The 72089-nt window shown below is 42.4% G+C and overlaps 1 protein-coding gene across 1 annotated transcript; it reads right to left on the bottom strand.

Annotated features, from left to right (window-relative positions):
• Positions 1-12803: 12803 nt before the first annotated feature.
• TNNT2 (troponin T2, cardiac type) lies at positions 12804-59956 on the bottom strand. Its single transcript, XM_077484451.1, has 8 exons — positions 59790-59956; positions 49144-49204; positions 46211-46327; positions 40243-40320; positions 31819-31929; positions 23350-23459; positions 15695-15785; positions 12804-12854 (listed from the first exon to the last, which is right to left on the bottom strand). The coding sequence occupies exons 1-8, from the start codon at positions 59954-59956 to the stop codon at positions 12804-12806; spliced, it is 786 nt and encodes a 261-aa protein (XP_077340577.1).
• Positions 59957-72089: the final 12133 nt, after the last annotated feature.

The raw sequence follows: 72089 nt of genomic DNA, 5'->3' as shown, positions 1-72089 counted from the left end.
AAGGCATTTAACCTCCCACCACTCAGCCCGTTGGCAATTGCACCTGAAAGCCACACAAATAGTTAAGCAAATCTAATGACCTCTCAGCAGCCTCCACTGACAGGGATGACCGTATAGCTTAGGGTGTCACAGGTCCTTGCAGCACACCTGCCAGCAGCACACCACCAGCTGTAGACTATAGCAGGAAAATTTCTCTGCCCCAGCTGTTGCAGCGGAAAAAAAAAACAGTCACTGCCACCCACATGCCCAGCATCTAAATTCAAGCTTGTCAAAGCTGCTGGCTTTACAACTCCTGCCTTTCTGTCTGGTGGATTCTGCCCCCTTCCATGATTGCAGAATGTGCTGTACTACAATGGCAGGTCCCCAGGTGCTATTTCTTTGCATGTAAAGTCATTTCAGCTCTGTACTATCACGTGCAAAGGCAATGTTGTGGCATCGTTGGGCAAGGCAGTCAGCTGCAAGGTCCACATTACTGCTGACACGTGGTCCAGCAAGCATGGTCAGGGACGCTATGTTTTGTTCACAGTACCCTGGGTAACGCTGCTTGCAACTCAGAAGGATGCAGGACAGGGCTCAGTGCTGCAGCTTGTTGTGTCGCTATGTCTCCATAGAGCTGGTGGTAATGATGCGAGATTTGTCAGCTCCACCGCCTCCTCCCCCTCCATACCCTCCTCTGCTGAATAGTCCTATGAACCATCAGTACCCCCTAAGCGTTTAAGGGGCTATTCAATGAGTCAGTCTAAAAGATGTCATGCACTGCTTCCACTGGTCTGTCTAAGGAACAGGAGCCACCCCAGGGCAAAGATTATTTCAGCTCTGCAGGGGTAGGTCCAGAGGTGGTTCACGCCACACCAGCTGGACCCAGGAATGGTGTTATGCGATAATGCACTAATCTTCTGTTGGCTCTTAGACAGGCTTGGCACGTGTCCTCAATTTGGTGGTGCAGCATTTTTTTAAACAGATATCCAGGGTTGGAAGATCTGCTGAAGCAGGTCAGAAGAGTCTGTAGCCATTTCAGGCAGTCATACACAGCTGGTGCTCTGTTGGCTAAAATTTGGTGGGAATTCCACCTGCCCATAAATTGCCTGATTTTTGACATGCCTACCACGTGGAACTCAACTTTGGCAATGCTGCAGCGGCTGCACATGCAGCAGAGGGCCATAAACTAGTACCTGTGTCAGTATGGCACAACGACAGGCTCAGGCCAGCTCTGCTTTTTTCCCCATGCCAATGGCTGTTGATAAAGGATGCATGCACTGTACTGTCACCATTTCAGACGACAAGGATGGGGGGCCATGACAATGCATGCATGCATCAGTGACACCATCCCTGTTGTGTTCCTGCTGGAGCAGACTCTGCGTGGTATTATGGACAGAACATTCAAGATGGTTTTCCTTCCTCAGAATCCTTGGGAGTTGTACGTGGCTGGGAGGAAGCAGTTCCAGATACAGTAATCCTCATTGACCCTGAGGACTCTTCTCATGCCTCCGCAAACTTGCAGTGCATGGGCTCACTCATTATTCAAAGTCTGCAAAAGGACCTGAGAATTTGTCATCAAGGAGGATCACTATTGGTTGGCAACCCTTCTTGACCACCATTACAAGGGGAAAGTCTTAGAACTCATCCCATCCTCACAGAGGGAGCAGAGGATGAAATATCTTGAGTACTCCTTAAAGAGGAGTTTACGTAATGCCTTTCCAGACTCTGCTAGGTTATAGCCTCATGGAAATGCTTGTTTTGAGGCTTCTGTTGGTCAAGAGAGGAGCGGTGGAGAAGGGGGCCGCCTTAGTAATGCATTTTAACATTTTCTTCCTCTGCACCCAGGGCTGTCAGCTTCCACATCCTATTGACATCGTCTGCATCATATACTGGGTAGGGATGAGCTTGGTGTTCGAGTCGAACGCATGTTTGACTCGAACACTGGCTGTTCGCCCATTCGACGAAGCCAGAACTCTGTGGGCCGTTCGTGCCAAATTCGCACAGCGCTCACGGCCCACAATGCACTGCGCCATCGCAGTGCATTGCTGGCTCATGATTTGCCAAGCATGCACTGTGACCCCGCATGCTTGGCCAATCACAGCGCCAGCAGCGAGGAGAGCCACCATTGGCCACAGGCAGGATGCCTGTGGCCAATTATAGCTCAGGCTGTGTAGTACACGCCCCACAGTTAGTGGATGTTGTGTGTGCCTTCACTGCACAATACATCTGTATCTACCCTTCATTGCTGTTCAGAGTGTTCTCTAATTGAGCCGTCTGCCATCTGCAGGAGTTAGTGGGCGACTGGGTGTTGTCTGTGTGCCTGCACTGCAGAATACACCTGTATCTACCCACCCATTGTTGCTGTTCTCTAATTGAGCCATCTGCCATCTGCAGGAGTTAGTGGCGATTGGGTGTTGTCTGTGTGCCTACACCGCAGAATACACCTGTATCTACCCTTTATTGCTGTTCTCTAATTGAGCCATCTGCCATCTGCAGGAGTTAGTTTGTGTTGTGTGCCTCCAGCGCAGTATACACCTGTAGCTACCTATATTGCTCTTCTCTAATTGAGCCATCTGCAGGAGTTAGTTGGTGTTGTGTGCCTCCAGCACAGCACAGTATACACCTATATCTACCCTTTATTGCTGGTGTTCTATAATAAAGGCATCTACAGGAGTTAGTGGGTGTTGTGTGCCTCCAGCACAGCACAGTATACATCTAGATCTACACTTTATTGCTGGTGTTCTATAATAAAGAGGCATCTGCAGGAGTTAGTGGGTGTTGTGTGCCTCCAGCACAGCACAATATACACCTGTATCTGCCCGGTGGAGAAGGTGGCTGTCTGACCAATGCGTTTAGACAATTTATTAGTCCGCATCTCTAAGGTATGATCAGTTCCAACAACCATCGCCAGCGTCTGATTTACATGGTGCAGGAATACCTAGGGGCAAGGTCAGACTTGGAAACCTTTCCCACCGAAAATTCTCTGGCTTACTGGGTCTTGAGGATGGATCACTGGCCAGAGCTTGCACAGTATGCAATTGAGCTACTGGCCTGTCCTGCATCCAGCATTCTTTCGGAAGGCACCTTCAGTGCTGCTGGTGGCTTTGTAACCGATCACAGGGTGCGCCTGTCCACCGACACGGTTTATCGACTGACCTTCATAAAGATGAATCAGTCTTGGATCACTACCAGCTACCAAGCACCTAAAGCTGATGTAACCAAATAATTTTTTTTGAAATATCACATCCCTTCAAGACTGCCTATGCTGATGCTGAGTGACTGTCCTGTTATGTTGACTGTCTATCCTCTTCCTCCTCCACTGATATCTTGGAAGAACATTTTTGGTTCTGGGTAATGCCACCAGCCCAATTTTTCAGCCCCTGTTTAACATGGGCGTGTAATTACAATTTTTGATGCAATGCTTTGCAGCAGGGCTCATTCCTGAACTACAACTAGAGTATATGGGAGAGGTTGCAGTGTCATGGCACCAGCACCAGTGCCTAAGGCCCAATTCTTCAGCCCCTGTTTAACAGGGGCGTGTAATTACAATTTTTGATGCAATGCTTTACAGCAGGGCTTATTTCCGGCACTACAAATAGAGTATATGGGAGAGGTTGCAGTGTCATGGCACCAGCACAAGTGCCTAAGGCCCAGTTTTTAAGCCCCTGTTTAACAGGGGCGTGTAATTAAAATTTTTGATGCAATGCTTTGCAGCAGGGCTCATTCCTGCACTACAAATAGAGTATATGGGAGAGGTTGCAGAGTCGTGGCACCAGTGCCTAAGGCCCAATTTTTCTGCCCTTGTTTAACAGGGGCGTGTAATTACAATTTTTGATGCAATGCTTTATAGCAGGGCTCATTCCTGCACTACAAATAGTGTATATGGGAGAGGTTGCAGTGTTGTAGCACAGCACCAGTGCCCCAGCTCAATTTTTCAGCCCCTGTTTAACAGGGGCGTGTAATTACAATTTTTGATGCAATGCTTTGCAGCAGGGCTCATTCCTGAACTACAACTAGAGTATATGGGAGAGGTTGCAGTGTCATGGCACCAGTGCCTAAGGCCCAATTCTTCAGCCCCTGTTTAACAGGGGCGTGTAATTACAATTTTTGATGCAATGCTTTACAGCAGGGCTTATTTCCGGCACTACAAATAGAGTATATGGGAGAGGTTGCAGTGTCATGGCACCAGCACCAGTGCCTAAGGCCCAGTTTTTAAGCCCCTGTTTAACAGGGGCGTGTAATTAAAATTTTTGATGCAATGCTTTGCAGCAGGGCTCATTCCTGCACTACAAATAGAGTATATGGGAGAGGTTGCAGAGTCGTGGCACCAGTGCCTAAGGCCCAATTTTTCTGCCCTTGTTTAACAGGGGCGTGTAGTTACAATTTTTGATGCAATGCTTTGCAGCAGGGCTCATTCCTGCACTCCAACTAGAGTATATGGGAGAGGTTGCAGTGTATAGGACACATTTTTCAGCTTCTGTTTAACAGGGGCATGTAATACAATTTTTGATGCAATGCTTTGCAGCAGAGCTCATTCCTGCACTCCAACTAGAGTATCTGGGAGAGGTTGCAGTGTTGTGGCACCAGCAAGAAGTGCCTAAGGCCCAATTTTTCTGCCCCTGTTTAACAGGGGCGTTTAAGTACAATTTTTGATGCAATGCTTTGCAGCAGGGCTAATTCCTGCAATAAAACTAGAGTATCTGGGAGAGGTTGCAGTGTTGTGGCACCAGCAAGCAGTGCCTAAGGCCCAATTTTTCAGCCCCTGTTTAACAGGTGCATCTAATTACAATTCTTGATATAATATTTCACAGCAGGGCCCGTTCCTGCGCCCACCGAGAGTAACTGTGAGGACTTACAGTGTTGTGGCACCAGCACCACTACCACCACCACAACCACCAAAGGCCATATTTTTCTACCACTGTTCAACAATGGCATGTAATTACAATTCTTGATATAATTGTTCACAGCAGGGCTCTCCAGCGCCTACCAAGAGTCACTTTGAGGGCTTACAGTGTTGTGGCAACACCAACACTTTAGGCACAAATTTCTGCATAGCATATAGGGCAGGCCCCTACTTTCAAACATCCAACTTACAAGCGTCTCCTGTTGGCAAATGGAAGGAGACAACAGGAAGTGAGATGAAAAAAGCAAAACAAATTATACAGGGGTGATAACCCTTCCCTATGTTTTCCAAAAAGCTTAAAAATAGATTTTTTGACTGGAGCTACACTTTAAAAATGTACCATTTCAAAATTACAAACAGATTCTACTTAACTTACTTCTGAGTATATAGGGCCTGGGGACCCCATGCCTTTCCTTTTTTTAATATGTGTACGGGGTTCCCCTTAATATCCATACAAGACCCAAAGGGGCTGGTAATGGGAAGGGGGGCTACCTATGCCATTTTTCTCAATGATTTTCATCCATATTGCCGGAACCAGATATTACATTACATTTTTTCCGTTAAATGTCATTTTGTGCAGGGACTGTTCTAAACACGGGAAACACGTGGCACTTCACAGGCATACTATAGACACCCCCAGGCATGATATTTAAAGGGATATTTCACTTTTTTCACTTTAATCGTCATTAAAATTAGTGCTCCCGAAAAAACTTCAGTTTTTAAAAACATTTTAGGCATTGACCCATGTCCCCTGGGGCAGGAGCCAGGTCCCCAAACCCTTTTTAGGACAATATGTTGCATATTAGCCATTAAAATTAGCACTTTTCATTTTGAACATTTGAATCCCATAGACTTCAATGGGGTTCTAAAGTTCGCACAAATTTTCGTTCCGTTCGAAAGTTCTGGTGCAAACCAAACCGGGGGGGGGGGGTGTTCGGCTCATCCCTAATAGTGGGAGATTATCTAGGGGCGAAAACAGACATGGAGAGCTTTCCAGTTGATGATTCACTGGGCTACTGGGTCATGAGAATAGAACACTGGCCAGAACTTGCCCAGTATGCAATTGTGCTGCTAGTCTGCCCTGCATTCAGTGTGCTTTCTGAAAGGACATTTAGTGCTGCTGGAAGTTTTGTGACAGATACAAGTGCGCTTTTGTCCACAGACTCTGTTGACTGGCTGACATTTATGGAAATCAATCATTCCTGGATTAGCAGCAGCTATTAAGCCCCTGATGCTGATGTTGCCGATTAAATGTTTTTGGGATGTGGAATCTGTGCAAAACTGTGTTGGCTGCCTGGCTTTGTGGGTTTAATTTTATCGTGAAGACATTTTTTCTATGGTTTCATTAGCATCAGAAGTTCCAATTTTTGACACTGCAGCAAGCGGACGTAGGTATCAGCAGCTCCAGCCACCCGGCTAATCTAGACGGCAGCCAGCTAGCCAGCCAGGAACATCCCCGGACCCCCAGCAGCTTGTACTGGGAACGGGGGGAAGTGGAACATACCATACGGGACCACACGGGACCAAACGACCCCTCCGTGCCTCAGCTCAGCCCCCAGCTCTCCAACGCACCGTCCACAGAGGCAATCCAGATATTGCGCTGCAAAGCCCGCCAGCCGCATAGGATAGTCCGCTGCTTTGGCCTTCGCCGGCCAATGCCGGCCAAACCGCCTCACCACCCCACAAGCTCTTCCATCCGTTCTTGGCAGGTTGGCACACTCCCCTCCTACCTGGACCCAACACCGGCATCCACAGACCTGACCACACTCCGGCCTGGGAGCCGCCGAGATTCTGGACAGGCCACAGCTCAGGCCTAGTCCGGCAGCCTTCTTGGTACACCCAGACCCGGCCACAGCACAGCATTAACCACAGCACTTCACCAGCCATCCTGAAACCATCCTTCACAGCAAAACTACACTGCAGCACCATCAATAAAGTTTCCCCTGACCCCCCAGCGGATCATTGGGCCCTGATCAACCCAGAGCACCCCTCCCATCCCAAAACCATCCTTCACAGCAAAACTACATGCAGAAACCATACTTCACAGCAAGACTTCAACGCAGCACCATCAAAAAAGCATCCATTCTGGGAGCCGCCAGGATTCTGGACAGGACGCGGCTCAGGCCTATTCTGGCAACCATCTGGAAACACCCAGACCTGACCACAGCACTAACCACAGCACTTCACCAGCCATCCCGAAACCATCCTTCACAGCAAAACTACACCGCAGCACCATCAAAAAAGCATCCTCTGACCCCCCAGTGGTTCAGCAGGCTCTGATCAACCCCAGAGCACCCCTGCCATCTACTCCACTACAGGACCACACCGTGCAACACCAGGAGCTACCAAACACCAGGATAACCACGGCTCAGGCCTAGCTCCAGCGACCATCCTGATCCACCAGATCTTCATCCTTGGACCATCCCCGAACAGGTAAGTATCTTGGAAAGTACTGCTGGGACCACCTACTTAGCAGTTGATCCAGGGACCTATATCCGACCTCCTCTCAGGGGGTCAGGAAGGAATTTTTTCCTCTGCTGCAGCAATTGGCAAGCTCAGGTAGGGGTTTTTCGCCTTCCTCTGGATCAACGGGAGATGGTTTTAGGTGAACGGGGTTCTCCTCCAGCTCCACCACCTGAACCCATCAGACCATCAGCATCATCAGCCGCTTCTCGCAGGACCGTCAGCTCCTCAGCAACCTCATCGTCACTACACCAGTTCTTCATCGTATCATTCCATCAACATCAATTTTTTTTCTCTCATCATGTGCAACTTCAAATACCCAGCAGAAACCCTCCACAGACTAAGAAATACCACCTCAACAATAGCTACCTACATTCAAAAAATACTACGAAAAGAACAACTACTAAGGATCAATCCACAATCAACCATCAAACACAAGAAGACTACAATTCAACCGCAACATTATGGAAAGCTGGCAAACACCCAACTGCAACACCAACCAACAGAATTGGTGCCTAAAGACTACAGGATCCTAACTGAGCATATAATAGGAAAAAAAAGGAGGAGGCCTAGCAATGATCTTCATATCTAACCTGGCACTCGTCAAACCAACTATACAGAACTCAGTGCCTTTTATGGAAACACTTACTCTACATCTTCAAACAACACCACAAGAGACCATTCACATGCTGCTATGCTACAGACCACCAGGACCAAAGACAAATCTACCAATACCCCTCACTGAATTCATTTCGTTACGCACCCTGAAAACCAATAAGGTTCTGGTACTCTCAGGTATTTCAAACTCTGGGCAAACTCCACCGAAGACCCCATCGCCACCGCCTGCATTAACCAACTGGAAGAACTAGGGCTTCAACAACTAATAAATGCTCCCACACATGGGTCAGGGCACATTCCGGACCTCATCTTCAAACAAAATATGGACATCAACATACTAGACAACATACCACTACCATGGACAGACCCCCACGCTATAAAATGTGAAATCACCACCAACACCACCCTCCAAAAAACCGAACCAGTCAATAACAACACATTGGACCAGATTGCAGAAGCAACTACACACAGAAGTCTTCAAAACCACACTATCAAACAAAATAGCAACGCTAAATCTAAACCACTCAACAGAACAGACACTCAGCTCCTTAAACAAAGCATTACTACAAACAGCAGACTCAGTCGCTCCGAAATGTAGATTATTCTACACAGGAAAAATTCTGGATGGTTTAATTGCACTCTTACTCTACTGAAACGGGAACACAGAAGAGCTGAAAGGTCCTGGAGAAGAAATTCTACAAAGGAAAATCACACAAACTACAAAATACTCACCAAGATATATCACAAAGCAATCTTCAAAGCAAAAAAAAGAACATTTCTCAAACACCCTCTCAAAAGCCTTAAACTGCCCGCGTGAACTTTTCAAACTAGTCACTTAGACTATGAACCCCTCCTGCCTTGAGCCCCCAGCAAACGAAACTCAAGAATACTGCGACAAGTTATTGGATTTTTTTATAGACAAAATCAACAACATTCGGAAAATAATTCAACAAAAAAAAAAAAAAAACAACCAACCTTATTCAACCAAAGCAAAGAGAGAAAAATCACTTGAACATCACACAATCACCAAATTTTTCGCTGATCCTGATCACCACTGATACCACCAAAAACATCAAGAGCCTCCGAGAAAGCACATCACCCAATGACATCTTTCCCACAAAACTCCTGAAAGAATGTTCCGACATCCTGGTCCCTACTATAACACACCTAATAAATCAGTCGTTCAAAGAATTATTCCAATCGCCCTCAAGCAAGGCATCGTCAAACCACTCCTAAAGAAACACAACCTCGACCCCAAAGATCCTAACTATCGCAGACCGGTAACAAGCCTGAACACCATCTCCAAAATTATGGAGAAAGCAGTAGTACAACAGCTACAACTCCACCTGGACATGTACAAACTCTTGGATCCACCGCAATCAGGCTTCTGCCCAGGCCATGGCACAGAAACGGCACTTTTAAAAATATGGAATGGCGCCCTTGAAGCAGCTGATGATGGAGAAGCTTGTCTCCTGGTACTGCTGGACCTCAGTGCAGAGTTCGACACAGTGGACCTCAATACTCTTCTCATCCACCTTAAAGAAGTGGCAGGAGTTACAGATTCAGCTCTTCCATGGTTCACCTCCTTCTTAGGAAATCGTTCACAGACAGTGAAACTAGGAGCCTTCACCTCTGAAACTCAGGCAATTTCTTATGGAGTCCCTCAAGGATCACCCTTGTCACGGTACTCTTCTACATCCGTCCACTCTTCAAAATCATCAGCAAATCAGATCTATGCTTCTATTCATACGCTGATGGCACTCAACTTTACTTCACCATCACCGGACAAAAAGACCAATATCAGAAAATAGAAAAATGTCTCACATTGATAGATGACTGGATGACCACTAGCACCCTCAAACTCAATGGATCGAAAACAGAGCTTCTGCTCCTCATCGCAAACCGAAATACAAAAACTAAGACCCCATGGACACCACCCACCATCCTTGGACAGACAATTATAAATTTGCGACTCGACTACGCAAATTCCTTTTACATAGGACTACCTAATTACCAGATTGCACGCCTCCAAGTCATCTAAAACACAGCAGCAAGACTAGTCACGTGGAAGAAACCCTGGGAATCCATCTCCCCATCCCTAAGGACTCTACATTGGCTAGCGGTAAAGGACTACCTCACCCACAAATGCACACAAGGAAACGCTCCTCAATACCTATGTGAGAAAATAAAACACTACATATCTAATCACAGCCTCTAATCAACAAATCAAAGTGCCGCTACAAATCTAAGGGAGAATGAAAATTCGCAATCCAAGGACCATATAGAATGCTCTACCCACGAACATCCGCATGGAAGAAAACCATTGGACCTTGAGAAAAAAACTCAAGACCCACCTCTTCTAAGAAGCAGGACAACACAGGATGGACCAAATGCCTTGAGGCGATTCAGTTTGCATCTGCAGCGCTATACAAATCATTCATTCATTCATTCAGCACAAGTAACACCCAAGGACCAATTTTTCTGCACCTGTTTGACAGGTGCTTATGATTTAAATTTTAGACAGGAAGGCCAATTCTTGCTTTCATCAAGAGTACCTCTATAGAGTTATGGTGTGAAGGGTCCGCCAACATCCAAAGCCCAATTTTTTTCCCCGCACCTGTTACTTCTATCTAAAGTCTGTGAAACAGACACCAGAATTTATCCCAAAAAAATCTAGAATCTTGTTCCGAGTGCACTAAATTGTGGCCTCATCATACAGACTGGCCCCCCAAGCTGTTGTTTACAAAATAAAGAAAGCTTGCAGGGAAAATGTCATTTTTGTTGGCTTTATAAATATCATTTTTGCTGCAGCAGGTTTTATACACGGTACAGATGCACCACTTTACAGGCAGACTAAGGGGGACCCCCAGGCACTATATTTAACAGAATTATTTTATTATTATTATATCAATGCTCATTTAAAAATGTTTTTTTACAAACTTTTTTTCATTAATACATGTCCCCCAGGGCAGTACCCGGACTCCCATAACCTTTGTATGCCCAATAACTTTCACCTGAGCCCTCAAAATGGGCAGTTGGGCACTTTTGATTTTTCCAGTTCAGGTCCCATGGACTTTAATGGAGTTTGTTATTCGGCTCCGAATTTTCACTTTTTTGGGGAAAGTTCTGTCGCAAACCGAACAGGGGGTCATTTGGCCCATCTCTAGTGGTGCAGTGTAGTGTGAAGAAATGTAGCATGCCTGCATTTTTCTGCAGCACACTGGATGGCACTACATTTCAGAGCAGCACAACAAACCACACTGCCATGCAGAGACATGAATGAAGTGTCTCTATGGGACAGTTCAAATAAGGCTAAAAAAGTAAGCTGTTTGGCCTACTTTAGTGTATTTTTATGTCTTGTACTGAACTGCATAAGTTTATCATTTTCTGTACTATGCTGACATCTAGTAGTGGTTTTGGGCCACTGAAACTTCTTTAATCATGTTATTTTGGTACCTTCCTCTGTCCTCCCTTCCTGTTCAGTGCTAGTTAGTTTTTTTTAGTTAGTAACTTTTTTCAACTTATGTGTCTTATTGAAGAGTTAAGCTGCATGTGGATGGTGCCAAGTCAGTTTCTTTACTGTACACTGAATATATTTGTATATCTTGTATACCTATTTTCAGCAACTGCAGTAACCCCATGCAAATACTGGGAAAGCATGCATACTTCATGTAGAAACTTTCTTGATGGAAATCAAACTCAAGACCCCAGCACTAATCAATAGGCCACTTTGGCTGAATGGTTCAGAAACCACAGAACACTGTGTAATCTGTGACCCATTTACAGAACACATGGAGAGCTGTGAATGACCAAGAGGAGAGGACAGGTGAATAAATGGCCCATTTCCTCCATGTATGAGAGCCATATCTCTTATAGCTACAGCAGGCTGCAATAACAGCACAATCAGTATCTGGGATGTATAAATGTATGAATTGTACAGTAGAGAAAATTGATCTGCACACTATTTCTGAGTGCTGCTTTAAATATGGTGTGGTGAAAGCTTGTTTTCATACAACCACTACAACAAAGTGTTTTTTTGATTAGTACTGTTGTCTTAGGTTTGAATTTCAGCAGGATATTTTCTACATGGAGTTTGCATGCTTTCCCAATATTTGCATGGACTTATTCTAGTTGTGAAAACAGGCTACAACAAAAAGGCTAAATAGCATATGATACATATTGCCGGGGGTGTGTAGGAACCACAGGAACCAGGTTTCAATGTACACTGCAAATAATTCTATATACCATGTTAAAGTGGTTGTAAACCCTTACAACACACTTTGACCTATAAGTAAGCCTAGATTAAGGCTTACCTGTAGGTCTAAGAAATATCTCCTAAACCTACACGGCTTAGGAGATATTTGCCGAAAGCCGGCACCGCTGTCTACGGCCCATGCGCCATAGACAGCGGCGCGCAGGCGCAATGAGCGCGCCGCAGTTAACGGCGATATGCCGCGAGTGCCAGCTCCTGTGCGCATGTGCGGGAGTGACGTCATCGTGGCTCCGACGAATGACAGCACCAGAGCAGCGAGGCCCAGCAAGAAGATGGAGGCTCCGGACTATAGGGGACAGCGGTGACTTCGCTGGCTCCTGTGTCAGGTAAGTGACACGTAATGGGCTACTATGCGATGCATAGTAGTCCATTATGCTTTACCTTTGCAGGGAATCAAAGAGGAAGTAAACCCATCAGGGTTTACTTCCTCTTTAAGTGATGTGTAATATGTCAGCAACACATACAGTTTGTACATGAAACAATACTGAAAATATTAAATATTTATATATACTGTATATACGTATATGAATATATTTTAATATATAAACATATAACTTTTAAATCTGCTTACAGTTTCTGTTTCTGGTGGTCAGTGACTCGATTTATCAGAACATTAATCTGCAAGAAGGGGAAAGATTTGTTTAGAGTAAAAAAAATCTCAAGAAATACTTTAAGTACATAAATAGTAAGAAAGGGAAATCAGATTACATTAGTCCCATAAAGAATGTTAAGGTAATCTAGTTATTAAGGATGGAGAGATATTAAGGATGGCAAAGGTATTGAATTGTTTCTTCTCTTCAATCTTCACGAGGGAATCGGGGGGCTTCAGTAACCAAAACTGCAGTGTTTATCCTCATGACATGTCACAGGAAGAACCCTCATGGCTAACAGAGGACAGAATTAGAAATAGACTTGAAAAAACATAACACTAATATGTCACCGGGACCAGATGGCTTGCACCCAAAGGTCCTTAAGGAATTCAGTCAAGTAATTGCCAGACCATTGTTTCTAATTTTTACGAATAGTATACTGACTGAAATGGTACCAGCTGATTGGAGAAAAGCCAATGTAGCACCAATATTTAAAAAAGGGCCAAGATATATCCCTTGGAATTACAGACCAGTTAGCCTAACATCAATTGTATGCAAGCTCTTGGAGGGGATGATAAGGGACTATATACAAGATTAATGGCAACAGTATCATTAGCAGTAATCAGCATGGATTCATGAAGAACCATTCTTTCCAAACCAATTAACCTTCTATGAGGAGGTAAGCTGCCATCTATATTAAGGAAGGTCCATAGATGTGATGTATCTGGATTTTGCAAAAGCATTTAATACAGTACAAACAAACAAAACGTTTACTGTACAGTAAGGTCCGTTGGCATGGACTATAGGGTGAGTACATGGATTGACAACTGGCTACAGGGGCGAGTTCAGAGGTTAGTGATAAATGAGGAGTACTCAGAATGGTCCAGGGTGGAAAGTGGGGTCCCTCAGGGTTCTGTCCTGTTTAATTTATTCATAAATGACCTGAAGGATGGGATAAACAGCTCAATCTCTGTATTTGTGGAAGATACTAAGCTAAGCAGGGCAATAAATTCTCCACTGGATGTGGAAACCTTGCAAGAAGATCTGAACAAATGAATGGGATGGGCAATTACATGACAAATGAGGTTTAATGTAGAGAAATGTAAAATGTAATGCATTTGGGTGGCAAAAATATGAATGCAATCTGCTGATTGGGGGGAGAACCTCTGGGGGAATCTAAGATATAAAAGGACCTGGGAGTCCTAGTAGATCACAGTCTCAGTAATGGCATGCAATGGCAAGCTGCTGCAAGCAAAGCAAACAGAATATTGGCATGCATTAAAAAGGGGATTGACTCCAGAGATAAAACGATAAAACGATAATTCTTCCACTCTACAAGACTCTGGTCTGGCTGCACCTGGAGTATGCTGTCCAGTTCTGGGCACCAGTCCTCAGGAAGGATGTGCTGGAACTGGAGAGAGTCGAGAGAAGGGCGCTGACCCTAATAATCCCGTTGATAAACCCAAAAAATTTAATGAATTGATATATTATTCAATTAAATGCTCTAAGTGAACAAACAGATATGATCCCACAACCAAAGTGAAGTGAATAAATAAAATTATGTAAAATTAATTGAATATACAATCAGTACCAATTATTGAAAATGAATAATAATTAATAAGAATAAATGGGTGGAAAAAAATCTCAGGTGATAATAAAGGTTTTCTTGAAGAGAAAGTTCAAATAATAGTCCAAATAATAGATGAGTATGATGAATCATGCAATCTTCCGTCACCAATAAGTGCAGACCACCGTAAAAAATGCACGCTTACCAGATGGTAAGCATCAACAGCTTGCACACACAACACCCAACAGGGTCCCAATAGCAGATCCCATATTAGCAATTAGGAGGACAGCAGGTCAGGGATACACACCCCCAATGGTAAGCCAGGGAGACTCCCAATCGTAGAGCAATGGTCACTGAATTCTTTCCAGAAGTGTTGAGCCTGAGCACCTTCCAGGATCCCTGTGCTGTTCACCAGTGGGTCTCAACCTCAGTCCTCAAGTACCTCCAACACTACAGGGTATTATTCATTTTCAATAATTGGTATTGATTATATATTCAATTAATTTTACATAATTTTATTTATTCACTTCACTTTGGTTGTGGGATCATATCTGTTTGTTCACTTAGAGAATTTAATTTAATAATATATAAATTCATTTAATTTTTTTGGTTTATCAATGGGATTATTAGTGTCAGCACAGACACTTTTTCTTTTTTCTCTGTATTTTTGTGTGTATCACACTCAGTAGCTGCTGCTATATATGTTAGAATATATTTTTTCACTAGGTAGGTAGGAGCGTAGTATTTTTTCCTTTTCCAAAACTAATAAAGGGGCTAGAGGACATTAGTTATGAGGAAAGGTTACAAACACTGAACTTGTTCTCTCTGTAGAAGAGACACTTGAGAGGGGATATGATTTCAATGTACAAATACCGTACTGGTGACCCCACAATAGGGATAAAACTTTTCCGCAAAGCGGAATTTAATAAGACATGTGGCCATTCACTAAAACTAGAAGAAAAGCGGTTTAACCTTAAAGTGCGTAGAGGGTTCTTTACTTTAAGAGCGGTAAGGATGTGGAATTCTCTTTCACAGGCAGTTGTTTCAGTGGGGGGCTTTGATAATTTAAAAAAACTATTACATAGGCATCTGAACAACCACAACATACAGGGATATACAATGTATTACTAACATAAAATCACACACATTGGGTGGGCTTGATGAACTTGTGTCTTTATTCAACCTTGCCTAGTATGTAATATGTAACTATGTATTAATAAACACCGTTCGTGGGATTCTATTACTCCAATATTCCTAGATTTTATTTGGTTTATAGGATTTTGCAAATACAGAGCACTTACCTCATATTTCTGCAGTTTGAATTTCTCTTGAAGGTCAAATTTCTCAGCCTCCAGTTGATATATCCGGTCATATAGAGACTGAGCTTGTGCTCTATGTAAAAAAATAAGAATATAACATGTGATTAAGCCTGTGTTGGTGGGTGGTGATGAGAGAATATTCATCATTCTACACAAATATGATTGTTCTGGACTGTATGAATTATGCTGAAACATGGATATTGTATATGTTGTTACAACTTATAAACACGTTTCACACTAAATTCATTGTGATACAGGAAGTTATTTTCTATCAGTTAATGTGATAATATTCATATTACTATTCATACCTCCCAACTTTCTAAAATGGGACACCTACAGCATCTTACAATTTTGTAAATATTTTATTATATCTTTTTATGTGACAAGAAATGACACTTTGCTACAATGTAAAGTAGTGAGTGTACAGCTTTTATAACAGTGTAAGTTTGCTGTACCCTCAAAATAACTCAACATACAGCCATTAATATCTAAACTGCTGGCAACAAAAGTGAGTATGCCCCTAAGTGAAAATGTCCAAATTCGGCGCAATTAGCCATTTTTCCTCCCCGTTGTCATGTGAATCGTTAGTGTTACAAGGTCTCAGGTGTGAATGAGGAGCAGGTGTGTTAAATATGGTGTTATCGCTCTCAATCTCTCATACCAGTCACTGGAATTCAACATGGCACCTCATGGCAAAGAATGCTCTGAGGATCCGAAAAAAAGAATTGTTGCTCTACATAAAGATGTCCCTATGCTATAAGACGGTTGCCAAGACCCTGAAACTAAGCTGCAGCATGGTGGCCAAGACCATACAGTGGTTTAACAGGACAGGCTTCACTCAGAAGAGGCCTCACCACGGTCGACCAAAGAAGTTGAGTGCACATGCTCAGCATCATATCCAGAGGTTGTCTTTGGTAAATAGACATATGAGTGCTGCCAGCATTGCTGCAGAGGTTGAAGGGGTGGGCAGTCAGCCTGTCAGTGCTCAGACCATACACCGCACACTGCATCAAATTGGTCTGCATGGCTGTGCACGCCTCTTCTAAAGAGAATGCACAATCTTGAGACCAAGATAAATCTATTTGGTTCAGATGGTGTCAAGCGTGTGTGGGGGCAACAAGGTGAGAAGTACAAAGACAAGTGTTTCTTGCCTACAGTCAAGCATGGTGGTGGGAGTGTCATGGTCTGGGGCTGAATGAGTGCTGCCAGCACTGGGGAGCTACAGTTCATTGAGGGAACCATGAATGCCAACATGAAACTGTGACATACTGAAGCAGAGCATGATCTCCTCCCTTCGGAGACTGGGCCTCAGGGCAGTATCCTAACATGATAATGATCCCAAAAACACCTCCAAGACGACCACTGCCACTTCTAAAAGAAGCTGAGGGTAAAGGTGATGTACTGGCCAAGCCTGTCTCCAGACCTAAACCATATTGAGCATCTGTGGAGCATCCTCAAACAGAAGGTGGAGAAGAGCAAGGTCTTTAACATCCACCAGCTCAGTGATGTTGTCATGGAGGAGCTGAAAAGGACTCCAGTGGAAAGCTGTGAAGCTCTGGTGAACTCCATGCCCAAGAGGGTTAAGGAAAAGCTGGAAAATAATGGTGCCCACACAAAATATTAAAACTTTGGCTCAGTTTGGACATTTTCACTCAGGGGTGTACTCACTTTTGTTGCCATTGGTTTAGACATTAATGGCTGTGTGTTGAGTTATTTTGAGGGGACAGCAAATTTACATGGTTATACAAACTGTACACTTACTACTTTACATTGTAGCATAGTGTCATTTCTTCAGTGTTGTCACATGAAAAGATATAATAAAGTTTATATATGATATATAAGTTGATATATGAGTTTGGTAGTGTCCCCCTACCTTCCCTGTTTAATTACTTGTCTATAAATGATCTTCAATGTTGAATTTTGTGTATCCACATTCATTTATTTATTTATTTATTTCATCTGTGTATACATGTTATAATGACAGCTTTTACCGACACCGTAAAAATGTCCTACATGGATACTTAGTCATCAGGGTTTTTGGTACACGCCCACTGGCCGACCGATGTTGTTTCCGTGTTGGGCGATTGGTTGTCTGGGCGGTGCTTGGTCCTTTTCTTATTCACGGGAACTGCGATGCGCCAGCGGGTCCTCCCCTCCTCCCCTTTCACTCTTGATTGGGAGGCTCGGGCAGACTCCACTCTGCGCATCGGCGCCACGCCACCCACGTCGTGCGTGCGACGTTAGTTTTTGACGTCATCACGCAGACGGAGCTTTATAATTTGATGTCCTAGACACATTGTATATGGAACCATATCTACCAGTTCTTGATCTATTATTATATATTGAATTTTGTTTTACATCTATTAGATGCATTTTTACCTTGTGGATATATCTGTCGATGTCGGGCATGCTGTCATAGGCATCATTATGCCACATTACCCTACTAACTTAATTATTACTATTATGTGCAGTCAAATGTGGATACTATATATCATGTTTTTATTGTATTGATGTCTACATATATTATGAATTTGATTTACTTATAACAAATAGTTTTTTATCGAATAATGATTAAAATAAACAAACATGTTAAAATTCTCTTTTACTATCCAAGTGCTTCATTTAAAGTCCCACTCCCCCTTTTTTTGTACATATAATAAAGTATTTACAAAAATGTGAGGGATGTATTCACTTTTGTGAGATGCATGCCTCCTTAAATAAGTATTATACAAAAAATGATTGATTAAACCCACAAGTGCTTTTTTTTGCCACTACTATTGCTTCATACTGGCTTTGAAATGTACAAATGCAGCATCAATACATGCCATTGCCAGAAGGTTCTCTGTGTCTCCCGAGACAGTCTCAAGAGCAAGAGATAGATTTCAGGAGACAGGCAGTTACTCTAGGAGAGCTGGACAGGGTCGTAAAATCTTCATGAGGGTGGCCTGAGGTCCCAACATCTTCTAGTGGGCCCTGTAGGTTCTGCCTGGCACCATGGAGCTCGATTGACATTTGCCAATGAACACCAGAATTGGCAGGTCCACCACTGGTGCCCTGTGCTTTTCACAGATGAGAAGGGATTCACTCTGAGCACATGAAACAGATCAGACGTAAGGGCATAAAGAAGCCGTGGAGAACGTTATGCTGCCTGTGACATTATTCAGCATAACTGGTTTGGTGGTGGGTCAGTGATGATCTGGGTAGGCATATTCATGGAAAGACGCACAGATCTCAACAGGCTAGACAATTGCACCCTGACTGCCATTAGGTAACGGGATGAAATTGCTGGACAAATTGTTGGACCCTATGCTGGTGCAGTGGGCCCTGGGCTCCTCCTGGTACACAACAATGCCCGGCCTCATGTGGCAGGAATATTCAGCCAGTTGAAGGATGAAGGAATTGATACCATTGATTGGCCCCCACACTCGCCTTACCTAAATCCAATGGAACACCTCTGGGACATGTTTCAGTCCATTCAACGCTGCCAGGTTTCACCTCAGTCTGTTCAGAAGCTCAGTGATGCCCTGGTCCAGATCTGGGAGGAAATATCCCAGGACACCATCCGTCGACTCGTTCGCAGCATGCCCTGACGTTGTCAGGCATGCATACAAGCACGTGGGGGCCATACAAACTACTGAGTACCATTTTGAGTTGCTGCAATTAAATTTCAGCAAAATGGACTGGCCTGCTGCATTGTTTTTTTACTTTGATTTTCAGGGTGTCTTTGAATTCAGCCCTCCGCAGGTTGATAATTTTCATTTCCATCAAACGATGTGGCATCCTTTCGTTCCTAACACATTACTCAGTCCATATCAGTATAGATACCCAGCATAATATTTCCCCCCGTTGAGATCTGATGTGTTTTCAAAGTGTTTCTTAAATTTGTTTGAGTGTATATAGATCAGACCAAAATGAGGGACAAATGAGGAGGTAGGAGGGACAGAGGGGCTTTGGGGTTGACTTACTAAAGGCAGAAAGACTGTGCACTTTGCAACTCTGCTTGCAACTCCAAAGCTTAGTAAATGAGCAGACACTCTGCTGACTTCCATCATCCAATCATGTGCAAGCAAAAATGCTGTTTTTTTATCTTCCTTGCACGTGATTGGGTACTCTTTGCAAAGTGAAGCTTTATCTCATTTACTAAGCTCTGCTCTTTAGTAAATCAACCTCTCTGTTCCAAATCAGGGACAGTTGGGAGCTATGAGTATTACTTTTCATAAGTGAAATCACAATAAAATGCCTTTTAGTCTGCAGGGGCAGGGCTGTAGGGTGGTGAAATCCATAGCAGATTTGAAGTGCTTGTCACATCACTGTCAGGTTCTTTATGTCCCAGACTTTTAATAATCCCCACTGCTAGTAACACCTTGCAGGCAAGTTGCGCATAAGCACAACATCCAGTATTCCCTATGCAGGAGAGAACAAGGGAGGATGACAGTGCTACCACAGCATAAAGAGCCTATGGTTACGTTTGTCAGCTTATTTAAGGAAGGCCATATACTACAGAAACTGACATGATCACCAAGTGTTTTATATACCTTTACTAACAGCATTGCAAACAACTCAAGTCAGCCATTTACAGAAACAATCTGATTGGGTCAGTATACACTTTAATTATGACTCCATGGCCTTTTTTTTGCCCTGAAACCACATGATTATATCACAATAAACTTGAAGTCTACTAGATTAGCTGTATGTGTCCATGTCTCATAATCTGCACTTTTATCATAAAGGATCCCATCTAACATATAGCCCTACTGCAACAGCACTCACATTTCATACGGTAGTTAACCTCCTCATCACATTTGAATATCAGGTGATATTTCATACAAATGTCAAGCTTGACCCTTTGTACTACATCTCAATACCACTTGTCTATTCATAATACCGTTTTAAAAGTTGTCAAAACAATGAAGCACATGTAAGCTATTATTTCTACCTCCTGCTGGTAGAAATGACAGCTCATATGATGCTATCTACAGAATATATGCATGTCTTTTAGGATATGCAAATATAACAATGTGTACTATGAATTGGCCCACAATAGCCATTAAGTAATCATTTTCTAGGGTGGTATTGTTCTGGGTTGCCATACATTATTATATAGTGTACTACCTTAAAACAGAACTTTACTGATAGCAACTTGATGAAAAATAATGTTCTTTAGCAAGGAACATACATTCCGCAATAATAATTATGCTACCAAAATTAGTGTGTGCTGTAAGGTGCTTCCAGCATCGCTCCTGTTTCTTTTTGCCAGTGGCTGCCATTTTGCTGAAGCCCAAAGCCCCTGAACAGCAGTAAATCTTTAGGCTGTCAGCAGATCAGCATTTAGTGGCTATGAATTTTGACACAATGCCAAAAAAGGAGAGCAGCTGAGCATGTGCAGAGCAGGGTGAGACAGGGTATTACTGGAATTTAAACAGTATAGGCACTTATGTTTAATGTTTTACATAGCTATTCCTGCAGGGGTCAACCTGGAAGGATTTAGAAGGACTTAATATTCTGACAAGTGTTTCAATGTAATGTACAGTGTCTCCACCAAACTCCACTGGAGGAGGGGGCAGTTTTAAGTGATTTACAGACCTCAGTCTATTAACTTCCAGTTAAACTCATTGACTACTATGATAAAAATGAAGGGTAGTTTAAAGCAATTACCTGAGATCAGCCATGTTCAACTGGACCAGGTATTAGGGAAGTTACTGCTTTGAAACATAGACAATTCAATAGACATATAGAATAGCAGGTCTACTAACTACGGTAAGTTCTCTCAACACAGCTAGTAGCAAAAGGGCTTAATCATTACACAGTACTCAATTCTCATGGTGTTGGAAAGAACTTCTTTAATCCAGCTTAGTAGTTCTCTTTTCGTGCACTATAATGTGAGTTCTGTTATAGGTTCCTCTATCTTTTCTATAACTTTCCTGTTGCATTGACCTACCTTCAGTAGTTTCATTATGCATTAAAGATCACAAACAAATGCAGAGCATTTCATGTGTTAAGTTTAGTACCGTGTCCTTTTCTGAATAGTAACACCAGCAGTTAAAGTGGTATTAAATCCAAAATGAAAAAAAAAAAATCAATATATTGCAGCTTACAAATCATTAGATGTGCTGGCTGCATTTGTTTAATTTTTTTTTTCAGCTTTTTCGCTCGGTTTTCACCTAGTTATCTAGCCAGTAACACACCACCTGTATTAGAGTGCCCCCACTCTGGATGAAGGAGCACGGGGGGGCACCTTTGAACAGCAGCATGTCAGTCAGGGGGGAGAGGAGTGTAAGTACAAGTGGATTTAAATACACTGTCAAATTTAAGCCAGACTCTAGCTAACACTGCAGTTCTACAAGCAGTTACAGCAACAGATTTTTTTTTCTTTTGGGATAAAGGTTTTAAATGAATAAATAAAGCTGATCATTGTTAGCACCCCTGCAAGTGGTAAATGTGGTTTGCCTAAACACAACTGATATATTTGCAACAAGACTTGTTCTTTTGAAAAACATTAGACTTAGAGCCGGTTCACACAGGGTCGACTTGTCAGGCGACTTAGCCGTCTGACAAGTGACGAGGGACTCAAGTCACTCCGACTTAGAAAAAGGTTCCTGTACTACTTTTGGGGCGACTTCTGGCGACTTGCATTGACTTCTATACAGAAGTAATTTTGCAAGCCGCTGCTGAAGTTGTGTGCAGGTCGCCAGAGGCAGTCGCGCTGCAAGTTGTGCTGCCCCTCTGTGAACCGGCTCTTACTGCCCAGATCACCAGGGAAAATAAAATAAAGCCTAAAAAACGAAACTATCACATCTAAGAATTGTTAAGCTGCAACATAACAAATGTTTGCTTTGTGGTTTAATACTATTTTAAAGTTTTATTGCAGCACTAACATTGTCTTCACATCTAAGTCTTATGCCCTGTACACACGGTCAGAATTTCCGACGGAAAATGTGGTGTCGGAAAATCCGATCATATGTGGGCTCCATTGGACTTATTCCGTCTGAATTTCCGACGCACAATGTTTGAGAGCAGGATCTAAAATTTTCCGACAACAAAATCCGATCGTTTAAATTCCGATCATGTGTAGACAATTCCGACGGACAAAGTGCCATGCATGCTCAGAATAAATTAAGAGACCACAGATATTGGCTACTGGCCCGTTTATAGTCCCGACGTACGCATTGTACATCATCTCGTTAAGAACGATTGGATTTTCTGACAACTTTGTGCGACCGCGTGTATGCAAGACAAGTTTGGCACAAAATCCATCAGAAAAAATCGAATGGATTATGCTGTCGGAATGTCCGACCGTGTGTACAGGGCAATAGTGGTGCAATGTCCTCCTCTTTCTTACAGTACAAAATTCGCCCATACACACATGGCACATCTTTCATATGTGTGGGGTGCCACAGAGACATTATATCACAACAAAGACTTCTGTAGAGTTTATAACTTAACTACAGCAAAAGTAGATCCACAGATCTCCATCAGTGGTCACCATAAACTATTGAAGCCAGACATTGGCTTAACATGTGCTCCTTTGACATAGGTTAGCATGGTTGTGGGGGAAATGAATAACTTATTTTAATACAAACATCAACATGTATGTTTTTTTATTGGTATAGTGATACCTTGAAAGTATAGTTACTTACTTCAGATTTTCTTGGTTCATATTCTCAATGTTAAGTGGTTGTCTTCTCTCAGTTAAAATCATTTTTTTCTTCTCTCTCTCTGTCTGTTTTTTTCCTCCTCTCCTTTCTGTCTAAATGATGAAAACATATAGACTGTATCTGAAATCAGGCCCTTTGTATCCTTTCCACAAATCTAGACTTAGGCTCCATGCACACTAGCTTAAAATGATACTAAAGTCTTGTTTTGTTTTATTTAAAAATAGCAAACATGTTATACTTACCTGCTCTGTGCAGTAGGTTTTCACAGAGCACCTCAGATCCTCCTCTTCTCGGGTTCCTCCCTCCTGTCGAGTGTCCCCACAGAAAGCAGCTTGCAATGGGGGCAACCAAGCTGAGACGCAGCTTCATGTATCCATTCAGACATGGAGCTGTGGTTTAGCCCCACCCCCCACTGTGTGTGTCCCGGACAGTCGAGTTTCTCTTACAGCATCGCTGGATCAAGATGGGCTCAGATAAGTGTTAGGGGGACTGCTGTACACAGAAGGTTCTGCCATTAGAACCACTTTAAAAAAGGCTGCTCCTAGAGGAGTTTAGCATTTTGCCTGTAGAAGCAACGAATATTATCCTATGCTATGTAATGCTAAACAATGGAAATGCTATAAATTGTTATTTGGCTCCCTCTAGTGGTATAAACGTAAAAGACACTGTGTTTATTTTCCATTTCAAGAGCATAAGGAAAGCCTAACAGAAAGTGACTTAATCGTTTTTTTTCTTGCAAAAGGACTCACCTACCCAGAATGCCCACTCATTTACCCATGAACACTGAGTGGCTGAACTGCATGCTGGGTAGGTAATAAAAGGCCCCGCATGGCCATTTTCTTTCCCTTCTTGCTGGTATGCGTGGCCTGCCCAGAGGGATCTGTTGGTGTGCGTCTGAAGAGCACTGCGGCCTGCTTGGTGAGGAGCAATATTTGAAGCCACCAGAGACAGTCTACACTACAGCCTGCTGGAGCAGCGGTGTGGATGGATTGGGGAAGATCCAGAGACATCTCACGGAGCCAGACGGAGGTACCGGGCATTGTGTGGAGCGGTGCAGAGTGACGGAGCTGACTGTGGCAGGACTGGGAACCCAAGGAGCGGAGGCATCCATCTGTCTGGACCTGGTGTGGTGAGAGGGCTGTTGCCCAGAAGTCTAATACTACACCTCACATAATTAGACTAACTTTATAGTGTTGCTGGGACCAGTAGTCCCACGGAACAGCTTAGTTCAATAGAGTTACATGTACATAGGCCTCAAGACTGATTTCATTACCAAGAACTGCCACTGGAAGTTCAATCCCAGGGAAGGAGTTCACAAATACTTTGCTCAAAGTTACTGCTTTCTATTATCCTACACTGCTTTACTGGTCAGAACTCCTGCAGATTATAAGTACTGCAGTATAAATGGCTAGCTGAAGAAAAGAAGACAAGAGACTATATTCCTTACTGTGAGGCCTTACAGTGTTGTTATTAACTACTAGAGATTGTAGGGGGAATATTGAGTAATTATATTGTCTTATCATTCTGTTCAAGTACTGTGTAGCACATTACAGATCTCATAGTGTCTGCGCAGTGTACTGGAAGTGGGAAGGTGCCCAGTGCTGAGGTTGTTGCCTGAGCATTTGTCCCATTTGGAGACATGCCTGCAGGAGTGATACAGGTAGCTCTCATGTGATAGCCATTCACAACTATTTGCTTCAGTATTGTATACCAATCACTGTTCTTGTGTTTGATGTTTGAACCTGTTCTAGTAAACTTATCTTTTGGTTTAATCTGTTGTGAGGCTTATTCATTCTTTAACCACTTGCTTACTGGGCACTTAAACCCCCCTCAGTCCCAGACCAATTTTCAGCTTTCAGCGCTGATGCACTTTGAGTGACAATTACGCGGTCATACAACACTGTACCCAAATGAAATTTTTATCATTTTTTTCCCACAAATAGAGCTTTCTTTTGGTGGTATTTAGTTACAGCTCGGAGTTTTATTTTTTGCTAAACAAACAAAAAAAGATGCAAAAAAAAAAAAAAAAAAATCATGTTTTAATAGTTTGTTATAAAATTTTGCAAACGGGTCATTTTTCTCCTTCATTGAAGTGCGCTGATTAGGCGGCACTGATAGGCTGCATTGGTGGGCACTGATGGGCTGCATTGGTGGGCACTGATGGGCTGCATTGGTGGGCACTGATAGGCTGCACTGGTGGGCACTGATAGGCATAGTTAAGGCGGCACTAATAGGCACAGATAAGGCGGCACCGATGGGCACAGATAAGGCGGCACTGATGGGCAAAGATGGGCACAGATAAGATGGCACGGATGGGTGGCACGGATAAGTGGCACGGATGGGTGGCACGTATGGGCACTGATAGGTACCACAGATAGATGGGACTGATGGGCACTGATAGGTGGCACTGATAGGTGGCTCTGATAGGTGGCACTGCTGGGCACTGATGGGCGGCACTGCTGGGCACTGATGGGCGGCACTGCTGGGCACTGATGGGCGGCACTGGGGTGCAGCACCTTTGAGGAAGATTTTGGGTGGCACTGTGGGTGGCACTGTGGGTGGCACTGTGGGTGGCACTGTGGGCACTGCTGGGTGGCACTGTGGGCACTGCTGGGTGGCACTGTGGGCACTATGGGCACTGCTGGGTGGCACTGACAGGGGGGCACTTACTTTATTTCAGGATGGCACTGCGGGTGGCAGGTGGGCACTGGCAGGGGGCAGGTGTCCGTTTAAATTGCTGGCCGTGATCGGGACTGATGTCCCGAACACGGCCGCCGGCGATCGGCTTTTTTTTTTTCTCCTCGCGCTGTCAGCGCGAGGAGGAATACTAGCCGATTACCGGCTCCGTTTTATCACATGATCAGCTGTCATTGGCTGACAGCTGATCACGTGATAAGGGGTCGGGATCGACCCCTTACACGGATCGGTGATCAGGCGAGTCTCACGGACTCGCCGATCACAGAGCGCGCCGCGCGCGCCCCTCAGGGGGCGCGCAGGCCGCTCGTAACCGGGACTACGTCAATAGACGTAGTCCCGGAAATGTGGGTCCGCGCTGTTGCCGTCATTTTGCAATAGCGCGGATCCCAAGTGGTTAACCACCTTCAGACCGGACCATTTTGCTGGTAAATGACCAGAGGTCTTTTTACACTTTGGCACTGCGCTGCTTTAACTGGTAATTGCGCGGTCATGCAATGTTGTACCCAAACAAAATTTGCGTCCTTTTCTTCCCACAAATAGAGCTTTCTTTTGATGGTATTTGATTGCCTCTGCGATTTTAATTTTTTGCGATATAAACGTAAAAAGACCGCAAATTTTGAAAAAAAATGATATTTTCTACTTTTTGTTATTAGAAAAATCCAATAAACTCAATTTTAGTCATACATTTAGGCTTTTTTTAAAAAAAAAGTCAATAATTGTATATTTATTGGTTTGCGCAAAAGTTGTCACATCTACAAACTAAGGTACGTTTTCTGGAATTTACGCAGCTTTTAGTTTACGACTGCCTATCTCATTTCTTGAGGTGCTAAAATGGCAGGGCAGTACAAAACCCCCCCAAATGACCCCATTTTGGAAAGTAGACACCCTAAGGAAATTGATAAGTGGCATGTTGAGCCCATTGAATATTTTATTTTTTTGCCTCAAGCGATTGAATAATGACAAAAAAATATTTTTTTTTTTTTTTACACAAAGTTGTCACTAAATGATATATTGCTCACACATGCTATGGGCATATGTGAAATGACACCCCAAAATAAATTCTGCTGCTTCTCCTGAGTACGGGGATACCACATATGTGGGACTTTTTGGGAGCCTAGCTGCGTACGCGGCCCCGAAAACCAAGCACCGCCTTCAGGCTTTCTAAGGGCGTAAATTTTTGATTTCACTTCTTACTACCTATTACAGTTTTGAAGGCCATAAAATGCCAAGATGGCACAAAACCCCCACAAATGACCCCATTTTAGAAAGTAGACACCCCAAGCTATTTGCTGAGAGGCATGTTGAGTCCATGGAATATTTTATATTTTGCCACAAGTTGCGGGAATATTACAAACTTTTTTTTTTTTTTTTCACAAAGTTGTCACTAAATGATATATTGCTCACGCATGCCATGGGCATATGTGAAATGACACCCCAAAATAAATTCTGCTGCTTCTCCTGAGTACGGGGATACCACATATGTGGGACTTTTTGGGAGCCTAGCCGCGTACGGGGCCCCGAAAACCAAGCACCGCCTTCAGGCTTTCTAAGGGCGTTACAGTTTTGAAGGCCATAAAATGCCAAGATGGCACAAACCCCCCCCCCAAATGACCCCATTTTGGAAAGTAGACACCCCTAAATTTAGGGGTACACTAGTGAGACTAGGTAATAAATGGCGGGTGCCCTGAAACTATAAAAAAAATAACTAACCAACCAGCGTCACCTGTAACAGTTATATGGTGATCACTGGTGAAAGGGTTAACTAGGGGGCAATCAGGGGGCTTTATGCGGTAGTATATGGGGGTCCCTGGCGCTATAAAAAGCTGCGGCGAACCTAAATACCTACCTGCCTAACAAGCGTCACCTGTGACACTAATACAGTGATCAGAAAAACGATCGCTTATTAGGCTGGGTTCACACTGGAGCGATGTGGGAACGCCACGAATGCGCGGCGGGTTCCCGCATCGCATGCCTCCCGGCGGCAGTTCACACTGCCCTATGCGAACTGCTGGGAGTGTCAGTGAAATGTTAATGACACCCCCAGATCAGTTCGCATATCGCAGTGCGATCTGCAAACTCGGATCGCATGGTGTGAACACCCATGCGATCCGATTCTGCTGCGGACCAAAAAAAGGGTCCCGTGCGAGTTTGCGGCGGGTGCGGCGGGTGCGACACGAATTCAGCCATACTATCTGTATGGCTGAACTCGAATCGCACAGAGATCGGATGTGATTTGCACTGCAGTGCGGTGCGAATCACATCCGTTCTCATAAACCGCTGCAATGTGAACCCAGCCTTAGTGACACTGGCGACGGGGGGTGATCACGGGGTTAAACCTTTATTGGGGGGGTTAGGGGGGTACCTTAGAACTAAAGGGGGCTAACCCTAACTGCCCTAACAGTTATTACAGTCACAAATGACACCCGCCGGGTGATCAGGGGGTTAAACCTTTATTAGGTAATAAATGGCGGGTGCCCTGAAACTATAAAAAAATAACTAACCAACCAGCGTCACCTGTAACAGTTATATGGTGATCACTGGTGAAAGGGTTAACTAGGGGGCAATCAGGGGGCTTTATGCGGTAGTATATGGGGGTCCCTGGCGCTATAAAAAGCTGCGGCGAACCTAAATACCTACCTGCCTAACAAGCGTCACCTGTGACACTAATACAGCGATCAGAAAAACTATCGCTTATTAGGCTGGGTTCACACTGGAGCGATGCGGGAACGCCATGAATCCGCGGCGGGTTCCCGCATCGCATGCCTCCCGGCGGCAGTTCACACTGCCCTATGCGAACTGCTGGGAGTGTCAGTGAAATGTTAATGACACCCCCATATCAGTTCGCATATCGCAGTGCGATCTGCAAACTCGGATCGCATGGTGTGAACACCCATGCGATCCGATTCTGCTGCGGACCAAAAAAAGGGTCCCGTGCGAGTTTGCGGCGGGTGCGGCGGGTGCGACACGAATTCAGCCATACTATCTGTATGGCTGAACTCGAATCGCACAGAGATCGGATGTGATTTGCACTGCAGTGCGGTGCGAATCACATTCGTTCTCATAAACCGCTGCAATGTGAACCCAGCCTTAGTGACACTGGCGACGGGGGGTGATCACGGGGTTAAACCTTTATTGGGGGGGTTAGGGGGGCACATTAGAACTAAAGGGGGCTAACCCTAACTGCCCTAACAGTTACTACAGTCACAAATGACACCAATGCAAAAAAAAAAAAAAGCAATTGGTGTCACTGTGACTGGGGGGGCAGGGGTAATTGGGGGGTGATCGGGGGTAAAGGGGGGGGTGTGAGTGTGCCTGGCATGTTCTACTGTATGTGGGGTGTGTTGGTGCAACTCACCGAACCTCTCTCCTCGGTGCCGGAACGAAAACTACCGACACGGAGGAGAGAATACATCACTTCCTCTCCTGTGTTTACATTACAGGAGAGGAAGTGATGTCACCGGACATTTTCATTCGCCGGGAGCGATCGAGAGGGGGTGGCCATGAATGAATGGCCGTCCCCTCGTCCGGGATCGCTCCCGAACGAATACCGACCGCCGCAGGCACCGGGCGGGGGCCCGATCGGGCCCCCGACCGGCGGGCAGGCAAGGACGTACATGTAAGCCCTTATGCCTGCCCGTGCCATTCTGCCGACGTACATCGGCGTGCGGCGGTCGGCAAGTGGTTAAACAGGTGTAGCAGTGTATACCCAGGTGACAACACAGGTAAAGTGAATATAATCTGTGAGGCCGCGTATACACGCGGGGACTGTTCGCCCAACTTTGTCCGTCAAACAGTTTCAGCAAACAGTCCGCTCAAAATTAGCATGGACGGACATGGCCACACACGACGAACGAACAGTTTGCTGAAACCGTGCGCGATGACGTGAACGGCACGTACGACGGGACGAAAAATACGACGTCCTATACACTGCATTATAACTTTCGGCATGTAAATCCTTTCTGAGCATGCGCGGAACTTAGTTTGACTAACAAGCCTACACACGAGGGGACTGTTCGCTGAAACAAAGTTTCAGCGGACAGTTTTTCGGAATTTCCGAAAAACCTTGTTCAGCAGACTGTTCGCTGAAACTGTCCGCTGAAAGCCCACACACGGGCGGACTGTCCGCCGAAACACTGTTCAGCGGACAAAGTTGGCCGAACAGTCCCTGCGTGTGTACGCGGCCTGACTATTCAATTGTCTTTTATCATTGAGTTTCACACCAGCACTGTTACACAACTGTGTAAAGTGGTTTGAGCCAAATCATTGGGGGTGGAAATAGAATACAGCCCCAATTAATTATCAGCCGCTCCTTCGGGGGTAAGTGCTACATGTGTATGTACATTAGGTAGTCTAGAGGCATTTTTTTAAGCTCAGCGTTTAGAGGCAGAAACAAAACCTTCTGTTTTGCTTTTTTTTACAGTGTTTTTCTGGCAGAAAAAAAAAAAACGCAAAATGCTCCAAAACGCTAGTACAAAAATGCTCAAAATTTGTGTTTTTTTCTGCCAAGAGCATTGCCATTTTTTTGTACGCTAGTGTGCATGGAGTCGTAATTTCAAGTTTAAAAATAAAATAAAAAGTATACATTTGTAACTGGGAAATTTTAAGTTGTAGCAAGTAGAAGCACTGCTTCTGATACATCCAAATCTCGAACCTCACCTGAATTAATTCAACCACTACCATGTTGCAGGAAACCAACATTAATTTCTGTTACATTTCACCCTTTGGGACTGATTTACTAAAGTAACCCATAAATTTACTAAAGGCAAATAGGATGTTGTGAAGAGAAAGTGATTTGAGTGAGTATGGTGACTGTGTACATACAGTATAGCTGTCCACTAACTATCAAACATAAAGCACTAGCTAATCAGTTAGCATTGCCTCCCGCAATAAATAAAAATAAAAGAAATACATTCTTCCCATGAAATAGTGTGTCTGAGAAATGGAGGAAAGATGTTGTGAAGGAAACTTAGTATTGACCTTTTCCTGGAAAGTTAAAAAGACCCATTAAATGGCGGACGGTGGCCTGGATCCGGACCAAGTCACTGTCTCATCCAGACCACCGAAGTCACTCCATTTAGGAGCCGATTCTTTCTTCTTCAGTCTCCACTGCTGTCAGGAGGCAGCACACTTCTGGATGGATTGTAGGAGTGGGAGCTGCTTGAGTTAACTTTTAAAGTTAACCAGCAGTTGATTAGTTGCTAGGATGCAGGGCGGTCCTAGCAGCCAATCACTGCTGTTGGGGTGATGTGAAAGGGGACTGAGAACACTATTGTGAAGGGGGACTGAGAACACTACTATGGGGAGGAGGCAAGGAAACTGATGTGGGGGTTGATGTGAAGGAGGGCAGAGGACATTACTTTGAGGGGGGGGGGGGTGTTAATGTGAAAGGGGGTTGAGGATACTGCTGTGAAGGGGGGCTCAGCACATTACTGTCAAGAGGGTGGAGGTGGGGTGATACATAGGGGGGCTGAGAACACCACTGTGAAGGGGAAACTGTGATGTGAAGTGGGGAACTATGATGTAAAGGGGGTATTGTGATATGCAGGGAGGACTGGAGAAACTGATGTAAGAACAGGATTGTGATATCGGGGGGGGTGTGGCTGTGATGTAAAGTATCATGCAAACTGCTGATTAAAACATATACATATTATTGCACCTCGTTCATGCTCTGGTACATTTCCTTTAATAAAACAAGCCCATTATGGGCAAAAATATAAAGCTGCCCCTAATCATAGAAAATGTATATTTAAATACTTTTTGCATGTAGCCTCCAAAGTGGAGCATATTGGAAAACGCTTTCTTTTTCTTGACATCATCTTCTGCTCTTTTCCGATTTTCCTCTTCTTCCTTCCGAGCACGTTCTTCCTGAAAAATTTTATTGTTAACATTTTTTTAAATGATATCTTTAATAGGGTTATATCAATAAGCTTGGTCTGTCAAAATCAATATTAGTTTCCAAATGAAGTATCATATGAGCTATTAAATGTTTTCCTTAATTTTTTCATTCCTCACTTTTCATTAAATTCGGGAAAGGTTAGATCCTTTGAAAGTTTTTTTTTACTGCTGTCTGAGTCATCATTTCCCAGCAATAGCCATTCTCTATAATGTATATCCTTTTCTGGTTTTACAGAGGCAAAAAGTAAGTGTAAATCTTACCACTGTAACAATGTGTAAAGGACGGGGGAAAAAAAACTGACAGGTCTTCCTCACTCTATACAAAAAAAGTTGAAATTTTAGAATCTTTTTTGAGAAATTTGGGAATTTGAGAAAGTTGAGATTCCATATTATCATTTTTTCATCCAAGTGCTATTTTTTTTTCAGGTAGTATTTTAACAAAAAAAACTTTAAAAACAAAGTTTACATTTCATAGATAGTTAGCATGTCAAATAGCCAAAGAACAATTCTTTTTGCCCAATTCCCACCAAACAAATTTACATGCAGATGTGGTGACTGAATAACTATGCATTTTTTTTTTATAAATAGACCCCATGTTATACTGTAAATAGCCTTGTGGACTAGTCCTGCAAGGAATTTATTCCTAAGTTAATGGGCTCTAGCTTAAGCTTTACAATCAGGCAGGTGGGCCACAAGGTAAACAGATGGGTTCAGTCAGTGCAAAACCACAATAACAATCCTATTGTTAACAGCTGTACACTCAAGGCCAATATATAGCAATCCTTGAATAAACACATACAATAGAAAGTAGTGCAGCGCTAAAAAAAACTAAAACAAAAACAAAACACTAAACATATATTGGGGTAATGTCTGATACATCAAAGACATAGAAACAGTCCCAGTTCATACAGTATGAGAGCCAAGGATGACGTAAAAGATGATACCAACATGTAAGAATGATCTCTTTTGGTGCCCCTGTGGGCGGGACTTCCTCAGCGAAAGAATTCACTGAGGAAGTCCCGCTCACAGGGATGATACGCATGCTAGAGGAGTCCGTGACGTCATTGCTGCCACCTTCCTAGTCTTAATGAGACGTTTTGACGCACGTTATGCATTCTAGCACTGGGGATACAGTGCTGTGTTTTTGAGTAACATTTTTTACCTTAAATAAAAAGATGCTTTTAGTTAAACAGAGAGAGCTATATATGTCTTATTGATTTTACATGACTACTACATTCCCATCAACTCTGTATGAGAGTGTCATCCTGCTGCTGCACTAATGAGGCTGGATTTTGATCCTTGGACTGTTTAGAGGCAAATTTTCACCTTGTGATTACCCTTGTGGGGAATGCCTGAATGACCTACTGGTTAATTCAGAGGTCCACAGCATGAGGTGAGCGGCTATTATATTAATGGTGGTGAAAGCACTAATAAGGATGCACATTAATTTCAACATTTTCCAAGCACCCTGTTCACTACTGAGGAGATCGTTCTTACCTGTTGGTGTCATCTTTTACGTCATCCTTGACTCTCATACTATATGAACTGGGACTGTTTATATGTCTTTGATGTATCAGATATTATCCCAATATATTTTTAGTGTTATTTTTATTTTTTTAGCGCTGCACTAGTTTATATTTTATAAGGAGGCGACAAGAGTTTCCTTTAAGCCAGAATCAGAAAAAAAAGGATGGTTGGTTAGCAGCAGGACAATTTTAAAAGCACAGCTAGGTCTGAATTTACTGCAGACAGATTGCACAGGTTGGGACTTTACTACAAAAATTAAGATACTGCAGAGGATACAGCAGTGTAAAATTAGTCAGTAACAGTGCAATCAGGAAAATAGACCAAAATATTTTAGAGACAAAGAGGTGAGGTAGATGTTTGACTGCAGGAATTAGGAGACAACAGATAATACACTAGTGAAAAACTGGAAAGCAGCAGAACAGTTTTAATTAGGAATAGTAGGCCTAACTGGTGCATGCCTAACTTTTATTTTATCTTTGGGGATAAGGGGCTGTGGGGAATTTAAGTATTTCAATGTGAGGTGGCTTGTGCACTCTGTTTTTATGCAGAGGGGTGCTGAGGGGTGCCACATTAACTTAAAATAAAATCTCAAAATACCACCCCTGTTTAACCTAAAAAAGGTTCAATCAACATAAAATAAAAACCAATATAGACCTAAATTAAATAAAAACCCAAATACCAACCCTGAAACAAAAGGTAAGCCTCGCCTTATCTTTCCCTAGGCGGTTTGTCAGCTTTCATTATGGTTTCCCTACAAAATCTTCCAATTCACTGACAGTGCATTATGATGATTTACTGTATCACCCTCCTAGCATCTTTAGTTTAAAGGTAAATTTAGTTTTTGGCTCCTTCTGTAATCAAAAGACCAATGATTGTTTGTCTTGGTCCATTCAGTTTCACAGGCTTTCAGACCTTAGGGTGGGAGGTTCAAATAACCAGCCTGAATATTTATCATGCTTTATCAGGAAGCTAGAAGGTGGCAGCTGTCCTGGGGACTTGTGATTAAAGACCCTAAAATTATGCTGTTATTGTGCAGTGTTCTGGAAATTGCATTGACTACCAGTAGTTGTGCATAGAAGCAAAGTAACAAGATGCCCTCACTCAACCCTATGTACTGTAGTACCCTATACCTTACCAGTCCTTATAAGGACCTTTGTGGACCAAGTAGGTTGTGTGTGAGTGATTAGCAGACTGTACGTCAGTCCCTATACCGATGAAGGACTGCTGCAGTATAGGGCAGCGATCAGCAGTAGTGCACCTCAAACCTATGTATTGTGGACCGATACCAGTCCTTATAGAATGGCAGACTGTACCTCACTCAACCCTATGTACTGTAGTACCCTATACCTTACCAGTCCTTATAAGGACCTTTGTGGAACAAGTAGGTTGTGAATGATTAGCAGACTGTACCTCAGTCTTTATACTGATAAAGGACTACTGCAGCAGAAGGGCAGCAGTCAACAGTAGTGCACCTCAACCCTATATATTGTGGACCTATACCAGTCCTTAAGGAATAGCAGACTGTACCTCACTCAACCCTATGTACTGTAGTACCCTATACCTTACCAGTCCTTATAAGGACCTTTGTGGAACAAGTAGGTTGTGAATGATTTACCTCTGTCCCTATACTGATAAAGGACTACTGCAGCAGAAGGGCAGCAGTCAAGTATAATATTCTTTCTATATTTGGAAGAAAGAATATTATACGTGTACAAGCCTATTACGATACCAGTCCTGAAAAGAACCTTTGTGGACCTAATAGTAACAGCTACTGATTAAACTGACTGTCCCTCACTGCCTCACACACAGCTTCCTGCCTGTCCCTATTTAAACTGACAAAACACAGGCTGCTGGAACAATAACTTGAATAGCACTTTTGTGGACCTAATAGTAACAGCTAATGATTAAACTGACTGTCCCTGCAGCACACAGCGTCCTGTCCCTCTCTCTACACTGACAAAAGACAGGCTGCTGCAACAATCAGTAGCACAGCAGTGCCTCAAACCTATATCCTGAACTACACCTAACACCTATGCCAGTCCTGAAAAGAACTTTTGTGGACCAAATAGCTAGCGATCAGTAGCACAGCAGTGCCTCAAACCTATATCCTGAACTACACCTAAAACCTATACCAGTCCTGAAAAGAACTTTTGTGGACCAAATAGCTAGCGATTTGGGTCAGTGCAGTCTCTCCCTGCTCCACACACCAACCTCTCCCTATAGTGACAGAAGAAAGAATGTAAAATGGCAGCCGAATCGGGTCTATTTATAAGTTAGGGGGAATGTCCAAGTGTCCATGTGCTGTAATGTCTCAATTGGCTGTCCTGTACCCCATGATGGATGTGTCATCATAGGTCAAAGTTCTTTTACACAGTAAACACGGAAGTCCGCCGGGCAAACGACGGCAATAGTCCGCCGATCGGGCGCACGGCGAACAGCCTAAATTCGCCGCGAAGCGACCGCCGGGCGAACCGTTCGGCCATCCCTAAAGAGGAGCTCCAGGCTCCTTCAGAAAAAAAATCTAAGTCAGCAGCTACAAATACTGTAGCTACTGATTTTTAATGTAAGGACACTTACCTGTCCAGGCATCCCGATATGTCCTCACCAAAGCTGATTCTTTAGTCGGCTTTGGGTGCAGGCCCCGTCATCTCTAGTAAGGGAAACAGGAAGCGAAAGCATTGTGGCTTCACAGCCTATTTCCTACTGCACGTGTGCGAGTCACGCTGTGCCTTGTGAATGGTCCTGCAGGGTAAGGAGGGGGGGGCCGAACTTCTGGCTCTGTTCGCTGTGACGATCAGAGCTGGAAGAGGGAGTGGAAAGCTATCAACACTAGGTACCCATCCCCCTGCCCCCCAAAAAAAGTGCCAAATGTGGCAGTGGAGGTGGGAAGGATGCAAACAAGCAGAGCTTCCCCTGTTGGGTGGAGCTCCACTTTAAAAAGATATCCCCTAGACCAGTGATGGAGAATCTTGGCACCCCAGATGTTCTGGAACTACATCTCCCATGATGCTCGATTACACTGCAGAGTGCATGAGCATCTTGGGAAAACTAGTTCCAAAACATCTGGGGTGCCAAGGTTCGCCATCAATGCCCAAGACTGTGTTATTGGAACAGGTGATGGGCAGCCTCTGTACTTTTTTATTGATTATTCACCTGTTTTCTATTACATTGTATCCACTGTTTCAATAAATGTTGTATTTTTATGATATTGACATTTCTGTTTATGGTCTGTTCAAAATCCCACACTTTGAGGAACCTTTCTTTATCTGTACTTTTAGGGGGAAAAAACAGATGTTACCAGCAGCCCCTTTGGGGGTAGCGCTACAGTAACAACTAACAATTATCCTGCTAAGACAGCAAATCTCCAATCTGCAGGATTCACCTCTTTACCATGGTAGAGGCGACAAAAAATCATCCCTGGTGTCAATTTCTCTTAATATAAATGCTGCCTTCAATGGTTAAATTGAGCAAAATGTACCGTATTTATTGGCGTATAACATGCACTTTTTCCCCTTAAAATCAGGGGAAAATCGTGGGCACGTGTTACACACTGATGTGGAGCGCCGTCGACATTGACCGAGCCGAGCTGAGTGTACTGTGTACTCAGCTCCGTTCGCAGTCACGCCCAGTCCTGCCTCCTAGCTTTTACATCTCGCCATTGGACCGGTGTTGTGTCCATAATAGGAGCAGGGCCAAGGGGCGGGACAGGGGCATTACTGCGAGCGGAGCCTTGTAGCCGAGTACACTCGGCTCTGCTCGGTCTGTGTCGGCAATGAGAGGAGCCGAAGATCTCTGCGGCAGGGGCGTAAATTTAAAACCAAAACATGCTGCAATTTTGGGGAAGGCTGCAGATGGACACTGGAAAGCTGCAGATAGACATTGGGGAAGGCTGCAGATGGACATTAGGGAAGGTTGCAGATGGACACTGGGTAAGGCTGCAGGTGGACAGTGTGCAAGGCTGCAGGTGGACAGTGTGCAAGGCTGTATTGATGGGCATTTAAAATGTAAGTTTTTTTCCTTAAACTTCCCTCCTAAAAGTTTTTTTCTTAAACTTCTCTCCTAAACTTGGGGTGCGTGTTGTACACCGGCGCGTGTTATATGCCGATAAATACGGTAATTGAAGTTTGGCAATGCAATATTGCTTTTTTTAGTCAATCTCAATACACTAGCCTCCTAGGAGTGGTAATTTTATTGGGTAGAATGAACAGCACCTCCACCTTCCTTAAAACCGTTAAAGTGGATGTAAACCTGAGTCATAAAATTTGACCTGGGCAGATACAATGCTGTGAAAATGTATTTGCCCCCTTTCTGATTTTTAATTTTGTTGCATATTTGTTCCACTTAAATGACTCAGATCATCAAACAATTTTTATTACACAAAGATAACCCGAGCAAATACAAAATTCAGTTTTTAAATTATGGTTTCCTAACTGGTTGTGCCACCCTTGGCGACAACAACTGCAATCAAGCATTTGCGATAACTGGCAATGAGTCTTTCACATTGCTGTGGGGTAGTTTTGGCCCACCCTTCTTTGCAATATTGTTTTAATTCAGCCCCATTGGAGGGTTTTCCAGCATGAACGACCTGTGTAAGGTCACGATAGAACATCTCAATTGGATTTAAGTCTTGGCTTTGACTAGGCCACTCCAAAACCTAAATTTTGCTTTGTTCGAACCATTTGGAGGTGGACTTGCTGTTGTGTTTCGGATCATTGTCCTACTGCATAACCCAAGTGCACTTGAGCTTGAGTAGGCAAACTGATGGCTGGACATTCTCCTTTAGGATTTTCTGGTAGAGCTCAGAATTCATGGTTCCATCAATTATGGTAAGCCGTCCAGGTCCTGAAGCTGCAAAGCTGCCCCAGATCATCACGGTACCGCCATATTTGACTGTTGGTTTGATGCTCTTGCTATGAAATGCTGTATTTGTTTTATGCCAGATTTAATGTGACGCACGCCTTCCAAGAAGTGAAATTTTTGTCTCATAAGTCCACAGAATATTTGCCTAAAAGTCTTGGGGATAATCAACATGTTTTTTGGTAAATGTGAGATGAGACTTTGTGTTCTTTTTGTTTAGCAGTGGCTTTGGAATTCTCCCATGGATGCAATTTTTGCCCAGTCTCTTTCCTATTGATGAATCATGAACACTGATCTTACCTGGGGCAAGTGAGGCCTGCAGTTCTTTAGATGTTGTACTGGGTTCTTTTATGACCTCCTGGATGAGTCATCGTCATGCTCTTGGAGTAATTTTTGTAGGCTGACCACTCCTGGGAAGATTCACCACTGTTCCAAGTTATCTCTATTTGTAGATATTGGCTCTTCCCCTGATTCACTGGAGTTCCAAAGCCTTAGAAATGTATTTGAAAGCCTTCCTAGACCGATATATGTACACTATGTTTCTAATCTGTTCTTGATTTTTTTTTTTTTTTTACATTGTGGCATGTGTGGCATTTTGTGATCTGTTAGCATGCTTCACTTTGTCAGACAGCTCTATTTATGTGATTTCTTGATTCAACAGGTCTGGCAGTAATGAGGCCTGGGTGTGGCAAGTGAAATTTAACTCGGCTTTCCAAAAAATTGTGTTAAATTTTTTCCTTTAATAAATTAAATAATAGTTTAAAAACTGCATCTTGGATTTACCTGGGTTATCTTTGTGTAATATTAAAATTTGTTTGATGATCTGAATAATTTAAATGTTGGAAATATGCAAAAAAATAAAAAATCAGGAAGGGGCAAATCCTTTTTCACAGCACTGTAAATCTGTAGTGTTTACTTATCTCTCTCCAAAGCCCTGAGTCCTGTATCTTTACGCTGCTTCATTCCTCTGTTATCAGCATGATAGAATATCACAAGTTCTCCAACATGGGACATAAAAGCAGCTGAAAAATTGTGTTGGAGAGGTTGCTATAAATAGATTAGCAGAGAGCTGATCTATTCACAGCACAGCTCTGCAAGTATCTTCGTTCCTCTGCCTTTGTGGAGTGGGGGGGTGTGTCTTTCCTCCAATCAGCTGTCATACAGTGTAAGCCAATAATACCCTCCCACTGCTCAAAGAGGAAGTAAAAATTCTAACACAATGTTTAGTTTCTAAAGAATATAGCAAGCTGAAGACAGCAGATATACATGTAAAATGTATGTAGGGAGATTTGTTTCATCTCTATGTATCATCTGAGGCTGTTCAATCACTGGGTACATGTGAGGGTTTATATACACTTTAAAACGGAACTATAGTAATTTTTTCATCTTTCCATCTATTATAGCCTCTGCCCTTGTTGTTTTAACTTTGGATAGTTAAACGTTTATTTTCTGCCAGTAAATACCTTATACAGCCCACGTCCTGTTTCTTGTCTGATAAAAAGCTTAGTCTTATGACATCATGCATAGCTCTCACTCTCGTGAGAGTTTGCCAGGAAAGGGGGGGGGAGGGTGAGTTATAAGAGGGCCAATGAGAACGGCAGAGCTGGAGGTGAGCCTCTATTTGTCTGTGTAAATCTAGGAAGTGAACAAGCAGAAGCTTCAGCTGCCCACAGTTAAAATGGTTTCAGCCAGACTCAGTGGAGGGAGATTTCTGCAGCATATTTGGTAAGTACAGAATGACAGTATAAATAAAATAATATGCAAAGTGGTTGGAGGGAAGCTTCAGAATGGCAAAGATGTTTTTATTACAAATTATGTGAGCAGACTGCAGTTCCTCTTTAAGTAAACTCTATGGTTCAACAGTGAAATGATCAACTCAGCTATTTTTGGCATACTTACAGCTACTCTGGCCTGCCTTTCTTTCTCTCTCTCTGTTCGAATCCTTAACTGTTCTGCTCGTTCTGCTCTTCTTTTTTCCTAAAATGTAAAGAGCAAAAGTAAAAATATATACAGTACATATAGAATCAATCTACAAATATTATTATATAGATTATTACTTAAAATAATTAAAATATATGTAGCTCCTGACTGGTGATAATTGTGAGGTGCTATAAGTACAGCAAAAATATTTTTCAGGTGTAAATAAAATGACAATACATGACATCAAATACGAGTTCATGAGAAACATAGGCTTTCAACAGTTAGGACCAGCTCACATCAGGGGGCTTGTAAAGATTAATTTACCCATTTCCCGACCGGCGCACCCCGATGTACATCGGCAGAATGGCACGGGCAGGCAAATGGGCGTACCTGTATGTCCCTTTAAATTTGCCGCCCTGCAATCGCAAGCGGCGGCGCGTTTGCGTGGTGGTCGGGACCCCCGTGAGTCCGGTCACGGGTCCCGCGGACTCGATTGCCGCAGGCACATCCGCGATCGTTTCATGGGGCGGCTGAACTAGGGGATGCCATGGTAAACAGCATCTCCCAGTTCTGCCTAGCAACAAGTGACGCTGATCTCTGCTCCATGTAATTGGAGCAGAGATCAGTGTTCACTAAAAGAAAGCCCAGCCCCCAACAGTTAGTAACCCGCCCCTAGGAACACTTAACCCCTACACTGCCACCCACTTGTTAACCCCTTCACTGCCAGTGTCATTTACACAGGAATCACTGCATTTGTATAGCAGTGATTGCTGTATAAATGACAATGGTCCCAAAAATGTGTCAAAAATGTCCAATGTGTCCGCCATAATGTCGCAGTCACAATAAAAATCGCTGATCGCCGCCATTACTAGTAAAAAAAATGATTAATAAAAATGCCATAAAACTATCCCCTATTTTGTAAACGCTATAACTTTTGCGCAAACCAATCAATAATCGCTTATTGTGATTTTTTCACAATAAGAATACGTATCGGCCTAAACTGAGGGAAAAAAATGTTTTTTTATATATTTTTGGGGGATATTTATTATAACAAAAAGTAAAAAATGATGCGTTTTTTTCAAAATTGTCGCTCTATTTTTGTTTATAGCACAAAAAATAAAAACTGCAGAGGTGATCAAATACCACCAAAAGAAAGCTCTATTTGTGGGAAAAAAAGGACGTCAATTTTGTTTGGGAGCCACGTCGCACGACCGCGCAATTGTCAGTTAAAGCGACGCAGTGCCGAATCGCAAAAAGTGGTCTGGTCTTAAGCCAGCAAAATGGTCCGGGGCTGAAGTGGTTAATGCACACATATTATCCACTTCAGCCACAGAAGATTTTACATCCTTCCTGACCAGAGCACTTTTTACAATTTGGCACTGCATCACTTTAACTGGTAATTGTGCGGTCGTGCGTCTCTGTACCCAAACTAAAAAGAGCAACAATTTTGAAAAAAAAACAATATTCTTAATTTTTTACTATAATAAATATCCCCAAAAATGTTTTTAACCACTTAAGGACCGCCGTATTGCCAATGTACGTCATTACAATGGCACCAGCAGGCACAAGCACGTACATGTACGTGCCTGCCTTCCAGCGGGTGGGGGGTCTGATCGGACCCCCTCCCGCTGGATACGGCGGTCCGGTTCGCTGCAGGAGCGATCCGTGATGAGGGAATGGCCGTTGGTTTCTGGCCATCCCCTATCGATCGCTCCTGGCCAATGAGAAGCTTCCTCCCACTGTGTATTGTATACACAGGAAGGAGGAAGTGATGTCATTCTCCTCGGGCGGTCTTTTTGACCGGACTACGAGGAGAAGACAGAAAGTAAGTGTGCACACAAACCCCCCCCCCCCCCCGATTGCCCCCCGATCCCCCCCCCCCAGTCACAGTGTCACTGATTGCAGTGATCATTTATTTACTGATCACTGCATTCAGTGTCAGTTGTAAAAGTAAAAACTGCCAGGGCAGTTAGTGTTAGGTCCAGGGTAGCCCCTATCACCCCCCAATAAAGGTTGCTAGGTAGCTAGTTATTTTTTTAGGTTCACCGCCAGGTTTTTTATAGCGCTAGGTACCCCGATATACTACCCAATAATGGTTTTAACCCCCTGATTGCCCCTAGTTAACCCTTTCACCCCCTTTTGCCAGTGTCACTAAGCGATCATTTTTCTGATCGCTGCATTAGTGTCGCTAGTGTCGCTAGGTAGCTAGTTTTTTTTTTAGGTTCACCGCCAGGTTTTTATAGCGCTAGGTACCCCGATATACTACCTAATAATGGTTTTAACCCCCTGATTGCCCCTAGTTAACCCTTTCACCCCCTTTTGCCAGTGTCACTAAGCGATCATTTTTCTGATCGCTGCATTAGTGTCACTAGTGTTGCTAGGTAGCTAGTTATTTTTTTAGGTTCACCGCCAGGTTTTTTATAGCACTAGGTACCCCCATATACTACCCAATAATGGTTTTAACCCCCTGATTGCCCCTAGTTAACCCTTTAACCAGCGATCACAGTATAAGTGTCACTGGTGACGCTGGTTAGCCAGTTAGTTATTTAGGTTCCCTGTCAGGTTTTTATATAGCGCCAGGGACCCCTATATACTACCTAATAAAAATTTGAACCCCCTGATTGCCCCTAGTTAACCCTTTCACCAGTGATCACTGTATAAGTGTTACGGGTGACTCTGGTTAGTTTGCTTTTTATAGCATCAGGGCACCCACCATTTATTACCCAATAAAGGTTTAACCCCCTGATCACTCGGCGGGGGATATCAACTAGGTTTTAGGGTCAGGGTCTGCGTCGCCCCAGGCAGCGCTAGGATAGTGCCAGTACCGCTAACACCCACACGCAAAGTATAAACCTCCCGTAGTGGTATAGAATCTGAACAGATCAATATCTGATCTGATCAGATCTATACTAGCATCCCCAGCAGTTTAGGGTTCCAAAAAAACGCATTGTTAGCGGGATCAGCCCAGATACCTTCTGGCACCTGCGTTTTGCCCCTCTGCCCAGCCCACCTAAGTGCAGTATCAATCGATCACTGTCACTTACAAAACACTAAACACATAACTGCAGCGATCGCAGAGTCAGGCCTGATCCCTGCGATCCCTAACAGTTTTTTTTGGTAGCATTTTATATTTAAATCCGGAAGGCAGTGTTTGGTTTTCGGGGTCCCGTACGTGGCTAGGCTCCCAAAAAGTCCCCCACATGTGGTATCCCCGTACTCGGGAGAAGCAGCAGAATTTATTTTGGGGTGTAATTTCACTTATGCCCATAGCATGTGTGAGCAATATATCATTTAGTGACAACTTTGTGCAAAAAAAAAATTGTAAAATTCCTGCAACATGTGGCAAAATATAAAATATTTCATGGAGTCAACATGCCTCTCAGTAAATAGCTTGGGGTGTCTACTTTCCAAAATGGGGTCATTTGGGGGGGTTTTGTGCTATTTTGGCATTTTATGGCCTTCGAAACTGTGATAGGTAGTGAGGAGTGAAATCAAAAATTTGCACCCTTAGAAACCCTGAAGGCAGTGATTGATTTTCGGGGTGCCGTACGCAGCTAGACTCCCAAAAAGTCCCACATATGTGGTATCCTCGTACTCAGGAGAAGCAGCAGAATATATTTTGGGGTGCAATTCCACATATAACTATGGCATGTGTGAGCAATATATCATTTAGTGACAACTTTTTGTAAACTTTTTTTTTTTTTTTTGTGTCATTATTCAATCACTTGGGACAAAAAAAAAAAAATTCAATGGGCTCAACATGCCTCTCCACAACTTCCTTGGGATGTCTACTTTCCAAAATGGGGTCATTTGGGGGGGGGGGTTGTACTGCCCTGCCATTTTAGCACCTCAAGAAATGAGATAGGCAGTCGTAAATTAAAAGCTGTGTAAATTCCAGAAAATGTACTCTAGTTTGTAGACGCTATAACTTTTGCGCAAACCAATAAATATACGCTTATTGACATTTTTTTTTACTAAAGACATGTGGCTGAATAAATTTTGCCCTAAATGTATGACTAAAATTGAGTTTATTCGATTTTTCTTATAACAAAAATTAGAAAATATAATTTTTTCTCAAAATTTTCGGTCTTTTTCCATTTATATCGCAAAAAATAAAAATCGCAGAGGCAATCAAATACCATCAAAAGAAAGCTCTATTTGTGGGAAGAAAAGGACGCAAATTTCGTTTGGGTACAACATTGCATGACCACGCAATTACCAGTTAAAGCAGTGCAGTGCGAAATTGTAAAAAGACCTCTGGTCCTTAGGCTGTTAATTGGTCCAGGGCTGAAGTGGTTAAAAAACAAATTTCTTCATCAATTTAGGCCAATATATATTCTTCTACATATTTGTGGTAAAAAAATAAAATAAAATCGCAATAAGCATATATTGATTGGTTTGCGCAGAAGTTATAGTGTCTACAAAGCATGGGAAAGATTTATGGAATTTTTATGGCATTTTTATTATTATTCGTTTTTTTACTAGTAATGGCGGTGATCTGCGATTTTTGTCGGTACTGCGACATTGCGGCAGACAGATCGGATACTTTTGACACATTTTTGGGACCTTTGACACCTATACAGCGATCAGTGCATGTCACTGGTAGGGCAGGGGTTAACACTAGGGGGCGATCAAGTGGTTAAATGTGTTCCCTAGTTAGTGTTTCTTACTGTATGTGGATGTGACTGACTGGGGGAGGAGACATATCGCTGTTCTTACTTACTGTGAATAAACAATCTGTCTCCTCTCCCCTAACAGAACAGGGATTTGTATGTTTACACACACGAATCCCCGTTCTGACTCACATGCCGCATCGGGTCCCCCACCATGCAGCGGGCACGTGCGCCTCCGGTGGCTCTTAAAGGAGACAACTTACCCATACATTGTTTTGTGCACCTGTGCCATTTTGCTGAAGTATATCAGCGTAAGCTGGTTGGCAAGTGGTTAACAAGCCTCACAATAAGGTAGTCCATTAATTTCAATGGGTTGCCTGTCTCTCAAAAGCAGTGCACCCCAGTGCAGAGTAGTGCATTATAGAACATTACAGTGCACTGCAACAAAGTTGTGTCCTGTAAAGGCCCATACACACGATCTGACTTTTTGACAACAAACATACAAATTAGCTGTTTTGGAGCAACATCCGACTGTATGTACGCTCCATCGGACAAACTTTTTCACTTTTGTTGACTGTGTGAATGGACAAACTTTCTGGCAACAAAAGTCCGATGGAGGAAAGTCTGATCGTGTGTACAGAAAACCATAGGACTTTTGTACAAAGTACAAATACGCATGCTCAGAACCAATGCAAAAGATCAGACAACAATACAGAAGTTGACCAAAGGTGGCGGTAAAGAGCAGAAAAACCACGTGATTTGGTGAAAGTTGGCTGAAAAAGTCCTGCCGTGTGTATGCAATATAAGTTCACGGCCGACGCCGTTTGTACAAAAATCCACAGGAAAGTTTGTACAAAATCCGATCGTGTGTATGAGGCTTTACTATTACAGTCTGGATTGCCACCACAGAAGAGTGGTGGGAAGGAGTCCTTATATATCAATTCCATGGGATAAATACAAATTCCACGTAATCAATTGGTTTGTAAAGTGAACAGTTTGATAAAAAAAAAATGATCACAACTTAAAATAAAGAATGCAGTTAAAATATTGTATACATCCTAGTGAATTGACTCTAATTTCATTAATGTACAAAGAGGGAAAATTGCTAGGATCTTTTTGAACAGGGACACCAAAACACCCTCTTGTGGTGCTCCTGCTTGCTTACGCCTAGACTAGTGTACCTATTTATCTGATACTTTGCACTGGCAGGCTCTTCTGTGCTGCTAGACTGGTTCCTACAGCCTCTTCTTCCCTACACTCCAGCGGTCCAAGCGCTAAATATTTATTTTAACTTATTTCAAAGGAAAGGTAACAACAATATTAAGAGTTTATACCATGCGATCAGACAAAGACAAAAGTTCTTCTTCCTCTTTTTTGCGATTTTCAAAGTGAGCTTCGATAAGTGTCTGAAGTTCTGTAAGATCCTTTTCCATGCGTTTTCTGTGAATGTCCTGTAAAGAAGCATATTAAGTCCTCAGTGCTGTTATAATATTGTTAAAAGCTACTAATCGAAGGGCTATGTTATAATCATCATCATTGTTATTTTTTCTGCAGAGGAAACAAATATCAATTTTGTGGCCTTTTTTTAATAAAGAATCAAAGCACTGCTAAAGACTGTACACATCCAACCATGACAGCGAACTTCTTGTGTTGTGACTATAAAAACCTTATATGTAAATATTTGACATTTTTGGCCCGCTGTTGCATCTTTATATGTCTTTTACATCTTTTTTTTCCCTTTTTTTTTGGATAAGGAAAGCGCCAATGTAAGAACAAGGTAACAGCAGAACATCACAAACGGAGACTTTTTTACAGCCTGAGCATCTATTTTTTACTTTAAATGTAGGATGCACCTAGTAGTTATGTGCCAGTGATTTCCTCAAGAATAGAGTTTTTCAGGCTAGTGGTATTGGGCCAACTCAGAGAACAATAAGGTCACATGACCAAGCTCAGGGACTCATTTGTATATCTGTGTTCAGAACCAATAGAACACCAGGTCCAGCACAAATATAGGCAGTGGGAGGGTTGCATTAGAGCCCAATATTTAGCCATTATGCCACTAGGGAAAAGACTATTTAAAGTTCACAAAACACAAAGCACACAGTTGATCGGAGAATGTATAATATAATAAGTGTCCCACCATGGTTAGAGGATATACTATATATTTACTAATATATCAAAGCATTTACACCAATCAACCCTAACCTATGACCACTCACCTAATATTTATTAGGCCCCCTTTTTGCTGCCAAAATAGCCCTCTTTGCCACCAAAACAGCCCTAACCCAACGAGGCACCTAGACCTCAGAAGGCTTGCTATTTTATCTGGCACCAAGCTGTCAGCAGCAGATCCTTTAACTCCTGTAAGTTGGGAGGTAGGGTCTACATGGATGGGACTTGTTTTTTTTTTTTTTAGAACAATCCACAGATGCTCGACTAGATTTAGATCTAAAAAATTTGGAGGTCAAGTCAACACCTTAAACTCGTTGTGTTCCTCAAAGAACTGTTAAACCATTTTTGCAGCATGGCAGGGCATGCTATTCTGCTGAAAGAGGCCACTGGCATCAGGGAATATCGTTTCTATGAAGGTATGTACTTGGTCAACAACAAAATGTAGGCAGGTGGTACATGTCAAAGTACCATCCACATGAATGGCAGGACTCAAGGTTTCCACCAGAACATCGCCCAAAGCATTACACTGCCTCTGCCAGCTTGCCTTCTTCCCATACTGCATCCTGGTGCCATCTCTCCCCCAGGGAAGCGACACACATGCACCCACTCATCCACATAATGTAAAAAAAACATGATTTATCAGACCAAGCCACCTTCTTTCATTGGCAAACAGGACAAGGGGGCACACTGGCTTTGTGCATTACCCTTGCAGAAATGTTATTGTAGTAGTAAAACAGATGTATACTCACAAACAGCATCAACATACAAGCGTATCAATGTCCACAGTGTCCTGAACAACTGGTAATGTGAGCAAGCCCGAAAAGAAGGAATACCATCACAATGGCTAATGCATTCTTCTTAAGGAGGATCCCCTCTTCCTCTTCCATTGCTCTGTGGTCCAGTCCTGATGCTCACATGCCCATTGTAGGCATTTTGGCTGTGGACATGGGTCGGCATGGGCAACCTGACTGATCTGTTACTACACAGCCCCATGCACAACAAACTGCAATTTCAATTTTTTCTGCTTTCATCACATTAACTTCATAGACCACATGCTTACTTGCTGCCTAACATATTTCACTGACTTTCAGATGCCATTGCAATGAGATAATCAATGTTGTCCACTTAACCTGTCAGTGGTCATAAAGTTATGGCCAATCGGTGTGTTATTGGTTAGCACTGTTGTCACTCCATGTTGTCAAAAATTACCAATATACTAAGGAAATACATAGTCCTTTTCCCAGGTCTTTAATCTCTTTTAGTAGTTTAGTGACCTGGTTACTGATAAATGGGATGAGTCTCTGTGAAAGGGAATCTTTGTTTAGGTACAGCTAAAGCAATGAACTACAAATACTGTACTGTTACCCAGTGAATTCCTAAAACACAAGGACAGTAAACTGCTACACTATGTTTCCAAAAGTATTAGGACACCTGCCTTTGCAAGCACATGAACTTTAATGGCATCCCACGCTTAGTCTGTTGGGTTCAATATTGCAAAGCAAGGTCCATAAAGATATGGATGAGCAAGGGACTTCTTTATAACAGCTTTTGGTTTTTTGCACATTTTCTAATTAATGCTATACATTTTTAGATGTTAAAATGTGTTTAGAGCTGCACCCATATATCTTTACAGTAACAAAGTATTGCCATTTTTTTTTAATAGAGAAGGGCTTTTAATATAACCGGAGTGCTCCAGGGGAGTTTGCAAGAGTCACCACCTTGAGGCCAGCTATGGTGGTCTGCATTGTATTCCAGAAATCCCAAAGTGTACCATTCACCATCTGACACCGCCAGCACAAGGGTGATACATGTGGGGTAAACCTTGTGTAGATTAGTAGGGGTTTTGCAACCATCACTTTTGACTTATACTGCATATTTAAAGTAATATTTTGTGAAAAAATATAACACAAGCCAAATCCTCCATGAGGGAACACAGGAGGGTCTTTGATTAATTGATTTTTTGAAACATGCAGAATTACGGTAGTGTAGAATATACAGTGTTATATAATTATTTTAGTTTATGGTTTCAATTTGCTTCTGAAGAGTAAATTATATGTATTAATGAAAGGAATATCAAAACTGTCATCATTCTCACATCAAAATCGACTTTTTCTCCATCTGGAATTTTCAGAGGAATCAAGGCTGGCATAAAAAGTCTAAAAAGACAAAGATGATCATGTGTATTTATTATTAAACAAATCATAAGAACATTATTTTTTAGATTTTCTTTCACTGTGACAAAGAACATTCACCATAGCTCCTAAGTACATGTCAATAATGATTATTCTTTATATCAATGGAAACTAATGCATCATGCGTCTTAAAGTGGAAGTTCAGTCAAAACCTAAGGCTAAACCTAATCCCACCCCCCCCCCCTCCTCCCATTCTAAGCCTGTTCTATCTAACCTTGTAAAGGAAAGATCTGCATACTTACCTATTTTGAATCTGCCCTGATCTGTTCCCATGATTAGTGGTCAGTGACAACTTCAAAGTAGAGGAGGGACAGCCAACAGCAGATGTCCCAAAGTAAGCCTATGGGTGACGTAAGTGCAGCCGTTGTCGATGATCTCTCCTCTGCACAGAAGTTGCCACTGGAGAGATCATGTGATCAGAGCGACTTCCAAATAGGTAAGTATATAGATCTTTTCCTTAGAATGTTTAGAATGGGGGTGGGAGTAGGTTTAGCCTTAGATTTTGACTAAACTTCCACTAAGATGGGTTTTTATAAAAAATATTAATAAAATTAAACTGGCTTTATTGTATAGCCACAAAAAAAGATAAAGCTGTATTTGCAATGCAGTATTTTGTACATTGAGCATAGAACAGAATTGTCTTGCAAGTGATATCAGGTCAAGTACCTGTAGATAAATACAGCATTTATAATATGATTTCTATTGATGACAATAATCTGACTCCTACGTCTGGCCTTACAGATGGTGTACCTATGCCCATCTATATCCATATTCCTATAAATTGATAGTGGTCAGACCAGAAAGGTTTCTTTGTATATTTACATAACTGGTCATTAACAATGGGAGACAATTAATATTTGTATGTTTTTGTCATGTTTTTATGAGATTTTAATATGTTGTTCAATCAAACTTTATACACTTTTTATATATGAGTATATGAGTATGGGATTACAAGTGGCAACCGATAGAGTCCTCATTTCTGCTCTTTTCTGTTTTTTCACGTTTTACACGGATGTGGTGCCACAATATACAGGTTTTGTCTCTAAATCCTACAGCGTATATAATAGGCAAGCTTTGCTCAGAGGAACGTATCTGGCATTTACAATCAAGTGACATAAGGAGACACTTTTTTATTATTATTATTATTATTATTATTATTATTATTATGCATAGCAGGGATATGATATGAACATATGCAGGGCCGCTGATAAGCCAGTACAACTGGCCCTGCTGTACCGGGCCCAGCCAGCAGGGGGGCCCGGCAATCAGAGAATAAAAGAATGCAGAGTAAAAAAAAAAAAAAAGTCTCAGCCAGCATCCGACTTATCTGAGCTTTTTTCATCTTTCTGGGTGCCTCCGTATTCATGTTTTGTTCTTCTGGATGTGAGGTACTATTTTTTCTATTTCGGGAGCATGTCACTTCCGCAGCCACTCCACAACTGGCTCAAGTCCCGCCCTGCACATTCCCTTCCCATGCGGAGTGATTCATCTCCTGCTTAAGGCAGGAGCAGACATATAGGGGTCACCATTGAGCTTGGGCTGCATGCTGCAGGGGGCACGTGTGCCCCCCCCCATGCCTGAATTGTTAGAGAAGTGGCTGCCTGATCCTCAGCTGATGTGTAAATCGGTGATGCAGGAACTCGATCTCACTCTTTACAGTTACACTGAAAGGGAAAGCAAAGGGAGAGCTGGCTTGCAGTGTGTACTGTGCTCTCTGCCTCCCCCTAGAGGTCAGTACCCGGCATGGAGATTGAAGGTATAGTGCTGCTGACAATTAAAACAAAAGCAAACTGTATATGTTTGTAATTATGCATGTGTGTGTGCTCAAAATCAGAGGGCAGGGAAGAGGGATTTAACCGACTATAGTAGATGGTAAATTCTCACAGTATCCCCTCGGGAAAAGAGACAATAGACCCTTCAAATGCACAGATTTTGGATATACAGTAGAAGTGAGGGGCCAATTCTGTTGAGAAAGCATGGCCAGAAATCTGTCATTTTTGTCCCCCTGTCCCAAAAAAAAGTTGCCGGCTGCTATGCAAATCTAGCCTCATGACCTCTGCCATGTGTAACAACAGGTCCTCCTTAGCAGACAGCTACCGTTTAAGAGATGTGTCTGTGTGTGCTTTTATGTGTGTGTATTTACGTGTGTGTGTATGTATATGTGTTTGGATTTATATGTATGTATATGTGTGTGCATTTATATCTGTGTGTATGTATTTATATGCATATTTGTATATGTGCGCGTGTGTGTGTGTATACACTACTTTTAAACTTGACGCCCTTTTTCTGTACGATCAGAGCTGATTTTCTTAGAGCGGTTCATAATACCAAAAAGAAAACACCATTCCTCTGAAAAGCAATCCAGGCTCAGATCGCTTTTCAGAGACAGTTGACAGGCAGTAAAGAGGCAATATATTGTAACATGACTGGTAAAATGTTGATAAACACTGATCTAGAGGAACCGATCTCTCCAATTTCCTCCTGCAGCCGCTGAAAGCCTGGAAGAGGATAAGGGTGGGGCTAAAGGGGGCCCCCAGACAGGTATGCTGTATGGGGCCCCATGATTTCTATCAGCTGCCCTGAACATATGCAGCACCAAACTAAAATCATAATGCCACAGTGGCATTTCTGTCTCTCGGATTCGAAGTGCTCAGTATTCAAATGGAAAATAGGTAGATAACAGCTCTTTCATCCTTCTAATGACTTAATATATAATATATACTGTATGTCTGTACATAAGAAAAGTATTGTTTGAACATATTATTTTCACTTTATCACAACCAGCATTCAGTGACATTTCAACTACATTCTGAAGTTTAACAATGATAAAATTAGCACTTTGCTATGGCTTCACCTCATTTTGAGGACATACAGAACCAGCTTCAACATAGCCAGTGCAAAGTGGTATAATGTAAAATGGGAGGTGGATAGTTATCCAAAAGGGGAGGCGTAGGAGAGGGATGAGAAATGATCTCATACACATTTTGCATATCATTTATATTTTAGATATTTTTCTATTGATAATAGATCAATTAAAAATTAAATAATTAATAATAAAATTCTTCTCACACAGTAAAATTGGTTTCTTATTTGGTTGAGGCTGAGTTTACATTTGTAGATTCATCACTGATTAACATGATAAATGATCAGAGACTAATATATATTTATACACATTCTAAATAATCTAATAGATGTTTGTGATTTATAAGTTTTGGTCTTTATATAATTAGTGGTCTTTTTGCTGCTATATAAGTCCTGCAATATGCTTTGTATACTTATAGTTTTTTTTTGTATGTAGCCGTTGAATATAATTTTTAAAAACTGGGTATTTGATGCCTATAACTGTGATGGTGCTGATTATATAGATATTTTCAATATTTTTATATTTTTTCGTACGGGAATTTTTAAGGTTATTGGGTCTATACTTGCTGCTTTGATATGGGTATCTTATGCCCATAATCAAAATGGCGCTTGTGGCCTGACACTTTCTCAGAGTGAGGTCTGGCTCTATATAAGGTGGTGTGTCATTGCGTTGCCCAATCCCCATTGAAAACGTCACCTATGACGAAATGCGTCTAAAAGGGGGCACGCACTGAAGTCACCATGCTGTTTGGAAGGAGGATAGGCTCCTGTGTTTTGCCAACCGGCATTTGTTTTACGCAATTTCTACTGTGTTTTATGTACCATAAGTGCAATACCTGATTTTTTACTATCAAATGTTACAGCTGTATCACACTATGGTCAGTCTTTCCTTTTCTCCGAGCCCATTCTGAGTCTACTTCAATTACAGCTATGAATCTGTGAGACGCTTGCGGGGCTGCCAGTCATATGTCCTGGGTCCTGTGTGAGTCCAGCGGTCATCACCCCAAGTGAAAGGTTGTGGTTGGGTACAACTATGCCCTTTTTGCTTGCTGTTTGGTAAGCAGGTCTTTTATACGGTGGTCGGGCACTTTATCTCAGTGTGTGAAGTCACTGTGGTGGAACTGGATTATATGGACTATTGTTTTTATTTGTATTTTTTTTTTTTTTTATTATTTTTAATAATAGTTTACATTGGCACAGCTCTCCTTCATTTTCTATCTTGCAATTTGTGTGTATCCCACATTTGAGCTGCTGCATCTTCTTCAGTTTATGAGTCTAGCAAGTTTTTTTCTCTTCTATATAATGTAAATGTGCCTAAAGAACTAGTTTTCTTTGACAGTTTGGCAATGCTGTAGGATTAGGGAAGTGGCCCTTAAAGGGCTGAGTATATAAATATCTTCACGTTCTTACAACAGGAATAAACACATCAAAATGGCTGAAAATCATTATTGTTTCTAATACAAAGTACATTTTCCATCTTTGTTCTATTTTGATATAAAATTCATATGAACCTACAATGTCAACACCAGTGTCACCAAACAATGTAAATTTTGTGAAAAACAGTGTAGCGCTTATTTGTTTTTACCACATTACAATGTGACCAATGTAGTCAATACATGTATTAGACTATGCAAAGAAATAAAAAAAACACATTTAAACATTCATTGCTGTGTGTGCAAAGCTAGAATGTCCAGACAAATATATGAAAAAATGTGTCCAAAGAAAAAATAGAACAAACAGCATGGAAACAAGTGAAGAGTTCTCCGAATTTTCCAAAGTATCTGTGTGTGATACGATGAAGTGAAGACAGTCCTACACCTTCTCCAAGGAATAATCACACAATCACCGCGTGAACCCTCCACCGCATAAAATGGGGGCTTACCAGATTTAATAGATCCTACTCAAAATTATATTTGGAGGATCATATATGCTTGTAGATATACATAGGCTGTTTTTGGGGTGTTGTCCTTTTCTGGAAGACTTTCAAGTGTGGCTATTTCCTCTGCGGTATGTCTCCATCCACATAAATCATCATAGGTAGTGGGATAGATATAAAGGAAGAAAGCAGGGACCACAATAGTGTAACTCCGTTTTTCGTTTCAAGTAATTTAATAAAAAATTATCAAACTCACGTGTACAAAGAACATAAGCGCTTTTTCAGTAAAATCTCAGGCTGCAGTGAAGTCCCGACGCGTTTCGTCTTAAGCAGACATCATCTGGGGTACAACTTCAAGGCAGCCCTCCTAGCGTCATTTCAACGTGATTACCTCATTGAACTGCTCGAGTTTGCAACCGAGCATAATTATTTTTGGTTCAATGGGAATTACTACTCACAGCAGAGAGGTGTAGCAATGGGGGCCAAATTTGCCCCCAGTCTTGCCAATTTATTCATGGCAAAGTGGGAGGAGGATGTCGTCTATGCCCATCATAGCCCTTCGTTGGTTTTATGGGCAAGATATATAGACGACATCCTCCTCCTATGGAATGGCACACCTGAATCACTAAGAGAATTTTTTGATATTCTAAACCACAATGATAGGGGTATTTCATTATCACTAGAGATGAGTACCTCTAAGATCAACTTCTTGGATCTAGAAATTGAAATAGTAAACAATAAATTTGTGTTCAAAACACATTTTAAAGAAACAGATCGGAACAGCTTCATTCCCCTAGATAGCTGCCACCACAGAGCGTGGCTTAATTCGGTTCCACAAAGCCAGTTTCTACGTCTTCGGAGGAACTGTACAGATCTAGAGACATTCAGAATACAAGCCAAAAACCTTAGGCAGAAATTTGAAGATAAGAGGTATGATAGAGCAATTTTGGATAGGGAAATATGTAAAGTTGCGGAAACCAATAGAGAGGACCTCATTGTTGAGAAAACACAAAATGTACCTGATGATACTTATAGATGGTCTATGTTAACAACGTTTTCATCACAGCACAGACAGATCAAGTCTATTATAAACAAACACTGGAGTATACTAAAAAATGACTCTGTGTTGGGCCCCAAGCTACCCGAACAAGCGAAGATACTCTTCAGGGGAGTTCCATCCCTACAGAATAGTATAGCCCCCAATATCCTAGATCCACCTAATCGTCCATCCTTTTTCCACAACATGACGGGTTTCTACCCCTGTAAAAAGTGCAGTGTATGTAGATACAATACCTTGGGGAGACGTAAGGCCACTGAATTTATTTCTACAACTACTAATAAGACACATAGTATTAAGCCTTTTTGCACTTGTGATACCAGGTATGTGGTATATTTAATCACCTGCCCCTGCGGCAAGCAATATGTAGGAAGGACAATCAGGACATTTGCAATCAGGGTAGGCGAACATATATCTCTTATCAAGAGTAAAGATTCAAAACACACTGTCCCCAGACACTACAAGCAGTGTCACAACAGTGATCCTACAGGAACAGAGTTTTTGATTATTGATAAGTATACGCCACCCTGGAGGGGGGGTGCCATGACCAGAGGCGTATCCAAGTTAGAGACGTATTGGATATACACTATTAAGTCCTACTCCCCGTTTGGTCTAAACGTGGAGTGGGACATCAATGCATTCATCGACGATGGTTGATGCATGGCGTTGGGTCCCACTCCCCGGTTGGTTTGGACTTGGTGTGCAATATGGATGCATTCATTGATGATAGTTGAGGTTTGTCCATCTCTTTTATCTATATCTTTATCTTTATTTCATTTTTCCTTTTTTGGTGTACACGGTAGGAATATGTGGGGAAAATGTACTTTGTGTATACCTGTAGATGGTTAAAGATGACTTGGGTTTGGTCCACCTAATATGTTAGCACATATTGCTTTCGGTCTCCTTTCGATTAGGCCATTATATTAACAGAGCGCCATATTTGAGTATATATACATATACTTCAAAACTTACGACTATATTTGGTTTTTATATATTTTTAACTTTTTTTCCAATTTTTAAAATTAGAATAAAAATCCCTTTCTTGCGTAGGCCATCGTTCATATAAGAGTGTTACGATGTGATAATCGCCTATCCGATTTGATTCGGTCATATTTTTTTATTCATTTTTCAGTTAATACCTTTATATAGATTATAACAACTTCTTTGGGTAAAATTACTAGAAAAAACATTTTTTGCGAAATTTGCCTTTTAATTTACTTTTCCTGGGAAATATGGTTACACAAGCTAATATGTGATCATAGGCACTGTGTTCCTATTGGATGCAGCGTCCGAATGTTTAATGTTTTTTATTCATATATTTTTTTACTTATTTCTTACCAAATTTTTTCTACCAGATACATCCCTCAGCTCAGAGTATATACTCTATATTTTTTCTATTTAATATATATAAGAGATTTGTTCTTGTGCTGATCTGTATAATACCTCAGAGATGGCGTCTTTTTACACGTCTATTTTTTATTTTTTGAGTACGGGGACACGGAAGTGACGTTATGGCGCCGGGATGTTGACATACGTTCCAGGCTGACCACTTCCGTTCGTGAGATACGCGGGGGTCACGTTTATTTTACTTCCGCTGAGGTTAAAAGATCGGCTGAACATTTCAGTGTTTATGCCTGCGTTCCATTTGGACGTTGCTGGCGTACGTTAGGACGTTTGCCTTTGTTGTTTAGATACACGGAAGCGATTCGTCCAATATACATAAGAGTATGGGATGTACCAGTTATTTGACCAGACCATTCACACTATTAAAAAGAGGCGTGGAACGCACGCCGGCGGCCATGTTGGATACCGGAAATGATGTGTGGTGACACTGATGGAGGAAATCTAGGCCTGATTGAGGGTCTGGCTATATAAACTGGAGGGCTGCCTTGAAGTTGTACCCCAGATGATGTCTGCTTAAGACGAAACGCGTCGGGACTTCACTGCAGCCTGAGATTTTACTGAAAAAGCGCTTATGTTCTTTGTACACGTGAGTTTGATAATTTTTTATTAAATTACTTGAAACGAAAAACGGAGTTACACTATTGTGGTCCCTGCTTTCTTCCTTTATATCTATCCCACTACCTATGATGATTTATGTGGATGGAGACATACCGCAGAGGAAATAGCCACACTTGAAAGTCTTCCAGAAAAGGACAACACCCCAAAAACAGCCTATGTATATCTACAAGCATATATGATCCTCCAAATATAATTTTGAGTAGGATCTATTAAATCTGGTAAGCCCCCATTTTATGCGGTGGAGGGTTCACGCGGTGATTGTGTGATTATTCCTTGGAGAAGGTGTAGGACTGTCTTCACTTCATCGTATCACACACAGATACTTTGGAAAATTCGGAGAACTCTTCACTTGTTTCCATGCTGTTTGTTCTATTTTTTCTTTGGACACATTTTTTCATATATTTGTCTGGACATTCTAGCTTTGCACACACAGCAATGAATGTTTAAATGTGTTTTTTTTATTTCTTTGCATAGTCTAATACATGTATTGACTACATTGGTCACATTGTAATGTGGTAAAAACAAATAAGCGCTACACTGTTTTTCACAAAATTTATTATGTCACATTTGCACACCTAGATGTTGTGTTAGCTGCTGTTTGTATACTGGTTACACATTTGAATAGCGCAGTGTTTTTGCTCTTTTTGAAATTCACCAAACAATGTAAAAAAAAAGATGGTGTATAACAATGCTATTATTTTTTCAGAGAACTACTTACTTGGGCTTGGGTTTTGATTCTTCTGTTTAACAAAAAGTGAAGAAAAAAGTTTTTATTTAGCACATACTACAATATCAATATACTACAATGCAATATACAATATCAATATACTACTAACATACTTGGATTTTGGCCCAAACTTGTCTTGCATACACATTGTCACACAAAGTTGTCAGAAAATCCGATTGTTCAGAACATGGTGACATAGAACACGTACAACGGGACTATAAAGAGGGCAGTAGCCAACAGCTTTCATCTCGTAATTTATTCTGAGCATGCGTGGCACTTTTTTCCGTCAGAATTGTCTACACACGATCAGAATTTAAACTATCCGACTTTGTTGTCGGAAAATTTTAGATCCTGCTCTCAAACTTTGTGTGTTGGAAATTCAGACGGAAAAAGTCCAATGGAGCCCACACACGATCGGATTTTCCGACAACAAGATCCGATCGCACATTTTCTATCGGAAAGTCCAACCATGTGTACAGGGCATTATTCTGCAGTTTGTGCAAGTGAATGGTTGCTTTGATTCTTATAATCTCATAGTTGCAAAATGTTTAGATATTCCTTATCTATCAGGACAAAAACCTTGCATATTCTGCGCTACTTGCAGAAAAATGGATTTCGTCCTATGGGAACTAGATAACAATTCTCGAATACCTATAGCTTCCCACTGAAATGTTAAAGTCTTATTCCACTTTTGCAGTCATATTGGGATAATGCCTACTTTACATTTTACTTACCTAAAAATGTTACCTAACCTTCCCCTTCAATGTAATGTTAAAGAGTGGGGCTCCACTGTCTGTCCTAACAAGGATTTCAAGATTTCAAGACTTGAGTGGTACATTGTATGTTAATGCACTTTCCTCCAATTGTATTTTGAAATTAATCACAATAGCTTGAAGTTTTGTTTATAAACCTGTTCCAAGAAACAACTATAAGAAAGAATTTTTTTAAATTACTTTAGGTGTGTTATGTGAATGGCAACAGTATTAATGGTGGTTTCACAAATTTGACTGCAAAAGTGGGACTACACCTTAAGTCAGTGTCTGTGAAGTTTGCTATTTATTCAGGCCATGGTATGGCTTTATGTAGTTCATAACATGCAGCTGAATTTGTTCAGGGATGTTAAACACATTTCACTGCTTATCCAAGTATCCAATAAGATGGAATTTGGATAAGTAGTGGAACACATAAGTTCAGTTGAATGCAGCTAACTACAACCCAGAGCCGATGTGTGTGCCCGGTGTGCACGATGACCGCCAGGCATCTACGATCACTCATGACAGAGCTAGAACCGGGATCTGTGTGTGTCAGTATGAACACCGATCTGTCTCCTCCCTTAGTCAGTCCCATCCCCCCTACAGTTAGAACACACCTAGGGAACACAGTTAACCCCTTGATCGCCCCTAGGGTTAACCCCTTCCCTGCCAGTGACATTTATACAGTAATCAGTGGCTATTCTTAGCTCTGATCGCTGTATAAATGTCAATGGTCCCAAAATAGTGTCAAAAGTGTCCAATCAGTCCACCGCAATGTCACAGTCCTTATAAAAATCGCAGATCGCTGCCATTACTAGTAAAATAATAAAAAATAAAAATGACATAAATCTATACCGCTATAACTTTTGTGCAAACTAATCAGTATATGCTTATTGCGATTTTTTACCAAAAATATGTAGAGGAATACATATTAGCCTAAACAGAGGAAAAATTATTACTGTTATATTTTTTTTTTTTTGGGGGATATTTATTATAACAAAAAGTACAAAATATTGTGTTTTTATTTCAAAATTGTTGCTTTTTTTTGTTTATAGCTCAAAAAATAAATACTGCAGAGGTGATCCAATACCACCAAAAGAAATGTCTATTTCCTGACAGACTCCATGGCAGCCTACGTATGGGTTAATCCCGCCTCTCATACCTCATAGGACCCCACTCCCATAAATCTTTGCTTCTAGTCAGAGACTGTGTTCCTTTTTTGTCCTCTTCCTAGGACCAAGGTGTTTTCTTACCTTTCGGAAGCTTTGATCCTATCCTGGTGGTTTGCACGTTGATGATGATGGCGGTTATTCTTGGAGTCCATATTCCCAGCTATTAGCAGGGAGGACACAGGCACTGAAGAGCGATGCTGTGAAGATCTTAAAGTCATCCATTGGTTGACAGATTGCATCATGGCCATTCGTCCTAGCTATTAGCGGAAGGCCCTTTATTAATGTGCCGATCGTGCAGAGAGCGTATCGACCCTCCCAGTCCCAGGATGGATTGTGCTGGCTTCAGTGTGGTGATGTATAACATTCTCATGGCAGCCTGTTTTTGTGTGTTTGTTTGTCCTTAAATGCTCCTGTGTAGCCATGGCGGCTGGAACGCTTTGCGTTCCAGTCCGCTGCTATTCGCTCTCTCTGCGCAGCTGCGTGGTTTCGACTGAGATCGAGGCTTGGTTAGCACGTGCGCAGTTGGGACAAGATGGCGGCGGTCGCGCATGCGCGCGGACGCCGTAGGAGTGGCAGTAGTTACAGCGCAGGTGCGCTGCTAACGTAATGACATCATCATGGCGGCAGATTTAAATAGCTGTCAGAGAGACAGCTATGCTTTGGAAGGTTTCCAAGCAAGGCAGCTACTTCCCGTGCTCGTAGCTTTTCTGCTCAAGGTAGGGGGGGGAGTATTATTGTGTGGTACTGTGCATATCATTGCTCTCTCTCTATGTTCCTACCTTTTACAAGCTTATTTGAATTGTGTTTGTTTTAGCTGTTTAAATCTCTGCTGCGATGGATGTGTCTAACATCCTAGTGGCCAACCCTTATGCCACAGGTAGGATGGAATTTTTTTCCCTCTGCCTGTTTGTATTTGGGTTTCTGGAGCAAGTTAACTATTTATCCTCTTCTCTCAGCCCCTCTAGGTCTGAATCTCAAGTCTTGACACACGGTGATAGTGACAAATCCAGGTCACAACGCCATCATTCATCTTCAAGCACTAGACATACCGGATCGTCCTCCAGACATAGGAGGGAAGGCTCAAAGTCTGGTTCTGGACACCATTCTTACCGCCATTCCAGCCGTTCTGTGGAAAGGACTTGCTGGGGATGTAAAACTCAGGTTCCAGAGGGTAAATCTCTCTGTGACTTATGTTACTCACGGGCTATGAAGGAGAGAGGATCTGAGGACCAGCATGTGGAGGCTCTGGTCAGGAAGGTGATCCAAGAATCCATGAACAAGTCAGATTCCAGCCATACTTTCAATCCTCCTTTGCTTCCAGCCCTAGTTACTGATGTGGTTGATCCTGAGGCTCCAGGTCCTTCTCATCACAGTCTTTCTATTAGTGGATCCTCCGATAGTGAGATGGAGACGGATGAACCTGGCGCAGGTTTTGAATTTTCTCAGGTTCCGTTCTTGGTTAGAGCAGTCAAAGATGCTTTAAAATGGGATGAACCGGTGGAAGCTCCCTCTAAGCAGAGGAAATACTTCAAGCATCTCAAGAAAGACCGCCCAAATTTTCCTTTTTGGAAGAACTTGGTGAAATTATTTCTGATGAGTGGAACAAGGTTGAGAGGAAAAATTCCTTGATCTCTAAGGTAGCAAAAATGTATCCTTTCAAGAGCGATGAGGTCAAACATCTTGAGTCGGCCCCTCTTATCGATGCCGCTTTGATGAGGTTGGTGAGGCATGTTACTCTCCCTCTGGAAGATTCCATTTCCTTCAAAGATGGTCTGGAGAGGAAGATAGATACGGACCTCAAGCGCATCTACATTACTGCAGGCATGGCTTGTAAACCAGGCCAAGCCCTCGCTGCGTTATCTAAGGCCATGGAATCATGGACTGATGATTTAGGTACGACCTTAGGAAGCATTTCTGAAGAGCTGGTCAAGAGCTCACCAGTGCATGAACTGAAGATGGCCTCTGTGTTCCTGGGGGAGGCATCCCTGGACATAATTTGTCTGTTGGCTCGCGTAATGCTCTCTTCGGTCATGGCTAAACGTGCCCTGTGGTTGCGCCCATGGGTTGCGGATCCTGCCTCTAAGCAGGCATGGTGTAAAATTCCCTTCGAGGGATCTTCCCTCTTTGGGAACAAACTTGACTCAGCTATTACCCATGCTACCGGAGGTAAATCGGGTTTTCTGCCCCAGGATCGCTGTCTCATGGGTCAGAGAAGAGTTCTCCCCAGACAAGAACTGGAACGTGCTAGGGACGCATGTCGTTACAGACCTGGACGCGAGTTTAGGAAAAACTGGAAAAGAAGCCAGCCATCAGGTCAAAAGTCCTCAAAAGCTTCTTCCTCTGGTGGTTGGGAGGCTTCGAAGTCCTTTTGATATGGGGTCTGTCCAGACGGAGCAAATCGGGGCTTGTTTACTCTGTTTTCAGCACGTCTGGGCAGCCTCGATTCAGAACTACTGGACCATCAAAACGGTCTCCTCAGGACATTCTTGGGTCTTAAACAATCCACCCATTCACCAGTTTATGCCAACGGTTCTTCCCCATTCAGAAGAAAAAAAGACAGATTCTCGTGTCATACACAGAATCATTGATGGCTCAAGGGGCCGCCATTCCGGTTCCAGCCGAGGAAAGATTTCAAGGAGTTTACTCCCCTCTTTTCATGGTCCTCAAAAAGAATGGCTCCTGGAGACCGATCATCGACCTGACACATCTAAACTCCTTCATAAAAAAGGAAAAATTCAAAATGGAGTCTCTGCTGACAATACGCCAGACTATTCAACCAGGCGACTGGCTTATCTCAATAGACCTCAAGGATGCCTATTTCCATGTACTGATTGCAGAAGATTACCAGAAGTACCTCAGGTTTGCAGTAGATCAGGTGCATCTTCAGTTTACATGTCTCCCGTTCGGGCTTTCCACTTCGCCTCGAGTATTTTAAAAACTCTTACTGGCGGTCGTGGCTTTAATCAGGATCAGACGCATCCGGTTACATCACTACCTGGACGATCTGCAGTTACTTTCTCAAGACAAAGAGCAACTGTTGTCTCATCGGGAACAGGTTATTTCTACGCTAACGGAGTTTGGCTGGCTCCTGAACAAGGAGAAGAGCCACCTAGAGCCAACGCATTCTCTAATCTTCCTCGGAGCCCAGTTCAATACGGTAATGAGTACCATCTCCTTACCCCTAGAGAAAATTCTGGTGATCCGAAACAGGATTCGGCTTGCAATGTCATCTTCTCTCCTCAGAGTCTCTCAATGTCAAAAGATAATCGGCACTATGGTAGCCACAGCCCCTATGGTGAAGTGGGCACAATGGAAGATGCGTCCCTTTCAGAAAGAGTTCCTCCAACAGTGGGATCCAAGGGCTCCAGATCATCTCGTCCGGATAACCCCTTCCATGCGGGAAAGCCTCCCTTGGTGACTACAGCGGAAAAATCTTCTTCATTGTCATTCCATAGCACCTGTTTCCTGGGTCACAGTGACAACGGATGCCAGCAGCAGAGGTTGGGGTGCTCTCTGTCTCTCGGAATTAGCCCAAAGCAGTTGGGATTTCCCTGTCCAGAGCGTCGTATCGAACGTGCTGGAACTATGAGCCGCCTTTCAAGCGCTGCAAGCCTTTCTTCACCTGACGTCAGGAGCTTCAGTTCTCCTTCGAATGGACAATACAACAGCTGTATCCTATGTCAAAAGACAGGGGGTACTCGCAGTCTCTCTTTACTGAGGGAAGTAAGCCTGATTATGTCCTGGGCCCAGTCCAATCTGAGGGATCTGACGGCGGTTTATCTCCCAAGAGTTCAAAATGTCCAGGCAGATTTTCTTTCAAGATTCTCCCTGGACAACAACGAATGGTCTCTCCACAGTGAGGTATTCGATTGGACTCTGTCTCTGGGGATCCTACCGGAAGTGGACCTGTTTGCCTCCCCGTGCAATTTCAAACTGGAGAAATATTACAGAAGGTGTTGTTGCCCTCAGGCCCTCGGGGTGGATGCCCTGACGGACCAGTGGAGATTCCACAAGGCTTATGCCTTTCCCCCGACTCCAATCATTCTCCGATTTCTGGCGAAGCTCAGGTAGGAAGAGGTCAAAGTAATAGTGGTTCTTCCGTATTGGCCCAACAGGCCGTGGTTCCCACTCTTGTTGCAGCTCAGTTTCCAGGATCCAGTTCCTCTGCCCTCCAGACCGGATCTCTTGTCACAGGGAACGACTCTTCACCCATGTCCATCTCAGCTCCATCTGATGGCATGGTTTTTGAGAGGGAAAGGCTGGAAGCGTTAGGTTGTCCCGACACGGCAATCGCTACTTTACTGAATGCTAGAAGACCAGAAGACCAACAGGGTCTATCAGAGAATTTGGTCAAAATTCTCAGACTATGTGTCCACAACCAACGGTTCGTGTAAAGACCCGAAGATAAGGGATGTTATTGGCTTTCTTCAGACAGGCCTGGACTTGTCCTTATCGGTGAGCTCCTTGCGGGTCCAGGTTTCCGCAATATCTGCCTTTTCAGGTGTCTCCTGGGCCAAGCACCCTCTCACAAAACATTTCTTCAAGGGAGCAATGAGGCTCAGACCTCAGAGGAAACCGAGGTTTTCTAAGTGGAATCTCCCCTTTGTCCTGGATTACTTTTCAGAGAAAGATTTACATCATGGGGATCAAGTATCTATTAAAGAACTTTCTTGTAAAACTGCCTTCTTAGTAGCCATTACGTCAGCCAAGAGGGTTTCGGAGATCAGTTCTCTGGGCTGCAAGGAGCCGTTTCTCACTTTCTTCCCTGATCGAGCAGTTTTGATCCCTATGTTAGGGTCAAATCCGAAGGTGTCATCCGTTTTTCATGAAAATCAGGAGATTGTGCTTCCAATCTTTCAGGCCTCTGAAGATTCTGGTATTCATCCTTTGGACGTTGGGGACATTTTGAAACAATATTTGAAAGCCACAGCTCCTTTCCGGAAATCTGATCATCTGTTCATCCTTTTCTACGGAAAGAATAAGGGTTGACGTGCTTCTTCCCGAACTATTGTAGCTTGGATCGTTCAGGCCATCCAAGGGGCTTATAAGGCTAGGGGTTTGGCTCCTCCAGAAGCGGTGACAGCTCATTCTACTGGGAGAGTTTCTACATCTTGGGCGGCTGCCCGTCACGTTTCTCCAGAGGTGATTTGTAAGGTGGCTTCATGGTCGTCAATCAATACATTTATGACGCACTATTGTGTAGAACCAGCGTCCTTGTCTTCAGTTAATTTTGGTTTGAATGTCTTATCTGCTGACGGTGCCAATTAAACCTTTTTTTCTTTATTCAGCAAGTGCCCACCCGGGTGTGTATGGCTAGTTATTTCCCATACGTAGGCTGCCATGGAGTCTGTCAGGAAAATGGAAAATTTATATCAAATACTTACCGTAATTTTCCTTTCCTGATGGAATCCATGGCAGCAGGAGTTCCCTCACGTTTGCTGGAGTAGGCTAATTTACGGAACACAGTCTCTGACTAGAAGCAAAGATTTATGGGAGTGGGGTCCTATGAGGTATGAGAGGCGGGATTAACCCATACGTAGGCTGCCATGGAGTCCATCAGGAAAGGAAAATTACGGTAAGTATTTGATATAAATTTTCCATTTTGTGGGTAAAAAAGGACATCAATTTTGTTTGGGTACAACGTCGCATGACCACGCAATTGTCAGTTAAAGTGAAGCAGTGCCATGTCGCAAAAAATGGCCTGGTCAGCAAGGTGGCAAATCCTTCCGGGGCTGAAGTAGTTAAGGGAAGAAATAGGTGATGGTATAGTAATGAGGGAGGTGTAGTCCAGACTGATAATGCACAGCTATCACTCTTTTCTGTGATGCAAAAACACAGAGGGAGCAAACCTACAGGAAGTGATGCAACCACAAAGAATGTTTTAAACCAGAAGACAGAAACATGAGATTTTTAAACTTTTTTTAAAAGGTAAATGAGAGATAAGATACCTGGGCCAGAAATTATATTACAAAAGGATTCTATTTATTATGAAAAGTGAAATTCTGCCGAAAAGGTGAACTTAGTCTTTAAGCTAATTCCCTTAGTTTTCAACAACAAATATGAAAAATTTCACAGCCACCTCCATAAAAAAATAAAAATGTGATTCTATTTTGCTCACAAAACTAAGTATACCTTTGTAAGGGTTTAGTTCTACTTTTATAAAGTCAGTCAGTGGTTTCTTATACTGTTTTTTCTTATATATTATGCTGTAATGGATTTTTTGTCTTTTGTGTTCTGTATCTTTTAGGTAACTTTTGCAGTAAAAGCAAGGAAGCATAAACCTCTGAAGTATGTTAATGTGCTGTACTAAACAATAATGCTGTATGGCCCACATACAATAGTAGGAAAACAATACTTACAGATATACATTCAACACATGCACAGGCTACCTAACCTTCCTAATGAATGAGCATGAAGAATGGTCTTTGTACAATAGAGAGGCACTAAAAGTACCGTATTTATCTGCGTATAACACGCACTTTTTTCCCCTTAAAATCAGGGGAAAATCGCGGGTGCGTGTTATATGCCAATCCCCCGCCATTTTGGAGCCTATGGGCGGCTTTCAGCCGCCTTCGGCAGCTTTCGGCGGCCTTTGGCCCTTCCCGGCGGCCTTCGGCCCTTCTTGCGGCTTTTGCCCGCCTTCGGTGCTTCCCGGCGGCTTTCGGCCTACTTCGGTTCTTCTTGTCAGCTCTTCTCATCAGGTTTTCCAAAAACACTGAGAACGGCCAAGAGCGGCCGAAAGCTGACGAGAAGGGCCAAAGGCGGCCAAAAGCCGACGGGAAGGGCCAAAGGTGGCCGAAAGCCAACGGGAAGGGCCGAAGGCGGCCGAAAGCCAACGGGAAGGGCCAAAAGCCAACGAGAGCGGCCTGAAGGCGGCCTAGAACTACCGAGCACCGCCAAGATACACAGCACATCTCGGCGGCGCCATTTTTAAAAATAAAAGCAAAAAATAAAACAGACAAGGCTGAAAATGACACAGACAAGGGGACAAGCTGCATTGATGGACAAGGCTGCAATAGTGGACAAGGCTGCAATAGTGGACAAGGCTGCATGACAAAGCTGCATATGACACTGACAAGCGTGCAATGATGGGCAAGGCTGCAAATGACACTGACAAGACTTCAGATGGACACTGATAAGGCTGCATTGATGGGCATTTAAATGTAAGTTTTTTTTCCCTAAACTTCCCTCCTAAACTTGGGGTGCATGTTATACACCGCCGTGTGTTATACTCTGATAAATACGGTAACTTAGCCTGGTTTCTAGCAGCTTTACAATCTTTGTAAGCAACCAGGGCATCGTAACAACAATAAAGATTTTTGCCAGAGGACTCCATTACAGCACAAGACAAAAGAAGGCATTCCAACTGGGGATGACACTAGCACCCGATTTCTGCAATCGCTTGGGTAGAGCCTGGAGCCTTGGTTGCCTACAGAAATTGTGAAGCTGCTATTACCCATGCTGAGTGATTTTTAGTTTATTCCTAATGTGCATAGACCATGCTATTTTGCTAGGAAGGTTAGGTAGCATGTGCATGAGTTGTATGTGTATCTGTAATATTCTATGTCTTGTATTGTTTTCCTACAATTGTATGTAGCTTTTATGCACTGCATTATTATTGTAAATCACATTACTATACTACAGAGGATTATGCTTCCTTGCTTTATTTCAAAATGAGCTTAAATTACAAAACAAAAAACTTGATGATTTCTAAATTAAAAATTATAATAGAAATGATACCTTCTCCATGTTCTTCATCTCCACCTTTAAAGGGAAAGCAAAAATAATTGTATGCATTTATTTTTTATTGAAACCCCCCCAAAGGATTTGATTTACCTAAAGTGACTATAAAGGCAGAAGGTTTTATTATGTAGTAAGATAAGAAAGCTTCTGCATGCAGCCCCCCTAAATACATACCTGAGCCTAATTTTGATCCAGCGATATGCACAAAAGCAAAGGCTCTCTCTATTCTCATTAGCTCAGATACAACAGAGAGAGCCATTGGCTCCTTCTGCTGTCAATCACTGCCAGTAATGAGGAGGCTGGGAGCAGGGCAGAGTCCTGCCCGGTTTGTCTTATGGACACACAGAGCAGGGCTTGAGAGTGAGCATGCACAAGTGCCCCTATAGCCACTGGCTTGTTATGTGGACACTCGGCGAGGTGAAGGAGCGCTGGCAGGGGACCTGAGAAGAGGAGGATCTGGACTGCTGTTTGCAAAACCACTGCACAGATCAGGTAAATATAAGATTTATACTTTATTTTTGTTAAAATAACAAACAACAGACTTTACAATCATTTTAGGTAGACTGCTCATTTAGTCATTTACATTTTTACTTTGTACAGTGTATTTTTACTTAGCTTAATAAAAAGGTTAATCTGTGTTCACTTTGACTACCTAATCATAATCAAGGGAATTTGAAAACATCATGTGCAAGGGAATTTGAAAAAAAAGATTTTTGCTTGATCATGATAGGATGATTGAAGTGAACATAACTTCAACTCATTCACTAACATACGTGAACATTCACTTTGCAAAGTGGCTATGATCTAATCCTTTTGAAAACAAACCAATTTTTAAATGTAGTCTTTTCTTTTTACTATTTTATTATGTTGTAGAAAATATTTAGTATATTCAACAAGATATTTAGTATATCACTGCCAAAAGAGCAAACATACTAAAAGTATTACACTAGGTACATCTTGCTTGCCAGCAAGAAAGCAGTGACACACTGACATCTCCCTAGTTTATCAAAGTGAAGAAGCACCTATGTAGATGCAGCATCCAACCGATTATTAAAAATAGTATTTATAGGTTATCCTCGCGCCACAATGTTTCAAATAAAGGAAAAAAACAGCAAGGAAAAAGAAAATTGTAGCTGAAGCAAAACACCGACAGGGGTTCAAACCCTCCCCTAAATAGATAGACTGTGTATGTGTTGAATGGTGTTGCGCTCCACACTTAATACAAATAGATTAAATAAATATAAATGTCAATATACAATGTGCAAATGATAATATAATAACTGCTATCTCTTTCAAATAGTGAGTAAATGCTCTAAACGCATGCAATCTATCATATAATCCCTCTTACACTAAAGTGCATCTAGTGACAGTAAACAATAAAGTGCATCCAGTGCCAGAAAATAATACATATAATCAAACTCAACTTCTGTATATGTGATAGTGTCTAGTTCTATAAAAGAAAAATTCTCAGTCCAAAGCATGCACTTTGTGTATCCACTCTGTGTCATAGACATAAGATGACTCCGTGAGCAAACAATAATTCCCCCCGTGATCTCGGGAGTAGGTGTCCACGCAAGGCACCTGGAACCAATCAGGTAAGTCTCAAGCATGCATGCACGAGAGTGTGCTTAGCTGAGAAAACCCCCTCCTCCTCTCCTGAAGACTCCTGAGATGTATGGCATCATTTGCCAAGGCCTGGAAGTCAAGGTTAAATTAGATGAGTTCAGTATGTGGTGAAAATCGCCAGTCCTGGAGTCTCATAAATGTCTTCCCTTTGCAGCCTGGGGCACTGGTGTGATCTTACAGGGATCCAGAGAATGCTGGGAACCAGGAGGCAGGAAACAAGAAGCAGCTGGTCGTGACTTCACAGGAACAGGAAATGTGATTATTCACAGTGGCAAGGAATGGTAATGCGTTTCGAAATGCAGGAGTCTTCAGGAGAGGAGGAGGGGGTTTTCTCAGCTAAGCACACTCTCGTGCATGCATGCTTGAGACTTACCTGATTGGTTCCAGGTGCCTTGCGTGGACACCTACTCACAAGATCACCGGTGGAATTATTGTTTGCTCACGGAGTCATCTTATGTCTATGACACAGAGTGGATACACAAAGTGCATGCTTTGGACTGAGAATTTTTCTTTTATAGAACTAGACACTATCACTATTGGATACGAATTACTCCGTTGCACTGATTATTAAATGTTTTGCTATTTTTTTGATATTACATACATTTTTTCATACCTTTTAATTTTAAATTCTGTGTTTTACACTATATGCATTATGGATCGAATTATACCTTGTATTTAATACATATACAGAAGTTGAGTTTGATTATATGTATTATTTTTTGGCACTGGATGCACTTTATTATTTACTGTCACTAGATGCACTTTAGTGTAAGAGGGATTGTATGATAGATTGCATGCGTTTAGAGCATTTACTCACTATTTGAAAGAGATAACAGTAATTATATTATCATTCGCACATTTTATATTGACATTTATATTTATATTTATTTAATCTATTTGTATTAAGTGTGGAGCGCAACACCATTCAACACATACACAGTCGATTATTAAAATTACCTTAAAGAGGAGCTCCAGTCAAGTAAAAACAAAAACAGAAAAGTCTCTCACTGTGCCATAGAAAGGAGGCACCCAGAGAATCCCGGGCCCCTTTATGTTTCAGTCAGGGATCCACATAAAGGCCATGAAATATGGCCTCAAATGGTCAAGTATACCTCAATGTTTTTATATAGGACACTGAGAATCCTTGTGTGTTATACTGTAGATATCCCATATGTAACCTGTCTACGTGGTCCCATAGGTAGCTGCTGGTTATCCGCCTAAAAGTCAGTATCCCAGAAAATGGTATACCTGAATACCTGATCCATATGGGACTTGCTGCATTTTAGGCTAACAACCAGCAGCTACCTTTGGAACCTATGGGACCATGTAGACATGTTACATATGGGATATCTATAAGACACCAAGATTCTCAGTGTCCTATATAACATCATTAAAGTATACTTGACCATATATTAAAATAAAAAGTGCAGCGCAAACAATTTATGTAGCATATAAATATATGATAATAGTCCACAGCCAAGAAAGGACACAGCAGTGTTCAAATCCCTGTGTCAAGAAGTTCAGAAATGCAGGAACACTGATTCCATGTGTAGAATAGCCCACCACCAAGGTACGCATTACGTTCTATGGGACTTTGTCAGTGGGGTTGAACCATGGCGTCACCCGACGTCTAAATATAGAGCAAGCATAACCAGGGATACAGCTATGCTCAAATGCTCGCACATGCGCTCTTTGCATAAAAACATCCACCAGGACGATATGCAAGAGATTCGCGCAACAGAGACCAGAAATATAGCTCTGCTTGAATAATATAACATGACACAAAGGTATAAAAGCTATCAGCACAGCTGTAAATAGCATACCATTACCGGGTCATAAAAAATACTGTATATTTTAGTAGTATTTGAGTATAATTAAATACCGTGACTATCTGTTACAAAAGTTAAAAATATTACATACATAATAAATCTTAAAAACATTAAAAATGTTTTTTTTTTTAAAGAGAGAAAAGGAAAATATGCTACCTATCTGAAATGAAACAATCAATTAACATGCTACATGATGTATATTGATGACCTCTTCATGGTTTGGGAAGGAGATTTAGCCAGCTTTGTAAAATTCAAGGACAGTCTTAATCTTAATAATGGGGATATTATTCTGTCTTGGAATATTGGCAGAGTGTATGGTTTTCTTAGATTTAGATGTCTATAAGGAACGAGAGCATTTTAGGACCCAAACCTTCTTTAAGCCCATAGACAGAAATGGATATATCCCCTTTGATAGCTGTCATCATAACACGTGGTTGTATAACATCCCAGAGGGACTAATTGTCCATATGAGAAGGAATTGTTCCTCAATAACTGATTGTAATTCTCAGTCCCAAATCCTAGTTTATTTGGTTTGTCCAGAAAGGCTATAATAGAAGTCATCTGAGGAGGAAAAGGATAAGGTCCATGATGTGGATTGGCCCCAAAAAAGCTAGGGAGAATAAATTCAAATTAGGGATGGATTACACCACTAATAACCTTAGATTATTCAGAGTATGAATCAGTAACCACTTCTCTCTAAGCCCTTGTACAAATGGTCGGACATTCTGACAACCAAATCCATCGGATTTTGTCCGAAACTGTTGCATACACACGGTCGGACAAAGTTGTCGGAAAATCTAATTGTACATAACGTGATGACGTTATTTCATTACGTCTGGTCCGTCGGATATTCCAATGGAAACTGTCCGATGGAGACCACACACAGTCGGATTATCCGACAATACGGTCCGATCGGACACATTCCGTCCGAATCTCCGACCGTGTGTGTAAGGGCTAAATAGATTTAAAAATGAATTTTTCCAAGCCTGTAAACTTATACATTAGTCGTGTGTGGGGAACCATGTCAAATGCTTTTGCAAAATCCAAGTACACTTTGTCCATATCCACTCCTTTGTCTAAGTTTTTGCTCACCTCCTCATGAAAACAAATCAAATTTGTCTAGCCTTTCATAAATCTATGCTGTCTATTGCTCAGATCAGTTTTTAGCCATTGTGGATTATTT

Source organism: Lithobates pipiens, unplaced genomic scaffold (assembly GCF_037356315.1).
Source record: "Lithobates pipiens isolate NorthernLeopardFrog02 unplaced genomic scaffold, aLitPip1_a1.2 Scaffold_16, whole genome shotgun sequence".
Classification (NCBI taxonomy): Eukaryota; Metazoa; Chordata; class Amphibia; order Anura; family Ranidae; genus Lithobates; species Lithobates pipiens.
This window is presented reverse-complemented; position numbering and strand designations above follow the sequence as displayed.

Bases quoted from the DNA above. Each gene is read 5' to 3' on its own strand.
- TNNT2 (XM_077484451.1), bottom strand. From the start codon at position 59,956: ATGGCCATGATGCAATCTGTCAACCAATGGATGACTTTAAGATCTTCA. The intron at 46,328-49,143 runs GTGAGAATGATG...GCTTCTTTACAG, and splicing joins GAGAAAAAGTCGATTTTGAT to GACATTCACAGAAAACGCAT. The intron at 23,460-31,818 runs GTATTTAAATAT...TTCATCATTTAG, and splicing joins TTGGAGGCTACATGCAAAAA to ACAGAAAGGAGAGGAGGAAA.